Source organism: Mangifera indica, unplaced genomic scaffold (genome assembly GCF_011075055.1).
Source record: "Mangifera indica cultivar Alphonso unplaced genomic scaffold, CATAS_Mindica_2.1 Un_0067, whole genome shotgun sequence".
Lineage (NCBI taxonomy): Eukaryota > Viridiplantae > Streptophyta > Magnoliopsida > Sapindales > Anacardiaceae > Mangifera > Mangifera indica.
The window spans coordinates 446-68658 of record NW_025401159.1 but is presented as its reverse complement, the minus strand read 5'-3'; the positions used below and the strand labels follow the sequence as shown (position 1 = coordinate 68658).

General features: G+C 34.8%; 12 protein-coding genes across 20 annotated transcripts in view; 6 read left to right on the top strand and 6 right to left on the bottom strand.

The window, feature by feature from the left end:
* LOC123207250 (beclin-1-like protein) overlaps positions 1-140 on the bottom strand; it is a 4943-nt gene extending 4803 nt beyond the window's left edge. The window contains exon 1 of one of the 2 annotated variants that reach the window (XM_044624602.1): positions 1-140. This exon is cut by the window's left edge and continues 88 nt beyond it. In XM_044624602.1, the coding sequence (XP_044480537.1) occupies positions 1-66 (66 nt within the window). In that variant the 5' untranslated portion in view covers positions 67-140. The other variant, XM_044624603.1, reaches the window with a different exon arrangement.
* A 143-nt stretch (positions 141-283) lies between these two features.
* On the top strand, positions 284-2874 carry LOC123207252 (replication stress response regulator SDE2-like). The gene is made up of 3 exons (XM_044624604.1): positions 284-1035; positions 1382-1988; positions 2586-2874. The coding sequence occupies exons 1-3, from the start codon at positions 410-412 to the stop codon at positions 2730-2732; spliced, it is 1380 nt and encodes a 459-aa protein (XP_044480539.1). The 5' UTR covers positions 284-409; the 3' UTR covers positions 2733-2874.
* On the bottom strand, positions 2740-4947 carry LOC123207254 (putative RING-H2 finger protein ATL21A). Its single transcript, XM_044624607.1, has 2 exons — positions 4046-4947; positions 2740-3355 (listed from the first exon to the last, which is right to left on the bottom strand). Exons 1-2 carry the CDS (start codon positions 4704-4706, stop codon positions 2916-2918), a joined length of 1101 nt encoding a protein of 366 aa, XP_044480542.1. The 5' UTR covers positions 4707-4947; the 3' UTR covers positions 2740-2915.
* Positions 4948-5050: 103 nt separating this feature from the next.
* Positions 5051-8771, bottom strand: LOC123207257 (probable F-box protein At3g61730). The gene is made up of 8 exons (XM_044624611.1): positions 8674-8771; positions 7641-7840; positions 7514-7558; positions 6711-6875; positions 6558-6605; positions 6087-6257; positions 5491-5598; positions 5051-5355 (listed from the first exon to the last, which is right to left on the bottom strand). The coding sequence occupies exons 1-8, from the start codon at positions 8763-8765 to the stop codon at positions 5273-5275; spliced, it is 912 nt and encodes a 303-aa protein (XP_044480546.1). The 5' UTR covers positions 8766-8771; the 3' UTR covers positions 5051-5272.
* An 807-nt stretch (positions 8772-9578) lies between these two features.
* On the bottom strand, positions 9579-18999 carry LOC123207249 (histone-lysine N-methyltransferase ATX3-like). Of its 4 annotated transcripts, none has more exons than XM_044624600.1 (24): positions 18893-18998; positions 17702-18622; positions 17533-17588; positions 17256-17451; positions 16464-16583; positions 16264-16332; positions 16108-16176; positions 15914-16002; positions 15679-15771; positions 15132-15267; positions 14543-14615; positions 14307-14406; positions 14049-14173; positions 13164-13309; positions 12747-12851; positions 12493-12557; positions 12127-12340; positions 11804-11890; positions 11507-11566; positions 11339-11428; positions 11162-11248; positions 10769-10843; positions 10132-10232; positions 9579-10002 (listed from the first exon to the last, which is right to left on the bottom strand). In XM_044624600.1, exons 2-24 carry the CDS (start codon positions 18593-18595, stop codon positions 9912-9914), a joined length of 3141 nt encoding a protein of 1046 aa, XP_044480535.1. In that variant the 5' UTR covers positions 18596-18622; positions 18893-18998; the 3' UTR covers positions 9579-9911. The 4 variants fall into 4 exon arrangements, with proteins under 4 accessions (XP_044480535.1, XP_044480534.1, XP_044480533.1 ...); XM_044624599.1 differs by having other exon boundaries at positions 18850-18995; XM_044624598.1 differs by having other exon boundaries at positions 17702-18999.
* A 7098-nt stretch (positions 19000-26097) lies between these two features.
* LOC123207258 (protein TSS-like) lies at positions 26098-39885 on the top strand. The gene is given in 25 exon segments (XM_044624612.1): positions 26098-26426; positions 26628-26716; positions 26824-26885; positions 28133-28225; positions 29119-29191; positions 29306-29638; positions 29737-29804; positions 29912-30043; positions 30298-30339; positions 30511-31032; positions 31117-31271; positions 31589-32120; positions 32217-32279; positions 32366-32467; positions 32991-33308; positions 33900-33992; positions 34103-34204; positions 34309-34413; positions 34666-34799; positions 35239-35422; positions 35937-36068; positions 36450-36562; positions 36718-36808; positions 37471-39057; positions 39059-39885. Coding segments are annotated over 24 exon segments (5622 nt in total). The 5' UTR covers positions 26098-26426; positions 26628-26655; the 3' UTR covers positions 39584-39885.
* Positions 39886-41739: 1854 nt separating this feature from the next.
* Positions 41740-45187, top strand: LOC123207266 (E3 ubiquitin-protein ligase SINAT3-like). The gene is made up of 3 exons (XM_044624619.1): positions 41740-42320; positions 43712-44098; positions 44592-45187. Exons 1-3 carry the CDS (start codon positions 42102-42104, stop codon positions 44952-44954), a joined length of 969 nt encoding a protein of 322 aa, XP_044480554.1. The 5' UTR covers positions 41740-42101; the 3' UTR covers positions 44955-45187.
* Positions 45188-46065: 878 nt separating this feature from the next.
* Positions 46066-51586, top strand: LOC123207263. Its single transcript, XM_044624616.1, is given in 9 exon segments — positions 46066-47552; positions 47687-47811; positions 47895-48768; positions 49036-49064; positions 49066-49361; positions 49363-49666; positions 50025-50234; positions 50766-50983; positions 51117-51586. Coding segments are annotated over 9 exon segments (3192 nt in total). The 5' UTR covers positions 46066-46471; the 3' UTR covers positions 51172-51586.
* A 45-nt stretch (positions 51587-51631) lies between these two features.
* On the bottom strand, positions 51632-54629 carry LOC123207261. Of its 5 annotated transcripts, none has more exons than XR_006500246.1 (4): positions 53676-53816; positions 53303-53456; positions 52493-52746; positions 51815-51952 (listed from the first exon to the last, which is right to left on the bottom strand). XR_006500246.1 is itself a non-coding variant. In XM_044624615.1 (2 exons), exons 1-2 carry the CDS (start codon positions 54405-54407, stop codon positions 51797-51799), a joined length of 888 nt encoding a protein of 295 aa, XP_044480550.1. In that variant the 5' UTR covers positions 54408-54622; the 3' UTR covers positions 51632-51796. The 5 variants fall into 5 exon arrangements, 1 of the variants encoding a protein (XP_044480550.1); XR_006500245.1 differs by having other exon boundaries at positions 51816-51952; positions 52165-52746; XR_006500243.1 differs by lacking the exon at positions 52493-52746 and having other exon boundaries at positions 51816-51952; positions 53676-54629.
* Positions 54630-57382: 2753 nt separating this feature from the next.
* Positions 57383-59289, top strand: LOC123207246 (cytochrome b561 and DOMON domain-containing protein At3g61750-like). Its single transcript, XM_044624594.1, has 4 exons — positions 57383-57741; positions 57823-58219; positions 58300-58592; positions 58710-59289. The coding sequence occupies exons 1-4, from the start codon at positions 57439-57441 to the stop codon at positions 58986-58988; spliced, it is 1272 nt and encodes a 423-aa protein (XP_044480529.1). The 5' UTR covers positions 57383-57438; the 3' UTR covers positions 58989-59289.
* A 1222-nt stretch (positions 59290-60511) lies between these two features.
* Positions 60512-63274, top strand: LOC123207247 (UV-stimulated scaffold protein A homolog). Its single transcript, XM_044624596.1, is given in 3 exon segments — positions 60512-60925; positions 61169-62210; positions 62213-63274. Coding segments are annotated over 3 exon segments (2001 nt in total). The 5' UTR covers positions 60512-60748; the 3' UTR covers positions 62995-63274.
* Positions 63275-64453: 1179 nt separating this feature from the next.
* On the bottom strand, positions 64454-66262 carry LOC123207248 (aspartyl protease family protein 2-like). The gene has a single exon (XM_044624597.1). It carries the CDS (start codon positions 66205-66207, stop codon positions 64729-64731), a length of 1479 nt encoding a protein of 492 aa, XP_044480532.1. The 5' UTR covers positions 66208-66262; the 3' UTR covers positions 64454-64728.
* Between the last annotated feature and the right edge of the window lie 1951 nt (positions 66263-68213).

The following is a 68213-nucleotide window of genomic DNA, read 5'->3' as shown; positions in this document are numbered from 1 at the left end:
TCGCGGTACATTAGGATCCACCGACAAGGTCCGACCCTTTTCCGGAAGGTCTTCCTTCTTCATCATATCATATCTTTGTTCCTTGCTGAGATCGACGAAATTAAAGTCTGGTCATTCGAGTTGAAGGCAGTATGGAATTTTTCACCACGCGAGGTGGGTGTTTTCTGAAATTTTCCATTTTAAGGGTTTTTTGGTATTTTTCATTTTGGCTGGGTTTTCTAAAATAATTTCCCTAATAATTATTTTTTAAAAATTAGTTCCATCACATATAAATTTTATAACCGACCACAGAATAGAAGGGAGCAATTAGGGCTTTTCATACCATTTAACACAGCGGCCCCAAATCAAAGGTCAGTGGTCTTCATCCTCTCATAATTCACAAATCGATTATCTTCTTTACAATTAAGGAATGGAAGATCTCGGCAACAGTTTGAAGCCATTACGGCTCTTTGTGAAGCTTTTGAACGGTAAAACAGCAACCTTAAATTTCTGTACTCCACGCGTGTATGGCCGCGAGATTAAGAATCGCATCTACGAAGCCACTAAAATACCCACCCACCTTCAGCGACTCATCTACTCTGGTCTTCAATTGAAAGACGGATCCGTAATATCCGATGACAACGCCACCTTCCACCTCGTGCTTCCTCTTTTGGGAGGAAAAGGTGGGTTCGGATCTTTACTCCGTGGCGCTGCTACAAAGGCTGGTCAAAAGAAGACAAACAACTTTGACGCATGTCGCGATATGAGTGGACGGAGGTTGAGGCATGTGAATGCGGAGAAGAAGTTGGAGGAGTGGAAGGCGGAGGAACAGGAAAGGAGGCTGGAGAGAATTGCGGAGGAATTTATTAAGAAGGCGGCGAAGAAAGGGAAAAAAGGAGTCGGTGATGGAGTGGCCGAGAAGTACGTGGCTAGGTATAGAGAGGAGTCGGCCGAGTGTGTGGCTAAGGTTGAGGAATCGGTGAGAGAAGTGTGTGGCAATGGTAAACGAAAGGCTGTTGGACCAGCAGCAGCGGAGGCCAAAAGGTTGAAGATTTGGTAAGGGCTCATTTTTAACTATATTTATATAATTTAATAGTCTCAATTGTTCAATTGCTGTAAATTGGAATGGATTTAGGGTTTCTTGTTTTCTGTCCGCACAAGTTTCTTTTTATCATTATCTGATTCAACTGAATCCAGAAGTTTTCACTTTTAATGTGATTAAATCTGTTTGGATTTTTGAGAAATTTAGGGAGAAACAATGCAAAGTTTAATGTAATATGTGTTTGGATGTAGAAAATATTTCATTTTATATGCTATCGAATTGATCATTATTGATATTATCAAAATCATGAGAATTCTGTTTTATTTTGGTTTTAACGGTTATTTTTATTTGTTTTGATAGGATGGGGAAGAGAATATTGGGTGAAAGTGAAGATGAAGATAGTGGAGATGATGAGGAAGAAAATGAGAAGTCTATTGTTTTGAATAATGGGAATCAAACAGATTCAAATCAGGAAACTGAGGGGAGCACAGGTTCAGTTACCGGTGGGAAACCAGAAGGAGAACTCTCTGGTGGCGGTTCATCTGAGAATGATTCTGAAGAAGTTAAGCAGAATCTTGTTCAGCAGAACTTTGAATCCAGTGGATGCACTGGTGAAGATATGCACCCTCAGGAGAATGGTGTGGTTGAATATGAGATTTATGAAGAAAAGGTGCAGATTACTGGAGCCTCTAGTGTGGAGAGGAATTTGGTTTCTGCAACTGAAGCTGAGCACAAGTCCAGTGGTGGACCTGCATCTGTAAATGCAGAGGAAGTTGTTGGTCAATCCCCAAATGTTTTGAGTTCAGGAAATGAGGAAGGTCACAACAGACACATGAATGCTGAAGCTAATGGTGCCTTTGAATGTAAATCCAGAGTTCCCGAAGAAGCAGTTGTTACCTGTTCAAATGTTGGAGAATTGGAGAAGCCCTTAGATTTTAATAGATTCAGTTCAGCAGTGGAAATGGAGGTATGATTGCTATTTCTTTAATTTTCCTTTTCCACCTTTCCTGTGTTTGACTTGATTGGTTGGTCTTTTAGTTGTTCCAATACGATTCTGATAGTGGTATTGCATAATTTTTTTCAAGCAAAGGACAATAAGATGTTAATGCAAGTGTTTCAAGGGCTTACAGAATAGCATTGTGTGCATAATAATGTTAGATTAAAGAGATTTTTGTACCCTCTTTTAGAAGACAAAATTAAATAATTTCTTGTTGTCTATATTTGTATATCATCATTCGGTCTATTTTCATGTTTCCTTAAGGCTTTGACTGCATTCTGTTTTATTCTCATCTTTAGTTCTTGATCAATGAAATATAGATTATCCTCATGAGAATAAGATTGATCGGTTAGTTTTACACATTCCACTAGAAACTCCCATTTCTAATTTCATTCAATCTCTTCCTGAATGATTGACATATGAGAATTTTTTAAGTAAATTTCATACCATTCTATGAATTGAAATGCCTCTATCATACTTCTTGAGCAATGCTGTCTTACTTTCTGACTGCGTTGCTACGGTCAGTCACTATTTCATTGTAACTTTATCCTTTTGTTGTGCTGATAGGCCCTTGGCATGGAAAGATTAAAGTCTGAACTCCAAGCACGTGGGCTAAAATGTGGGGGCACCTTGCAGGAGCGTGCTGCCAGGCTTTTCCTACTGAAATCAACTCCGGTGGAGAAGCTTCCGAAGAAGCTGCTTGCAAAAAAGTGACAGTTTTGTATGACTTTGTACTGTTGTCAATGAATTATTGGTTGTAAACAACTGAGGCCAACTTGTATCATAAGCTGACTTGTAATAAATAAAATAAAAAACTTATGTTATAATGAAAAGAAAAGCATGTTACAACCTCAAATCTTGTACATGATAGATTGAAAGGTTGAGGGAAATTAAGAACTAGGTAATTTGTGAAGTGGCATGGGAAGGAGAGGGAGAGTTTCGGCAAACTGGACACGTACCCTTCATCCTGAGCCATTCATCGATGCAATCAGCGTGGAAGCAGTGTTTGCAGTGGGGCATACATCTGATTGCATCTTTGCAGCGATACTCCGACAAGCAAATGGGACAAGGGGTATCATTAGGCCCCGGTACGCGCTTGCTTTCCCCAAGAATTAGCTTGTCATATGATTCAATGGTACGCTCATCAAGGCCCGTCATTAGTATGGTGGATTGTGGTTGTGGTGACACTGTCGCTGTGGTGGAGTTACGCCCCCGGCGGCGGCCTCTCCAGTTCATGACGCGTAGATATATCGCGATTCCAGTCGCACATGAAACAGCTGGTAGTGCAGTAGACAGACAAATGATCCTGAATACTCGGAAAGCCTTGTTTGATTGCCCTGCAAATTCAAACAAATATTAATATGCATTTTGAGGGGAAAAATAATCTACTCTGCAAAAATAAAGTAGCAAGAAGTCGTGAAAAGGAAAACACATGTATAAAAACAAACTTTACCAATTGGTTAGTGACGGGTTCATGCATCTTAAACCGCTAAAAATCAGTTGGAAAGTATAATTAAAAATAGATTTGACGAGACCTGGAGCTCGGGTAGAAAACTAAAGAAGAATTTGTTGACTTTTTGACTTTCGGCCCCAATGAAAAGTGGGTATTGTCATTTTCTGTTCACCACTTAGCTTGGGTAGGCAATATTATATAAGATTTTCTTTTTGTTTTTTTTTATTAAGTAATCATTCGCATATTCTCACGATGGTATGTAGTTTGACATTGTTTTTTTTAGTTAGTCAATTCTATTTAATCTACGCCTAAAGCTATCTTAATTAATAAACTAAACAAAATCCCTAGTCAATTGTGTTTAAAGAAAAGGTAATATGTATGCATTATGCAACCCACAATCAAGGTGGCCAATACAAAAAACCATTTATTCCTTTCAACAAAAATCTTTCGTCAACTATCGTAACTCCCCACCCCAGTCGGTGCTGAATGAGATTTTTCTAATAATCAAAGTTAAGCCATGGTTAATCATGTGGGATTAGCATATGCAAAATGAAGATTAAGAAACGATAATTACCTGGTTTAGTATCACTGAAACAATATATTTCTTGACTACTTCTGCTCTCAAACCCACATATCCCTCCCCCTGCTTCACAATCACCACAATCAGGTTTATCCCATGTCAATTGAAGATCATTGTTAAGATCAGTTGAAAACCCTTCGTCAAACTCGACTGGCCACGAAACTGGAACTTGCAACGTCCTTATTTTCTGGCAAGATTCCATCATCGAATTAGCAAGGCTAATAGAAGAAGTAGCTAAAACAGAGTTTGTGGAATTGCTGAGGCAATCAATGACAGCCGCACGGGACTTTGTGACCTGAGCTGGGCAGCTTAAGAAGATGTAATTACGATAAGTAGCAGCAAAAGGAGAACTTGTGAGATTAAAGCTTAGGAACCGTCTGGGTAGGCATTTAGCCGGGTCATAGAGATATATCTGTTGTGCCAAATAATCAATATCACGCACAAAAAAATCTCCAGAATAAGGAAGCTTTAGAATTGTTTTGCCCTCACTATTGCAATCGAGGTTGAAACCAGGATAACTGCAGTGTTTTGGTTGCTGGTCTTCTAGTTGAAAGGGAAACCGAATTGAGATGTTAATGCCACACAAAGAAGATTGGCAATATTCTGCATATACAGAGGGGAAGAACAGAAGAAAGAGGAGAATTAAGGTATACATGATGTTGGAGGGAATGATTCCAAGAATGGCAAACCTTGTGGATGAGTTTTTTGTAAGACTTAATTTTAATTACACTACTGAATTAAATATATAACCTAGAAGTCAAAAGGCTATTTAAATCTGCTCTCGCGTAAATTTTGCTACAGGCTAAAACTTCAGTCCAGTAATTGGTTGGGCGCCTGTGAATGCCATTTCTGACGCCACAAGTAATTTTATAGTGTTTTCTTTTTCATTAGTCAGAAGGTAGAAATCCCTAGTTATTGTGGGCATAAATAATAGTATACATATATAAGCATAGGCATGTCGAGGGAAAATGACAAATTAATTGTATCAGAATCAAACTTCACTACAGCCTTCCACAACAGTACACAAATGTGTCATCTCTAATAGAGAAGAATTTGCGCAGGAGAGACCAATCCATGCAATACTTCTATCGTTTTCTACTAAAAAATCAAATTGTTTAGTGAAGGATGTGTTTCTTTTAAAACTTTGAAATAACATTTCAATTGTCTCCGAGAGAAAAATATCTGATATTTGCCAAAAAATATATATGTAAGAAAAGAGAACTACAGGAGCTGTTGAGAGATTCTAATAGAAACAATATCTCCATTAGCCCCGGCTCTCATGATGTAGTACTTCACAAGAATCCCTGCTCCCAGAAGTGGGGAAAAATAGGTAATCATAACAAGGTAAATGAATGAGCAATATGCCAAAGTTATTAAGAGTTTTTATCGGGCGCTGGAGGGAAAAGCTGCTAAGATAATGCAAACTGAAAATCACATACCGTCATTTTTCTGCAAATTGGTGTTGACAGCAACTGCATGGAAAGCGATTATAGCCTTTGGTTGCATGTCATTGCTTTTTCCTACCCATTTATTTAGATTAAAGATCCCTGCCAAACATGTGAAAAGTGGATTAAATTTGTTTGTTGTTATCAGCGAACTAGCTCAAACAGTTTATATGTTGTAGTCGATAAATAGGATAAGATAACTTAATATTGGAACTATGCAATTATGATAATAAGTGACTTATAACTGCAGTTCGGCAAAACAGTCTGTCAAAATGTACTTTTTCAACCATGAAAGCTTGAAAATTCAGAGCAACAACCCTTGGCCTCTTCCCAAGCCCCGGTAATTTCTTCATGGAAAGCTGTATACTATTTGTAAAGCACAACAGGCACAACCATTGATTTAAATCTGTTTTTGCTAGCTTGTTTGAGAATATATTACTCTTTTGACCTAAATGTTTCAACTCAAAAGGTTATTGATGCTAGCAGACCATAGCTTTACAGTTTTGTCTGTTGATGACGAGTTCAATTAATGTATCTAGGTGACAATAACATGACAATGAGTTAGACTGGCATGGGGTATGGAGATTTACCTGCTGATTGAGAATCCTTGAGATGTTTAACATCAAATATGGCTGCAGAAGCTCCTTGTACATTCTTTTCAATTTTATGAGATCCAATAAGCTCGAACTCCCAGGTTCCATCCTGGAATCCCTCGCTCGAAAACAGCTCTATATGCCTAGCATCCAACATTTGCATTGTTCCTACATAGAGAAAGCAAATTTTCTTACTTGAAAAAACTTTACATATCTTTCTATGTACCAAAATACCTTCAAAGTCATTGAAAACTCTAATAGTAAAACATTTTGCATTGGTAAATTTGCTATTTGTATAAGACTTCATTTCAAGAATTTTAATCATACATATAGGTCCATTTGTTAAAATATTGTTGAGTGTCTTGAATCATATTCTACAACAACAAATCTTATCTAACGATCCTATATGAACATAGAAAAAGTTCAATTTCCTACTCTTATTAACAGTTTGATAAATTTTATGCTCACCTTCACATGAATCGAGATTACATGCGGGGCATCGAACAAGCTGCAAATCTGAAAGAATTAACCAGTTATAAACAATTAATTGGATTATGAACTCGACATCCCAAGATCAATGCACCCTAAGAGAAAATGTCAGGGTACTTTAGTTGACTTTACCAGCAATCCAGATTCCAGTTCTAATGTTTTTTAACAAGCATGATCCACAGGCCTCCAACATCTTCTCTATGGTTTTTTCTTTGACAATCTTCACGGGTAAGTTGAACTTATCAGTCAAGAGAGCTTCTTGCGAATGGAAAAGGAATGCACCAATTCGCATCCAATCTGATTTTCCCACAGCAAAAATAAAAACAAAAACAATAAAGAAAGTCATCAGATAGTACGAGCCTTTACAAATATATTTTTGCTTGTTGAATCTTCTTCGTATAAGACAATACCTAGCTGAGGAAGACCTACTTGACTGTCGAGGAAGGAGTAAAGCCATTAAAAAATGTCTTTTGTCAAATTGCAAACATAAACAATAATACCCATTCATATTTGAAAATGTCACTTTGCTAGACTGTAACATAGTTAAGCAAGGAGCAGACAGGAAATTCCTAACTGACAGGGAATTTTACTTGCCATTTTACAATGCTCTACAGTTATAGTGCGCTACTTAGACACTCAGATAATCAGCTGATGATATTATAAATTGATAAATATTAGGTGCTGCCTGATTGTTTAACCAATCTTGATACATCAACAACAATGCCCTTGCTTCTTCCACCTGTCTCATAGAATCAATCAAACAATGAGCAGGTCATAAAAATTTTGAGCTTATTAGTTGGATGCAACCTACTTTCCACTGTCAGTGTGCACATCACTTAACGTAATAAAATTACATAATGCCAGTAAAAAACAAGGCTCTGGTCTCAGAGTGAGAAACAACCGAAATCTAGAGAAAGGCAAGAAGAAATAATTACCTAGATGCTTGTCCTGCTGGCGGAACAAGAAAGAGTGGCTCCCATCTGCAGATCAATTCATCAATTAGACTTTGATCATATAGTGATTGCAGCGAAATGAAGTGACAATTAATGCAACTGTCATTACCAAACGCCGAAGCGTAGAGCTTAACCCAACTGCAGGACACGTGGTATGGATCGGGGACCTGAAGATCACGCAAGCACGCAAACTTCCACACACTTTCGTGCATAATGACGCCGTGGAACCATTTGTTAGTCAATGCCAACTTGGCCAGAGATTTTCCGTCTAAAAACTTCGCTATATATGTCCATATATCCTCTTGATTCCTTTTTTGTTAGATATAAAAATAAAAACACTTATAAATAGAAACTACATCAACTACAAATGTGATTTAAAACTTAACTCAGATTATCAGCTTGAGAATTAGAGTGATAACTTTGTAAATATCTGGATAGAAATTCTTATAAACCAAATATTAGAAATAAAAAAAATGAAATGAACAGGCTGATTTACGCATGAATTCAACTTGATTATTCTGTTTGGTGACCGAGAAAATAAAAGGAAAATCATAGCAACTGTGGCTTAAAACGGACCGGCTTCCTCAATAACTAAAATGTTCCAAATGAATTATCGGTCGAAATAGCTAGAAGACATGAGATCTAGTATCTTGTTAAATTGTATTCTTTTTCAGGTACCAAAGAGTATTCAAGGAATCTAAATGAAGTACTTCAGTTTTCATGAAACTGATTCAACCGTGCTTCAAAATTGAAGCAAAGTTCTTGTTTCAGCGGGAAATGATTCGGATTTCCAAACTTCTAGAATTGATGAACGCTATAACTTATTTAACTTCATTTTATCAGAGAAACGCTAGAAAAAACAAATCATCTAAGAAACAAAACTGAATCTCATATTAACCAACCGATGAGCTAGTGCTAGTTCGTTTCATATTCAAATTGTAGAGGAATTTCAAGCTTAAATATAGCTGAAATCGACTGAATTTAAATAAACAGCTAAAAATTGTACACCGAAGATCCAAAAAAAGTAATAGTGAAATCTGATAGACATAAGCATACAGTTGTCTAAGAAATCTGAACTGAATTCCAGATATGGTTCGAATTCATATTATCTATTTCTCAGGGAAATTAGAAATAGAGAGTACCAAATGAAATCAGAACAAAGATCGTGATCAGTGCAGCGAGGAGAACTGCAACTACTAAGTCCCTTGGTACTTTTCTTTAATCTCTTCCTCATCTCTTTCTCTCGTATCTTAATGAATTCAAAATTTTTTGATGAGGCGCAACTTTTAGCCTGAGGCCTTTATATAGGCGCGCGAATTGCACTGATTTAAAATAAACGTGAAACAAGCAGGAAAAAACTTTCTACGCAACAAATTCATTTTAATGTTTAACAAAACAAAAAATTAAATTATAACTTGTAAATTTTCGAGTGATTCACATTTCCCCATCAAGGCTTTCCCTATAACACTTTTCCAAACCTTAAAGCATTTTTCCATCTATTGGTTATATCCCTTACTCTGTTTACATTAAAAAAATATCTTGACATAGTTTCAAAAAACGTTAAATTAATTATTTTATTTCTCAAAATTAACAAAATTTTAAAATATCATTTTAAATGTTAAATTTAAGCCAATATACTCTCTTATTACGACCAAGTACAATAGTGAATAAGTTTGAAATGGTTTCCAATAGCATAACATACGTTGAATTACCAATAGTGATCTTATTACGACCAAGGTTGCGAAATTTGAATCATAAAAACCAAATTATAAATTTTCAAACCTGTTTGATCTATAAAAATTCATTCTTTCTATTTTTTAATTGTTATAATAAAATTATTATTTTGCCATAATAACATTTGTTTTTTTTCAAAGGAAAAGAAAGTAAGCCAACAGCTTCACCCTCAATCCTTCCGATGGACCGCATTTAACTGCTTTATAAAAGAAAATACGAGTTATCATCGAATTTTAAACTTCAATTCAGTGAAATGTTAAGAGTCACACAGCTCAAATCACATTTTATATGGAGCTTCGACTCCATACTCTGATTTGGAAAGAAATGATTATTTGAACTTGGATAACTAAATACCAGTTCTACAACGGACAACGGTCCTCTCCCTTCTGCCGTTCCACTCTTCATTGTTTCTCTGCAACATTTTCAAAAACTAAAATCCAAACATCATAAGCTAGCTAGCTAACATATATTTACTGAAGCCACCTACCAAACTACTAAAATTTACATTTTATAGAATCTATCGAAATTACAAAAAAGGAACCAAAAAAAAAATACAAGCTCACTTGAAAATATGTGAGATTCCCAATGGAATTAAAGGCGAGCCCATGTTGTCAGCAGAATTACAATGGGATACAAAAAAGGTAACCTAATTCATAAACATCCGGCAGTTGGGAGATTTGCATAAGCAAGGGACTTTCAATTCATCATGCTCATCCGGATCAAATAAGTAATCATACCTGTTAAGCAAATTAAAATTTTATTTTATTCCTCAACCAAAAACCCAAAGTTACTAAGTGGATTGATAAGTATGAATCTAGACCAAATAAATTCATATGCAGAAAACTAAATAGGGAGAGTAATCATACGTTAGCTCCTCTCCCGCTGACAAATTAGTCTTAGCAATCAAAACTATCCGGTTCTGCTGATCACCCACACTCATGATCCTTGCATAACAATTGGGCGTGCACTGCAACAACAGGAATCGATCGTTTAGGACATTTTACACTATGGAGAACAAATTCATAGATGAAAAAAGAACTAATAAAACCTTAATGACAATACACAATGTGAATGTAATTTGGGCAAGTATCACTTCAACAAGAGGAATATTCAGGTCATTCAATCAAAATTAAAATCGAGATATTGAATATATAATGTTCTTGAGAACCCAAAAATAAGATTTATTGCCATTATAATCTCACTTTCCTTCTAATAAAAAAATTTCTTAGAAACTTATGATGAATCAAGTAGCCAACAGGAGGCTGAGATGTCAAGAGAACCATAAAAAACAAAAGCTAATATGGGCAATTATAATTGGACATTGCAAATAGTGCAGGCATAGCTCAGAGTAAACAACTTGAGTTAGACACAGTTTGAGCATGCAATGAGAAACCAGATTAGCTCTAAGTAATAAGCCTAAAGCACATGGAAGCCAGATATGGGAATATTGGAAAACTGTGCTTCTCAATGCTAAAAGTTTTAACAGCAGTAACAAGAACTTACTGAATGGTTGATCAGGCGTGCTATATTCCCCTTGTTTGTGGCATCAATTACCACTTCCTCACTGATCTTGAATAGCTGTCAAAACCATTTAATTCAACTTCTAAGAACACCATAAATACAAGAAAGATAATAATAACAGACAGCATCAATAAAATGTAATATTTTGGAGATTTCTCTCCATTTTAGGTGTTAACTCCGATAACCGAAATCGAATCAGTAAAGTAATAGCACAGCATAGTAACACATTCAATTACTTCATAACATATATGTTACATTTCCAGTCTGCTTAAATGATACAAAAGCTAATTACAGGACAATATCAAGCCCATGCACCTGTTAAAGCAGAACAGGTACGCGCACACAGACACCAAAAAATAAAATAAAAAGACTCACATAGCATTCTTTTCCTTCTTTACGATATCGTGCCTCCCTCAGATCAGCAACACTTTGTGTCACCTGTTCACCACGATACTCAACAACCTGGAGACAGAAATGCCCAGCATTAAAATGACATCACTTAGAGAAATAACCAGACAACAGTTGTGTTATTGAAAAGTCACTGAACAAGACCATTTCTCCTTCCTGCATGTTTCTACGTGCAAAGAGGCCCCATCCATGAATGCTAGATTTCCCAAAACAAACCCGATGGGTTTCAGTTCTCTGGAGGCAGAAATAAATTTTATTATAGCTTTACATAGATAAGGGCACAGTTATTATGCATGTAGAGCTATGGTTTACCTGTAAGTGGTAGAGACGTTCCCTGAATGATGAGAAATTCTTAACTTCACTGATTTCCTGCTATAAGACATCATAAGCATGTAACTGTTACAAGATATGTTACAATGACAGAAGAGAACCAAAGGATAGTGTTTCACTGTGAAAGGCAAAATATACGTTTATGTATCAACAGCATCATATTTTGACACAATTTTTAGACAATTAGATTAATATACTCTCCTCTAGTCCCAACCCATATCCAGATATATCTATATGAAAAGCTTGAACAAAATCCAATGCAAAAGGTAAGAATATTACTTCAAATGTGCTCATGCTATTTATTGCCTCCAAAGAATGATGACTTGGCCCCATAGGTTGGTGGAATATCGGCACCATTTCCCCACCCTACAAACAAGAATAATGATTAGAATGAGACAGAAAAGAGAGAACAGTAGATCAAAACAATCTCCGCTACAAGCAACCAAAAAAAAAAAAAAAAACAGTATCAGACTATGCCATTATGAGGCAAGAAATGCAAGCTTTGCAAGAAGCCTAATTCAATCACAGGAAAGTACAAGCATTACCCCTAAAAAAAAATAAATTATAGAATAGTAATGCATCTTGGTGCCCAAACCCATCACCTTATCCTTAGATCTTCTGAAAACGCGGCATCTTGCAGCAGATAGAGGTTCAAGCTCATCAGCCTCTGGGGTGGAAGCTTCAGGAAACTCTGTTCCCTTAGATGAAACCAACCTAGAACCCCGAAAACAACCCTTCTGGTTCTGAAGCAAGCTTCTTCCAGCAAAAACTCCTGTTGGAGTATGTACAACTACAACAGCATCTGGGTTTGGGGACCTGTGCCAAAACCAGGGTATGAGAAACAAAGACCCAAACTAATAGATGTGAAGCATGAGATTTCACAAAATTTTCTCTATTCTATGGATGAGAGAGTGAAAGAGAGATCAGACAGATTTTCAAGTAAATGAAAAACAGCCAAATTTCACAACCTGTGAATGGCACAGTATATCATCTTCTTTGTTATCTGTCTCCCATTCTTCTCTGAGCATTGTATCTGAAATTTCAGAGAAAAATATAATTAATTTCTTCAATTCCCACATTTCCAATTCAGACCAATTGGAATCTACACATTAGAGGGGAAAAATCATATGAAACCCTATTTTCACCGGTGAATAGATCAATACCATCACAACTTTCAAAACAAGAATATATTTAGAACCAAAACAATAAATTAAAAACTTACTTCCATGCTATATCCTGCCCTTGATGCACATGTTGCATGAAAATAAGTGGCACACTTGCAACACTGAGTACACGAACCATGAGTTGTTTTACAGATTACGCAATTCTGCAGACACATTTTAAACATATTTTAATTGCAACCTTTCATTACTTTTAATGCTACATAGAAAAACATGTATGAGCATTTTTTTTTCATTTTTTATAGGGACAAAACAGATATTATTAACAGAAAATCTGCAACTCAACCACAGTCCTTTGCGAAAAAAACTCATCTTAAAGCCATGAAAATATTATTTAGGGAAAGATACGAAAGTAACTTCAAGCATGAAAGAGCCGATTATTAGCACTGTCTGAAAATAGATATTTCTATTTACTACCAAAAAAAAAGGTGTCCAGATAATCATTATGACCAGTGTACCTTTAAAAACGAATTTGTTGGAATCCTAAGGATTCCAGTGGCGGGTTCCATTTTCTCATGATTCAAGAAACCAACTTCAGGCCTGAACCATGCACATGTAACATGAACCCACAGCAGTTCGATATCAGTTGGCTTCAAAGCACCACCTAGAAAAGCAATTTCAATAGATAAAAGAATTTAGCATTGGAGACTAGAGTCAACTTTGTCAGATAAATTTCGGTAGTATTTTCACATGCCATTCCTCAATATACAAAATAGAAAAAACAGTTTGAGCATACAAACTAGCACTGAGGACTTGGGCTAGTTTGTCAAAAGACAAACAATGCCTTTGGTTTTTTCAGGAAATTCATTTATAAACATATACTTTTAATTGTTAATTTTTGAAAGGAAATGTGATTTGAAAAAGGCAATGTTACTATTTAGGATTTTATTAACATGCTAAAGAAGATTATTTTTTCTCCAGTCTCAGAAATAATAAACCTAACTGCATCTGATACATAGAAAAATGTATCCAACTGATACAATTCTTCACACACTGAAAGAATTTATTTTGTCAAACTTTTGCAAGCAACACTCTTCCTTGAAAATTTCATTATTTTGATAAACATTTAATATATGTACTTCAGTTCCTCCATTTCAAACTTTCTGGAACCACCTGCATTTGTCAAATAATGTCCAAACACATAATTGAAATGCACATAACAACAACAAAATAATTTGACAAGTTATTGACGGCAATGCAGAAAGGAAAATCAATACTGCTCATTTTCTTTCCTTTTCCAGGATTAGTTAAAAAACTTACATCAGGTAATGAATAAAAAAACTATGCATACAAAATCTCAGAATAGATAAGAACTATTAAGAAATTCAGTTTTAGGAAAATGCCTTGGATGGGACAGAGACAACACTGCCTCTCAGCATCAGGTGTTTCACATGCTCTACAAACCCATGAAGTAAGATCTTGAACATTGGTTGCCCCGTAGCATTCTTGGTGGACAGCGATTTGACATCTGAAAAATTACATTTTTGCTCAGATAAATAATTTAGTATATTAATTAAGCTCTAGCCTTTGCATCAGCGTTTATCATAATATTTAGTCACCCAAACTACACTTGCTTTAAGAAAAAACGGAGATATAAATACCTGTTGCAAATGATAATTTTGTTATAATCCCAGTCTTCAACCCATCTACAGATAGCACATCTTTCAGTTGTCCATTTCACATCAAGAGGCTCATACTTCTCTGTTGCAATTAAATCAAGTCAATTTAGTCTGCTGCTATGAGGATATACAAAGAGATTCTGTTCAACACCTGTGCTAAATGAAGGAATGGGAAAGAAAAATATCAACATGCACGCATTTCAATTAAATCTAATAACCTTTCAAAAAGGAAAGCAACTTTTGCTTATCCAACTTCACTGGATCCACACCATGAGCATTAAATTCAGTAATCTGCAAGGTCTTCAATGTTAATACTTTGCATATAAGAAGCATAGATACTAATGAGGAAAGTAATAAACAATTGTCAATATGCAGCTGTAATACAACTATGACATACTCTTCTCATAAAAGCAAGTAAAATAAAGTATTATCCTTTAGTTTCTAGCATATTACTAACACATACGATACTAGAAATGTTTCAAAAAAGATTTTTAACAAAATACTTTGATAAAATCTTTCCAAAAAGTATGCTCAGGTTACACATAAGCTCCAATTGCTATAGGAGCATCATAATCAATAGTTGGACATAATATATAAGATTTTCTGGAAATTCATCAAAAGTTATAAACAGAAAATGCTATTGGAAACTTAGCAACCATCAAGTCCACTTGCTGATTAAGTTATAATCTGCAATATGTTTAGCTGGTCACTTTAATTAATTCACTTTTTTTCTTTTAAATGAAAATTCTTAACTTAACATGGAGAAGATGGCCAGAAGAAGTGTTTCAAATTGAAAAAGATACAAACCCATCTTTCTAGTGGCAGCGATGTACCCTTGACTTTCACACTATACTTCCATTTTTTGGCTCTGCACCCAGTATGGCGTTCCCATTCACTAAGTGTTCGCTTTTTAGACTCACATGAACCACACCTGCACACAACTCTGAAGCACAAAGGAAACAGAAGCATTTAGCTTAATTTTTCTTCAACATAATAAATTTGGATTAACTAAAAGTTTGATTCACAGAACACCAAATTTGAGCAAATCTAGTAACAAAACAAATCAAATTGATTTAAGAAATCAAAATAAAAGCATTAATAGGAACCCCATGTAAAATAATACATGATATACATATTTGAAAAACACGTGGTAATCACATGAACTGTATTCCCAGAACAGAAAGAGGAAATGGTTGTTAACAAACATAGAAAAGAATATGAATGTAAAGGAAAAGAAGAAGAGAGATATGAACATTTACAGCAATCTTTATTTTAGGTATTTTACTAAAAGGTGTAAAATACTAAGATGCTAATTCAACCTATCATCAATAATGAAAAAGTTATAAGGACTTACAAATGAAGTCTTGGAATATATGCTCCTTCTACGCCATTGCAAACAACTATTATCTTGTCAGGCAGCAAAACTTGTCCATTATTTTCTATAGGCCTGTTCAAGATACATTTGTGACAGAATTAGTTTTAAATTTCACTTCACAAAGATTATAAAGATTCTATAAATATTAAGTTAAACATGAAAATGCCAGTAAACCAAGAGAAGAACAGAATTAGCAGAGATAACAATAACATACTTGACACTTGGCAGCCATTTGCCTATATGTGATTCAGCTTTACGCCCTGCTTTGCAATCTGGGCAAAAGTAATCAATATCCTCCAAACTCTTCACACCACAACCAAGTCAATAAGACCCCAAATTGAATGCATTTCAGTAATATAACATAAAAAAACAAATACATAATATTACAAATTAAGTACAATATCACACCTTAAATACTTTGCTTGATATTTTATCACACTCAGCATGTATCCAAACATTACAACCATCACAGCATACCTGAACCAGAAAATTAATTCTCAGATCATTCAGTTGTTGAACTAAAGAAAGCGTTATAAACCTAACTTCAAGTGTGAATAACCTCACCCAATTCCCACCATCTGAATGATGCCAAATTTTCTTGCATATGCCACAATACTGTTTTGACTTCTGTAGCTGTAGAAATGATTAATGTATATAGATCATTTGGGAACAATATATATACATGTATAAACTTTCACAGTTGAGAAAGCTGGAAGTCATGTCTACATGGAATCAAATTCATGAATATTGATTTTCTTATGAACCTTAGCGCAATGTTTGCAGAAGAACTGGGCTTTAGATTTTGAGCCCCCCATTTTCTTCAATTTGCATGGGCGTATTAAGCCACAACTGTCACAAGTTCTAGCATCCTTGTAACAAGCATTCTGCACAGTTGATTAACTAAATGAATTTTGTAACTCAATTACCAAACTTATTGAAGCATCGTTGACTAAAATATAATAATAGAAAACCCAAAGTTACAACTGAAATTATTCAGCATTTTAGATGATAAGTTTGCTAATTTCAAGGTGGAATTTCGCGTGGAAAACATCCAATAAATACTACAAATGACTGCAATTCAAGTAAGTAGCTAGGAACATGTATGGTTGTCTTCTCTAATAATTAACCAGAAGCAATATCCTGCACATTTCTAGTGCATAAGATGACAAGTAGAAAGTTCCTCGAAGTTGACAAATTTTGAAATTTCAATATGGCTATTACCGGCAGTGTGGTGGTGAACTAAGTTATAGCATTTGTGTGGATGCTTAAAATATGAATGTTGTACAACCAAGTTCTTTGCATATCATATTTTCAATTATAATTACATCAGTTTCAAATAATATAGTGCAATACAAAGAAGAAACCAACCCAATTCATGCTAATCATAAGTATATTAGGTTAATAAGCTTTTTGCAATCTTATCTACAAGAGATTAGGCTAGTGACGATAGCAATGAAACTGACACAACCCATGAGACTTAGATGGCCCATAAAGCACTAAAGTTATGGATCCAAACTTAGAAGAAAGAAGAGAAAGTGAATTGTAAAAGTATTTGCCTGATTCTGAAAATAATATTTATCCTGACTTGAGCCAGCAGCTTCTTGGACTCCACAGGAATAACCTTCAGGATAATGAATTTGCCCAAACCCAAGGTTCATGTCCAAAAAACCATTTTCTGCTAAAATTGCCTCCTCCAGTGCCCTCCGAAAATCACTAAGCTTGCTCTTGTACAACTGAGTTGGCTCCCTAAATCTAAACAAACAGAAATAAACCAAAATATTAATAACCTACTGAAATTATTCTAATATCATATAATATAAATTATGAACTCACCTGTCCATGAATTCAGCAAAGGGGAAAATCATTCCTTGTCTCACCCACCCATAATCCTGTCAATCAATTATCAAAATAGCAAACATAAATAAATATGATTGCTATAAATTAAACAATAAAAAACCCAAAAATAAAACCTGACCAAGCAATAGAGAGACAGCAGAATTACCCTCTGTGTTCCGTTCTTTGAATAGCCAAAAAACATGACACAAAGTGCACCAGGAATACAGCATCTCAAAACAGCTTCAGGAGCGTGTACAATGGGATCAATCACAATGGCTGGCCACGCTGGGTATGTTCTCCCACATTTAGCCCACACTAAATCACCCAAAGCAAAATCCTCGGGCTTGTACACATCCTTCTTCCTTTTACCTTTCTGTTTGGTCAATCTGTCTACATTTCTAGAACTAAACTGAGGGATATACTGTTCATTATCTACGAATGGTACAGAATTCAGGTTCTGCACAGGCATTGCAGAGTTACGTGAAACCAGATACTCTCTTGGATCAAAATCATTAAACCCTACATAACCCATCTCTTTTTCTCTTAGTGAGTAGTAATTTGAGCTCCCAAAACCAAACTTGTCTCTCACAAAACTGGTTCCATTGTATTTTCTCCCAAAACCGTCTTTAACTTCCTCGTCATTATCATCATCATCACCAAAGCTAGAATCTGTGTCACCTACCACAAGAACCGAGTCATCGTGTTTAGAAGGAAGCATTTGAGCTCTTCCTCTCAACAATTTTGATGCAGGAGATTGATGCTTCACGGAGCTCCGATTTTTGCCTTTGTTAATATAATTAAAATTCTTTGAATTGGATTCGTATTTAGAACCCCAATAAGAGGCATCATCACTAATCCAAGAACCTGAACCACTGCTAAAATCATCGACTTCAAGATGCATTGAACGATTATCATCGCCGTCTTTTCTTCGTCTTTTCGTGGGATTTGACACGTAGACAACCTCCTCAGCGTCTTCGTCTTCGTCTTCGTAAAATGGGTCTTCAATCTTGCTCCGGTACGAATTCGCTGTTTCGAATTTCGAAGGTCGTTTTATTATCATCTTCTTCTTCTCCCGAAAAGCGAAACCCTAATTTCACATCCAATACAGCAAATTATAGACCTATACTATCAAAACCGGTAAATTGTGGCTGCATAATTAAATTTCGTTTTCATTTGAAAACACCAATTGAAACCCTAGATTTGATGCGAAACCCTAATTTCAGTCTCCGACACAGAAGACTAGCATAATTCACAAGTTTCGGTTTTTATTGAGAAGCATATTGTAGAGAATTAAAAGGAAAAATCGAGATATACAGTTTCGGAATTCGATAGCGAACAGACTGAAAAATGAGTTTACTTGAAAAATAATAAAATCCGCCGAGTAAGAGCAACTGCGACTCAGCCGATATCAAATTCGAGAAAAAAGACGCGGGCATCTGTATGTTTAACGGCGAGGTGTTCACAAGGCACAAGTACAGTTCTTTTAAATATTTAATATTTAAATGTTTATAAAATAAAGGATTATATGTGGGGACCACATCAATGCCAACTGGGACGTGATTTGGCTCCAAATATTTGGAGAGGGAGCGTTTGTGTCGTGGAAAGCGCGACACTAAAAAATTAAGGTAGCACGCATTTTATATGCTGCTCTTGCAGGTGTCCGTGATGGTTTGTCTCGGCAGTAGTACGGCATTCCATTTCCATAGCTTCAAAAAAAACAAATTGAAAAAACCTCTGGAAAAGTATTTGAGACAACAAGCTAAAGTTTATCACCATTGCGTAAGGAGCGAATTATGTTTCTTTCTCAAAGAACCTCCGATACGTCTTCTCTTAAGCTCACTATAAAATTTTAACATTTTGAAATGTGAAGAAGATTGGAGATGGAGGAGTGGTTTTCAGTGCTGACTGCCAACCGCATCTCAAGTAATCTGTATGAGGTTTTTAAACCTTGTTTAAAGTCTCGATGAGGGTGGGTGGAGTTTAAATACCTTTGGCGTTCTCAAAATTCGGATAGCCTAGAGTCCTTCACTAGCAGTCTGTTTCTGTGACTGGAGTGGACTGGACTATAGCCCAAGCCCCAAACTACAGATTATGGAAAGTTGCACTAGTTTCTGCGATTTTTTGTAAATAACTTGTTCAAGTTAAATTAAGGGAACCATAGTTAGAACTTATAATATAATTTTGTTATTCATTACACCAAGATTGGTAAAGAATACGCGTGGATTATCTACAAAAAGAGATTGTTTAATGTAGTTTGATGAGTAGTTCATGAGTTCATATCTACGATTATGTTATTGGTGATTCTGATAAAATATTTTGACAAAATATGAATAATATTTACAAGAGAGATTGTTATAAGAATAATTTGATTTTAAAAAAATGTCTAAGGAGGATAGCGGAATTATAAGAGTCTTGTCATTTATCTTATATGAGCTAGTATGTCTAATCATATCATTTTGTTGTTTTTTGTTTCTCCCTCTTCTCCTTCCTTCACATAACTATATGTATTTAAAAAAAGTTTTAATTTGCTTGTTATAATTAAATTTAAATTCAAAAATTAGTTTAAGATAATATAAATATAATTTTCCAATATAATCGAAAGTTATAATTTTTCAAAACTAATACAAAATATTAATAAAGTAACGAACTTTCTATATCATTTTTTATGAGATGAGATAAACACTTATTTGCATGTTAAGTTAGTGTAACGACACAAACTGAAAACACATGAAAATTCAAATTCCTTTTAATAAAACTTGTAAGCGGAGTTTTGATACTATGTGTAGATTAAGTCACTATGCATTATCCTAAACTTTGATTGGACATATTTGTATCATGAAATGACTTTATTTAATAATCAAAATTACTTTCATCATGTCTTGATTTGGCTATGAACAAAGGAGATTAATTCTTTTTTTTTTTTAATCACATCCTAAAAGTTCTTGAGTTTTCGACAATCTGTAAGTTCGGTTAATTGAAGAGCTATTTATGACTCTTGAGACGGTGAGTTATGTAACTCCTGTCTATGTTCAGTGATTGGTCTTCCACATTATTGATCTTTGAAGGTGAAAGGAAACAAAGGCTGCACGTTATTCATCTATCCACGACAAAAGAGAAAAGTTCAGACTGTGACTCATTTTTTGAATGAAATATTTTTGTGCGCAGGCATCCCACACACAGACTAGCTCTGAAACAACGGATAGGTGAAAAACGTCTCCTTAATGCCATGGTGGATAAAGAATGATTTTCCATGAAGCGGCCTAAGAGAACAACTTGATTCGGACTACTCAGTTGTTGAAAAACATCACTTTGCTATTGTTCTTCCTCCTTGCTAGTTTATACGGGAAAGAAGGCCAATAACAATTTGCTTTGAGTAACAAAGCAGCTGTCGTGAAACCCTGATTAGCTTGGCACAAATAAACAAACCTAATATTTGAATATTTAAGCACTATGTATTCTAATTAAATTCTTCATAAACTTAATTATTTTCATTACAAAAATATTTATTTTCTATTCATATTAATATAAGGATGAAAATGTTAACTTAAGGGGGGTTTAATTTGGAGAATATTTTATTATTAAAATTAAAAGATTATCTTAAATATTATTGAGTATAAATTATTATAATATTTGATAAAAATAAATATGTATAAATAATTATTGTGTTTGGTTAGAGATAGCAAAAAAATATTAATATACTATTTTACTTAAAATTTCTTTGGTATAATTATTTTAATTTTTTTTATATTATTTGTTATATTAATTGAAAATGAAGTTATTTTTATTTTAAAAAATTACTAAATAAGAAAATAAAATCAATATTACATTAGTAATCTTTTAATACATAAGTTTGAAGTGTTAATCAGATTATCCTTTATAATATTTGTAGCATCAACGTTGATAATAGAATATTACTAAAAATTTTTATTACTTATAAATTAAACAAAATAATTTAAATAATAAAAGATAAATTACCAGAGTAATTTTTAATCTCCTTGACCAAACACCCCTTATGAGGGATGAAATTCATCTGTTTTCAATATAGGGACTTTGGGATGAAAAATATATTCCAAATGTACTAAATAGTTAAAGAAGACATAAAAAATTAAAGGCGCACATTTTTAATATATGATTGGGTACAAAGATAATATACCATCATCTAAAAAGTGTTATATTTTCGTTAATTTAAAATTATCTAATTATTTATGTATTAAATTATATATTAAAAAATGTCCACCCAGTTTACTGAAAATTAAGAGTGATTGGTCCCAATATGCATCATGCAGCTGCCACCAGTTCCTCGCACAAAATGGTTAATAGGTTTTAAAATTGATAAGCCCTTGGGAATCTTTCATTGGCCTTTAAACAAAAACCCAGTGATTTGATTGGCGTGTTTTGACCAATTGAATTACTTTCTTTCTTCCAATTAATCAATTTAAAAATGGGCATTTGGGATGCACTAGAGCAACACTATCAATTGACACAACAAAAAGAAGAAAGAACGTGTAATCCAATGAAATAGGTGCCCTCTTTTTTTTTTATCAACTTCCTTAAAATACAACCTATTACCGCCCCACTCACTCAAACCCATAATCTCCTGACCGTAGTGGTGCCTCTAATTGATTTTTCCAAGTTCATTATTTTATCTACTTTCTAATTGATTTTTGTTTTCATCAAAAGTTTGGTGGAAAATACTAATTTGGTCCTCTATCCTCTACCTTGCTTATCGAATTGATACACACTTTTTGAGTGTTTTGTTAATCAGTCGAGTAACTTGAAAATAGTATTGGTGAATTCAGGTTCAATGATCTAGGGATGATAATAGGGAGAGGTAGGAAAGAGATCTCAATCTTTGTTTCTAGAGCATCTCCATTATAGGGATAAAAATAATTTTTCGTTTCCTCCATGTAAATAAAAATTCTCTCTCCATCCTCTCCCAGTTCTTGTAGGGAAAAATTTTCTTCCCATATCCGTAAAGAAAAATCTTCTCCTTATATCCTTTAAACACAATAGAAATATGTTAAATAACAAAATTACGTAAAATTAAAATCAATATAGTATTTCAAATACTACAAATATAATATATTAATCACTTTAATATACATAACAAAAACTTAAATAAATTTAAAAAACATAAATAATCTAAAACTATAAATATATATTAGTATTTTAAGAAAATATATTACTATAAAAGGATGAGAACGAAGGTGGGGTGAGTAAGGAGTGGGGCGAAGAGAGAACACATATATTCTCGTATTTGATTACCAAAATTTTTTTCATTTCTGTGTTTATCTTTTTTTTACATTTTTATCAAAGAATCTTCTCTCTGTTAGAATTAAAACTTTCAAAGTTGAACCAAAATTATCATCTCTACAATGATCCAATCTTCTCACCGATGTTATGACACGTAAAGGAGAACAAATTCTAATAAACTTTCCAAAGGTATTTCCCAATGATTGTGATGTGTTCATTCATCGTTGTAGTACTTACGTAAGTCCTTACATAATGAAAAACAAATACATACATATATATGTAAGCTTAAATCTTTATTGTCGCGTTATGTTATAATATAAGTTAATTTAAAAAAGCAAGTCAAAATGAATTTTAAATAATTATTTACTATTAGTAAGACCAAACATACCACAAAAAAATTCAGTTATTAATAATCAAAACTTTCGGAACGCAAGACAGAGAAGCGTGTCAAATCCATCGACCTATTGCCCAACTTCATTGGCAAATTCTGGAAAAACAGAGTAAGTACATCTTTTTCTTCGTTATTCTTTCGTAAAATAAGAATAACTTTACGGGAGAAGGACAATTTATCAACTAAATTTTATTGAAATAATAAATATATATTTATAATAAATAAAAATTTTAAATATTTATTTAAGTTTTAATTTATTAAAACATGTTTATAAATTGTTTATTAAAGTTAAAAGATAAATTTGTTATTTTATCAATAATATTAAAATAATTAAAATCATATCTTATTTTTTCTCATTAGTTTGAAAAATTAATATTTTTTTTGAATTAAATTTTAAAAAATTCATTTTTTCTCCTAAAATCCAACCACTTTTTTCAAAGAACAACCAATCAACGGTGAAGGAACAAGGCCCTTTCATCTAAGGATGACGATTGTCATCCAAATCTGGACGATGCTCGTCGTCTAATAATTAGTTGTGTCGGTCATTGGTGGTAGGAGGGAGGAGTAAAGAAAAAATTAGGGATTTAAGAGAAAAAAGTCACTTTTCAAAGTTCAAGTATGAAAGTTAAATGTTAATTTTTAAAACTTGAAGGAGAACATAAGATAAAATTATATATTTTTTAATATGATTATTAAATAACGATTTTATTATTGTATTTAACGATAATTTATAAATAGATAAGTATTTGAGTTTTTTTATCAATCACAAAAGTATTTTTAAAATTAAACTAAAATTTGTGTGAAAAAAAATTCTTTGCCCTAACTTTAATAATACTCTAGAAAGACAAAATTATCTTAAAAAACAAGAGAGGGGAAAAAAAAGGTCTCATGTTGAATAATTGAAATGAATAAACACATATTTGCGGGAAGTGTAAATACTATGGGCTAGAAGAAGCCTGAAAAATGAGAGGCGTGCGTCAAACTTATCAAATGAATATCATTTTCAAGGACAAATGGCGGAGAATTATCCGCCCGCATGAAACATGGCTACACATGCAAATCACATTATGCATGTAAGTAGGTTGGGATAACTGTTCTGTCTAGTCTGTTGCATAATAAAGGGACTTAGGAATTAATTAATATTTGAACTGTAACTAGTTATTGAAGAGTCTTTAGACTGACTCGTCGATTCAATTTTAATCACGAGGCATGAAAATTGAGTTTGACTAAATATGGTTTCTCATTTATTATTGTAATACTTAATTTCATCAACCCATCACGTGTAGATCGAACGAAAAAAAAATCCAATAATCAGATAAATTATTAAAAAATTTACATAAAATATACGATTCAGCAAGGAAATATCAACATAGAAAGTTCGCATGTTAAAAAGATAACTCCATAATCCACATTCATCTAAACGCCAAGGAAATTATATATAGCACCTTAGATCATTACAGATATATCAATAAGGGAAAAGAACAATGTCCCACCCAAGCTTTGTTGAAATGACAAATATATATCTATGTTAGATGAAAAACTTAAATATCTATTCAAGTTTTAATCTGTTACGACATATTCACGTATTTTCTGTTAAAGTTAAGGGGCACATTTATCATTTTATTGGTAATATTAAAATAATTAAAGTTATATCTCATTTTTCTATTTTTGTTTGAAAAATTAACATTTTTTCCTCTAAATTAAGTTTTAAAAAATTCACTTTTTTCACCTGAAATATAATCATTTTCTCCAATTATAGCCAACCAATGGCAGAGAAGTCGTCATCTAAGTATGACGAGTGTTACCTAGATCTGGTCCACTTATCCAGATCTGGACAATGTTTCATTATTCATTCTAAATGACGTTTTATCATCCTTATTGGACGATGCTCTGTTGTCCAATGAAGGATGAGGAGCATTGTCCAGATCTGGACGACGCTTGTTAATTAACCTCCAATCTTGTTGGTCGCTGGTGGTCAGGAGGAGGAGTGAAGAAAAAATTAGGGATTTAGAAAAAAAAAAGTCACTTTTTAAAGTTTAGGTATGGAGATTAAATGTTAATTTTTAAAACTTGAGGGAAAAAATGAGATAAAATTATATATTTTTTAATATTATTATTAAATAACAGTTTCACCTTTATATTTAACAAAAAATTTAATGACAATTTAAGAACGAGTAAGTGTTTGAGTTTTTCATCAGTTATAGATATATTTTTGAGATTAAACTAAAACTTGGATGAAAAATAGTACTTCACATATGACTATCGTGCATGAGCGACTGTATGTTTAATCCATGATTTTGATTGAATTAAAACTTGGATGAAAAATAGTACTTCACATATGACTATCGTGCATGAGCGTCTATATGTTTAATGCATGATTTTGATGTTCACATGATCATATGTGGAATACTTGTCTCAGTGTACAAACATATGCTAAATCAGAAATGGCACATAACTGAACATGCATTTTCTAATATGATTTTGGATCTATTCTCCTATAATTCCCAAACATTATCTCTAAATCTATCTTTTCAAGCCCTATTTGTGCATCATTTAGAGTCAAAACTAGTTATATTGTGTATTACTCTTCGTCTTTCTTTGAAAAAGCATTTTTTGCATGTTTCTATATACACAAACAGTTCCCGATTCTCATTAACTTTTTTTTTTTTCCCAATTTCTGATCTAATAAGAAATTCTGGAAGGCTTTGATTAGCATTGGCTGATCGACAATGGCGTCTTATCTACATGAAGCTGCAACTGGGCAGTGAATTTCAGTTGATTTTCACTTTTATCGGTTATATTTAATAATATATAATATTTATATTTAGCAAAAAAAAAAAAAAAAAAGAACTATCCAGAAAATAATATATAAATACCGAGTGAGCCAGAAACTGCCATAAAATACCTTATGTCATCTGTCTGTTAAATCTCCGCCCTTCATTTCTTATCACACCAGCCTCTCTCGATTCTCTTTTCTCGCACCAAGTGGATGAGTGCTTCGTTTCAAACTTTTTTAATGGTTAAGCACTCTTCTTTATCCAACTTCTGAAAAACTTCACTCAGGTTGCTGTGCTGTTTTAAGCATATATCTTTTAATGGTTTTTACACACATTTGAAGTAACGTCTCTTATTAACTTGGTGTGGTATCATCCCGAGGATTTTGATAGTACATTAACGACGCTTTGCTCTCTCCTCTTCAATCCCTGCGATTGCAGAATTCCTCCGTGTCTTCTGCTTCTGCTGCTTGGTTTGTGTTTATAATGCTTCTTGACTTGTAATATTAAACGAAAAAATTGATTGTTCTTCTGAATTCTGATATTTCCTTTTCTATCTTGAGTACCTTTCTGGTTTAGACTTTACTCTATTTCTGATTGGTTTTGTCAGTTCTGAGCAATATTTCTCAGTGGCTACTGGAATAATGAACTGTTTGAGATATATCTTGAAACAGGATTAAGTTCATCTAGCAAGGGTCGAAAATGGCTCCAAGGAACAGTCGCGGCAAGGCTAAAGGCGAAAAGAAGAAGAAGGAAGACAAGGGTATGGCTTCATTAATTAGTTTTCAATTTTGTTCATTATCTTTGTTCCAATCTCTGTATACCATTTAATCAGTTATATTCTTATCATTAAAATCTTGTTTATTACAGTTCTGCCGGTTGCTATGGACATCACCATAAACCTTCCAGATGAAACTCGCGTTATTTTAAAGGTTTGTTGCTCTTAATTCAGTTCATAGCTCCTGTGTTGAAGTTTAATTGAGTAAATCCAGCTAGATTTCTGTCTACATAATTTAATTTGCTCGATGCAGTTACGAGTCAGCGGCACCGAGGTGCTCCTCGTTCTTTAATTTTCTCGGGCATTTTAGACTTGGCCAAAACACTTGTTCCCACCTAAGATAAAAGGGAAATTCTACACTTTTACTCAGCGAACTTTCCAAAATTTAAACACTTATTTATAATTAAATTTTTGTTAAAAATCTTAAATAATATTAAAAGTAAAATTATTATTTATTAAAAAATTTTAAAAATTAAAGTTTTATCATATTTTATTTCTTAAATTTAAAAATTTTATAATTTTCTCTAATCTAAAATTTAAAAACTGATAAATATCCTCAAAGATTTATTTCTTTTCTTTTTGGTGTCAATTCACCATTTTTGATCATTGGTCATCCTCCCTCCTGTCTTATCTCCCCCTCCAGTCACTCTCTCTTCCTTATTCAACTGTCTTTAGGTAAGACAAAGATGACGAGTCTTTATCTTGATTGAAGATGGTTAGAGAGGAAAAAGAGAATGACTGGAGGGAGAGATAAGATAGGAGGAAGGATGATCGACAATCAGAAATGATAAATTGATGTTAGAGAGAAAAAGAATAAACCTTAAAGAGTATTTATCAGTTTTTAAACTTTGGGTTAGAGAAAATATAAGATTTTTAAACTTGAAAAGTAAAATAAGATAAAATTTTAAATTTTTTAATAAATAATAATTTTATTTATAATTTTAATTGATATTTTTAATAAAATTTTTATTTATAAATAAATATTTAAATTTTTAAAATTTTAAAAGGTAAAAGTTTGAAATTTCATTAAACCTTATGTGGGGATAATCTTTCGGCCTTTACACTTTTTTCATACTTGCAAGATTGTCTTTATTCCATAATCTTGACTATTCCAATGTCAGCAAATTTGTCAGGCATTTTTATGGCTGAAACTTGAATGCCTTGTCGTTTTCACGGTAGATAGAAATTTGCTAAACAACAATTTACTTAGCATCGTAAATGAAATTTGTTTTCAGAATTGAAAGCGTGCTGTTGTTTTCTCTCAAAATAATAATTGAATTTAATTTGTCAGGACGGGAATTTTGATTATGATTATTTGACTTTGTGTTTGTCTAATTGAAAAATCGAATGCTAGATTTAGACTTTTGTATTAACGTAAGATGAACATTGGAATTATAACAGGGAATATCAACGGACAGGATCATAGATGTCCGTCGCTTGCTAGCCGTGAAAGCAGAAACTTGTAGTATCACAACATTTTCATTATCTCATGAGGTAAATGTCCGATACAATCACCGGCCTCTTTATAGATTATTTATCAAATGTGTTAGAAGTTTCAAAAAGGCTAAAGAATTATTTTTCACCCTACGTACCCTCTTATTTTAAATTTTAAAAACTTTATTTATTCAATTATGAATAATAAAAGTTACTAAAACTTTAATCTTTTAAAATTTTATTTTTTTCTTTTAAATTCTAAAAATTAATAATTTTTTTTTATATGTTAAATTTTAAAAAATCATATTTCATTTCTTAGAGATTAGTTTTTAAACTCTGACACTATCTCTAATACTTCTCTAGTATCATCTCTTTTCTTTTCTTTTGATGGTCGTTATCTCATCATCTTTCATCCAGTAGGAGATGATGTTTCATCAGGAAAGATGAAACATCACCTCTTTGACAAAGACGAGTTAGATCTTGTTTTCGTCTTTCTAAAAAAAAATGAGACTCTCATCTCTGTCAGGGAAAATGAACAACTTCATCTTCCTGATGAAGTTGAGAGTTATTTCTAACAATAATTGATGTCATCTAAGCTTTCAAATAAGAGAAACTTGATTGTCAAAAAGAGAGGAGATATCAAAAAATATTTGTCGTTGATGATAATGTTGGAGATCTAAAAACTGAACTTTAGAAGAAAAATATCATTTTTTAAAATTTGAGTTAAAGATAAATTTTTAGTTTTAAAATTTAAAGAGAAAAAATGATTAGATTTTGATTTATTTTTAATATTATAAATAAAATAATGATATTATTTTTATAAAAAAATATTTAAAAATTTTAAAATTAACAAATAAATATTTGTGGGGAGAGGATATTTTGAATAACAAAATTTGTACTTTGGCTTTTCAAAAAGTTCAAACTTTTTAGTTGAAATTTTTCACAAATGACAGGCACGCGGGCCACGGTTAAAGGACACTGTCGACGTGTCAGCATTAAAGCCTTGCATCCTAATATTGACGGAAGGTAAATTTCCACTAACGGCTAATAATTATTAAAACGGCTTTATTTATCATGTGCCGCTTTGGCGCGACGCCTAGAAAAATAATCCGTGGGTTTTGGCTCCCAAATTTCAAACAGGGGATTACAATGAGGAGCAGGCTGTGGCGCACGTTAGACGAGTGCTGGACATCGTTGCGTGTACGACTTTCTTTGGGCCGTCCGGTGCGACCAAGGATGGCGCGAAGTCGGACGTGGCCAAGAATGCGGTGGATAATAAAAGTGCCAAGAAAACCATCGTGAAATCCAGTTTTAACAAACAATCACCACCACTGCCATCATCGAAAATTTCAAAATCCCTGTCGTCCAATGATGTGTCCGTTGACGGAGACGGAGAGATGAGTCACTACTGCCCTAAACTCGGCAGTTTTTATGAGTTCTTCTCTCTTTCACACCTCACTCCTCCTCTTCAATGTATTGTTTTCTTTCTTTATATCTCTTCATAAAAAAAAGCATTTTCAGTGTTTATAAAAATTATATTATATTAAAGAAGCTGGATGTGCATCTTACAGTTATAAGAAGGGCAACGAAACGACATCTCGAAGACGTTTCAGCTGATGATCATCTTTTATCACTTGATGTAGGAACTTCTTACTTGTTAAACCAACTTATACAAATGATTTAGATAATGCTTTTTTTTTTTTTTTTAATGCGTCTTCGAGATTTGAGACTTGTTGTTAATTTCAGGTGAAGCTTTGCAACGGGAAGCTGGTTCATGTTGAAGCCTGTAGGAAGGGTTTCTATAGTGTAGGAAAGCAGCGGATTCTCTGCCACAATCTTGTTGATTTGTTGAGGCAGCTTAGCCGAGCGTTTGACAATGTCAGTTTTCTTGAGTGTTGATTTAGTTTCTCTATATTATTAGCTTTCATAACTTTTGCATATAATGCCCCAATATACATAAAAGGTAGCAGATATGTATTGACATTTAGTCTTTTATTTTAATTGTAGTTGTAATTGAATCGGAGATTTTAGATTCTGCCGAACTTCTTTTTACCTTATGCTATTTTGACTTGATGTTGATTGGGTAGTAAAATATTTGGTTGAAGTTACATTTCTCATTTATGTCATTTCAGGCTTATGATGATCTCATGAAAGCGTTCTTAGAGCATAATAAGGTGAACAGTTGTTTCAATATTTACTGTTATTTAATTTTGATTTTAACATATCAAATATTCTTTGAATAATATTGTGAAAGAATTGTCTAATAATATAGTTTTATGAATCCTTAGTTTCTTACTATGTAGGTCCTGTTTTATGCTGTTAACCTATTCTATTTTACCTTGTAGTTTGGAAATCTTCCTTATGGTTTCAGAGCAAACACATGGCTCATCCCTCCTATTGCAGCACAATTACCATCAGTTTTCCCTCCTCTTCCTGTAGAAGATGAAGCATGGGGAGGAAATGGAGGTGGCCTAGGAAGAGATGGAAAAAGCGATTTGTTGCCTTGGGCTTATCAGTTTTCGTCTCTTTCATCTATGGCTTGCAAGACAGCAGAAGACAGACAGATCAGAGATAGGAAAGCTTTCCTTCTTCATAGCTTATTTGTTGATGTTGCTATTTTCAGAGCCATCAAGGCAGTGCAGCATGTTATGGGAAGATCGATTTTAAGCTGTTCAGCTAGCACTGAAATTCTATATACTGAGAAAATTGGGGATTTGAACATCATGGTTATGAAAGATGCAACCAATGGAAGCTTTAAAGTCGACACTAAAATTGATGGAACTCAAGCAACTGGAATGGATAGAAAGAATTTAGTAGGAAGAAACCTTCTGAAGGGAATCACTGCTGATGAAAATACAACTGCACATGTAAGATATGGTGTAATCTCTTTGTGGTTGAGATGTTATTTAATTTCCTTGAATTGTTTGAAAAAAGCTTTAAATTGATTGCAGGATGTTGCTACCCTTGGTATTGTCAACGTAAGATATTGTGGCTATGTAGCTATTGTGAAAGTTGATGAGAGAGGGAACAAAAAAGATGTTCCTCCATCGCAAAGCTTTGAACTTGAACAGCCTGAAGGTGGCGCTAATGCCTTAAACATTAACAGGTTTTTGCGAAGTCTGCAACTTTATTTCAAAAATATTATATATTAGTATTTGTTGCCCCTTTTAAGACTCTGAGAATTTCAATAGGTTTTTAGTGACTAAAGTAAAAGTTTGAAACTTAGAATAGCAATATGGTCTTGTTATTGCATACAGTAGTCTCTGCCTATGTCTGCATGTGAATTATTACTTCTTAAATTCTGTGCTATGTGATACGATATACCATTTATTTTGTGCTGACAATGTATGTTCTTTTAGTTAGTGGTTTTCCTTAGTTATTTGGTGTCATTATGCAAAGTCTAAGTCCCATATTTTCTAACAGTTTAAGATTACTTCTTCACAAAACAACACCATTAGAGCACAACAAACTGGCACCACATTTGCAAAATTTGGAATGTGAAGAGCTTAATGCTTCCCAAGCATTTGTGGAGAGATTGCTAGAAGAGAGTATAGCTAAACTTGAGGAAGAGGAATCTGAGCAGGACCAGTTTGTGAGATGGGAACTTGGAGCCTGTTGGATACAACATTTGCAAGACCAAAAAAATGCAGATAAAGACAAGAAACCAAAAAATGAGAAGGCTAAGAATGAAATGAAGGTTGAAGGGCTTGGGACGCCTCTTAGGTCTCTTAAGAACAATAAGAAAAAATTGGATGGAAGCAATCAGAAAATTCAGTCTGAAAATTTACAATCCTGTGCAGATGGAGTAACTGGGGAATTTGAATATTCCCCTAGAGCTTCTATAGAAGATCAGCTTGAAACCAGTGCCAAAGATAATGAACTTGCACTTAAAGGGATGCTGTCTGATGAGGCGCTTGCTCGACTAAAAGAACCCGAAACTGGACTTCATCGTAAGGTAATATTTTTTGATATCATTTCAGGGCAGGACATGTTAAATATCATGCTCAGTGTTTTACAACAGAGTGAGAACTACTTTACCATGATTTGACAGTCTTTGCTGGAATTAGTTGACTTGTCCAACAAATATTACGTTGAAGTCGCTTTACCGAAACTGGTAATTATTTGATTATTTTTCCTATGGATCTGCATGTGAATAAGGTTATGGTGTTTCTTTGTTTTAATTCTGATAATGCTATACAGGTAGCAGACTTTGGTTCTCTGGAACTTTCACCTGTTGATGGACGGACTCTAACAGACTTCATGCACACTAGAGGCCTTCGGATGCGTTCTCTTGGACATGTTGTAAGTACTTTTTTCTGAACTGGGGTTCTTCTGCTTAAGTTTGTACTTATGTACATGTTCCTGGAGGAAATCTCTATGTTATAATACTCAATTCATTGAAATGGAACTACAGGTTAGATGATATTTATCTATCTGTGTTTAACATGCTACTTGCCTGTCAAATTTTGTAAATTATGTTGCTCAAGAATGTTAAGAGGAATTTAAGACTATTTTTTTGATATAAGAAATAAGTAAATTTTGGGTGGGTCCCTTACATATTCTTTCTAATATATCTTTTGTACTAGTGATAAAACTGCAGAATCATATACACTGTGAACCTAGCTTTATCTTCTTTCTGCTTCCGTCTACCTCACTTTGAGTATGAATGAAAATGGTAGCATTTGACTTAATCTAGTTTGCAATTGATTAGAACCATCTGAGGATTTATACCCTAATGAAAATGTGGAAACATCTAATTTATGAAATGCTACATTTATGGGCTTTTCGATTGTCTCTGACATTGGGAATTTGTTTTTAAAACCAGGTGAAGCTTTCAGAAAAGTTGTCACATGTACAATCACTTTGTATCCATGAGATGATAGTTCGAGCCTTAAAGCACGTTCTTCGGGTAGTGGTTTCTGCTGTTGGTAATACTGAGAAAATGGCAGTATCAATAGCTGCTGCACTGAATCTGATGCTGGGAGTTCCTGAAAATAAAAAACTAGATAGGTCTCTTAATGTCCATTCCCTTGTGTGGAGATGGCTGGAGGTGTTCTTGCTGAAGCGATATGGATGGGATCTACATAGCTTAAATGACAAAAATCTAAGGAAATTCGCGATTCTACGAGGATTATGTCACAAGGTATTTGACACTATCCAATTTTTTTGGAACTACCTACATCATGCAACACTGACTACATGGATTTGCTGTTCTGTGATTCATGAAACTTTTAATTGCAGTCAGTTTTGAAGGTCACATATCTTTGACTAGGGACACATCATGAGCACTTTATTTCAGTTTTGGAGAATTTATGGCAGGAGAAATACCGTTTAGTAGTTAAACCTGAGATTTTTCATATGAATGGATGATATGAGTGTCATAATTTGGTCAAAGACTTTTGCCAAATTTTGGATGTGCACTGTATAATTCTAATTTGATGAATAATATTCATGAGTAAATTTATATATAAGCAGGTTTTCTCTCTTAAACCCATCAAGTGATTACTACTTTACCAAAGTGTTCCCATTATCCATTTTTAAATTGGGTACATTGTAGATATATACAGATAAACTGATGTTTTACTCTGTTAAGGAAGTCAGTACGGGAAAGTTATATTACTGGCTGCAGTATAAACTATATCTTGCATCCACTGAGAAGTTTATAGGCCATGAATCTTATATTATGAATGAAACATTAATTGAGCATTTTGTTTTTTTGTTGTTATTTTTTAAGGTGGGCATTGAGTTGGTTTCAAGGGATTTTGATATGGATTCTCCAAGCCCATTCCGGAAAACAGATATTGTTGGTTTGGTGCCTGTGCACAAGGTAATGAATAAGAAATCGAATAATAGAACATGTCCCTTTCTACCTTGCCTCTGAACTGTTGAAAAAATTTCTGTATTTCATTCTTAATTGAATTTTCTAATTATTTGCAGCAAGCAGCATGCTCGTCTGCAGATGGAAGGCAGCTCTTGGAATCGTCAAAAACAGCTTTAGATAAGGGAAAACTTGAAGACGCAGTTACCTATGGAACAAAGGTACTTCTTAGACTAACTTAAACCTGTTTTTAGTATGAGTCAGTATTAACATGCTTCAGAAACTATTTCATCACCTTACTTCTTTCCTTCTGTGGTTTGTGAAGGCCCTTGCAAAACTGGTAGCAGTTTGTGGTCCCTACCATCGAATGACTGCGGGTGCTTACAGTCTCCTTGCTGTAGTCTTGTATCACACTGGAGACTTTAATCAGGTTTGTGGGCTATCCATTTTGCTCTAGTGTTGCTAGACATCTTGGCACCAATAGGTTTTTAACTTCTCAAAATTATATTTGAATATCTAATAAATGAGCAAGATGAGTGGCCGTTTAGGGATTTAGTTGACTGTCTAAGCATGTTAACACCTAAAATCAGTCTGTATCGTAATGAATATTTTCAAGTCCTATAACAAATAATAGTAAATATATTCAAGACAATTCTCAATTGACAATCTGTCCATAATACAGGCAACAATTTATCAGCAAAAAGCTTTGGATATCAATGAGAGAGAACTAGGGCTTGATCATCCTGATACGATGAAGAGTTATGGGGATCTTGCTGTGTTCTATTATAGACTTCAGCACACAGAGCTAGCTCTCAAGTATGTTTTATTTCTGATTAACCTGTAGGTTTACATTAACTCTGCATTAAGCCTTTGATCAAATGGTAGCAGTGAAGAACTGAAGCCTTATTCAAATGTTTCAAAAACTTTTTCATGGCGCAAAATCACGTTTAAGAATGAAGTTTTTTTTTTTTATCATGTACTTTGATGAAAAATGCCCCTTTCTCTTTTAGTACAAAAAAAGGATGATGGATGATGTGATACACCTTATGATTTCTATGAAGAATTTGGGAATCTGTTTCTAGTTTATATATTTTTTGCTTTCTTTTTTCCATGAATAACTTCCGGATTTATTTTTGCTTATATATTTTATTAAGTTTTCCCTTTTTTCCCCTTTTGAGAAATATCCTAGTGACATCTTGAAAGTCTTTCTTGAAGATCATACATCTTATTTATGCCTTGAATTAATGTTGATCAGGTATGTAAAGCGTGCTTTATATCTTTTGCATCTCACTTGTGGCCCATCTCATCCAAACACTGCTGCAACATACATCAACGTGGCCATGATGGAAGAAGGACTTGGGAATGTGCATGTTGCCCTCAGATATCTTCATAAAGCTCTGAAGTGTAATCAAAGGTTACTTGGTCCAGATCATATACAGGTTCGGTTTTGTTTAGTATATTTTAACTTTTCATTTCAATTTTGGCCAAAGTTTGTAAATGTTATACTATTTGTGTACTCTGTTCCTATCTCATGGATGGTTGAATGAAACACTACATATAGCACAATTCCACCACTATAATTATATCCCATCATTCCATGAAGCTTGAAACTTGGGCAATTTTGATGTGTGGAATGGGACTGTGGTATGTCTGTGTGGAATATGACATGATATTGGTAGGCCTGTTAATACTCTATATAGCAAAGAGAATTGGAAATGCCAATCTAGAGCTCATTGATTGGACCATGATAATTCATCGATTGCAGTCAGATTGAGTTAGTGCTAACTGCAGTTTTTTACAGCAATGAATAAATGATTTCTGAATTTTCATTTTGCACTGTGGGCATGCTTATTCTATACATTACCACTGGAAGATTTATTAAAAATTCCAATTCACTGAAATATTTGTTTGCTGTTCTAATTAGATTTCTCTGATTGTGTTGATGTTCTCCAGACCGCAGCAAGTTACCATGCCATAGCAATTTCACTCTCATTGATGGAGGCATACCCGTTGAGTGTTCAACATGAACAAACAACCTTGAAAATTCTTCGAGCTAAGCTGGGCCCTGATGATCTACGTACACAGGTATTTTTAATCTTAGTTACAAGAGTTATACTAACAATTTTGTTTTTGTTTCCTAGGGGACCTTTCTGCTCACCCTAGCTTAGTGGTAATACAAGAAATTTTGGGTTATGTGGGAAATTATACTTCATTGCTTTTATTCATTACTGGAATATTTGGCATATGCAGTCAAATCAGAGTATGTATTTTTTACTCTTCAAATGAGGAACTTTAAATAGTGAGTTCAGACTTCAAATCAAGACACCTTTATATCTAGTATCTCTGTTGTGATGATGGTGGTGAGAAGAGGGAGGAGGCTGTGTTTGGGATAGAGACATTTGGTGTAGTCTATCGGACCTTCTAATCATTAAACTTGATTACAAAATTTGTGATCTGATGCTGCAGGATGCTGCTGCTTGGCTTGAGTATTTTGAGTCCAAGGCTTTTGAACAGCAAGAAGCTGCACGAAATGGTACCCGGAAGCCCGATGCAACCATAGCCAGCAAAGGCCATCTGAGGTAATTTGTTTAAGTACTGTCCTGGATGGTATTGACTTTATGTGATTGGTGATGTTTAAACATTTATGTTGATGATGGAGACATTTTCTTTCATATAGAAATACCCAACCCATTTTTCGCTAATTCCTTTCTCTTCTTTTAACAAAAAATGACAGTGTATCAGATTTACTTGACTACATTAATCCAAGTCATGATGCCAAGGGAAGAGATGTCTCAGCCATAAAGAGAAAGATCTATATTACAAAGGTATGTCATCATTTGGGTAACAACCAGTCAGAGTAAAATTTTGGATTATGGTGGGATTAACATATTTTTGCTATCAATTGAGTGAAGAGTGACTTCCATGTCTTGGTATCTTATCAAACTGTTGGCAGCTTTTCTTGAATGTTACCACTGAAGGAGAGTTGATAAAATGATCAGTTCCGTCTGTGATGGAAATCAATTAAAAAATGATATCCCTAGAAAGAAATATTTTGGTGAAGTTTGGTGTTCAACATATTTCCATAAATCACCAAACATGAATTGTAAATTAGTTATTGTGATAACAGTCTATGAAATTGAGATAATACTGTTTGCACTGATCTGATTTACATAACTATTTTGAATATGCAAAAATCTGACTTCTTTCTGTAACAGTCTTACTAATAATAATGAATTAAGAGGCAAAATCTTTTTTCTGTAAGAGACACATGTCTTTCTAAATAAAAATTTGACTTCTTTGATGCTTTTTAAGAAACCCATCAGATTTACATAACTATTTTGAATATGCAAAAATCTGAGTGAAGCTTTACACTGGGGAAAGAGTTCCTAAATTGTTTTGATGGGTACCAAGTGTGGTCCATTGTGTCAGATAAACTCTGTAGATCTCTGCATTGTACTTGATCATACTTAGTATAACTTTTTTACAGGTGAAGGGAAAATCATTCCAAGATATCAATATCACAAGTTCTGATCCATCTCCCAAGGAATATCTGAAAGAAAGTTCAGATGATGAGACACACGTACCTGAACCAGGTGGTGAAGTTGAAGTTAACCAGGGGATTAGCTCTGAACTGTTTCAGCAGCAGCAGCAGCTTGTGGAGGAAGAGCCTACAAAGGAAAATGTCAATGTTGTCAAAGAAATTTTATCTGAAACACATGATGGAGGAGATGATGGATGGCAATCAGTTCAACGGCCCAGATCTGCTGGCTCATATGGACGGAGGATAAAGCAGCGGCGAGCAACAATTGGCAAGGTTTATAGTTATCAGAAAAGGAGTATGGATGCAGTTGTCGACTACCCACCAGTCACAAATACTCATCAGCACAGCAGGCATTTTCTTTTAAAGAAAAGGACAATGTCTCATGGAAGTTCTGTGGATCACGCTGTGAATTCTTCACAAGGTACCAAATTCGGGCGTAGAGTAGTTAAGGCTGTAACATACCGGGTAAAGTCCACTGCTTCATCTACGAAGACAGATACAAAAGAAAATTCTAGAAATGGTAGTGAGCTCTTAAGTTCTCCATTAGAATCTCGAGATACTTCTATACCAAATGATCTAAGTTCAGTGAAAATAATCAGTTTTGGAAAATCTCCTTCTTACAAAGAAGTGGCATTGGCCCCACCAGGCTCCATTGCAATGTTGCATGTAAGAGCTCCCCCTAGTGATATTCCAGATAATCCGGAACTCAGTGCTGTAAGATGTGAAAATGAAGGAAATGAAGGAAAAGAAACTGTGAATACTCTTGTAACTGGGATAGGGGACTTTGTTGAAGAGAAAATCAGAAATTCTAGGTCGGAATTAACTGATAACTCGAAAGAGGAAACTGGCATTGTTAAAAAGAGGGAGGAAACTCATTTAAATGATGTGGTGGAAGATAATCCTTCTTTGATGGTTTCTAAAAATGTGGAAGAACTTGATTCTGGTGTTGTTGAGGTTCATGAAGTGGTACAGGATAATATATTGATTGATAGTATACCCAATTCAATTGATTCTGCTCCAAGAGATCTTTATGAGAATGATTCAACCAGAGGCTTCGAATCCCCTGATAATTCAAACCCTGGCCTTCAAGTATTAGAGGATTTGAAGGACAAACCCTCGTCTGTGAAGTCAGATGGTACTCGGGGATTTATGAATAGAAAATTGTCTGCATCAGCAGCACCATTCAATCCATCACCAGTTGTTGCACATGCACCAGTAGCCATAAACATGACTATGCCTCCTGGTCCTGGTGCAGTTCCAGCTGTTGCCCCTTGGCCTGTAAACATGACTCTTCACCCAGGGCCTGCTACTGTCTTATCCACTGTTAACCCAATGTGCTCTTCCCCGCACCACCCATATCCATCACCTCCTCCAACTCCTAACATGATGCAGCCATTGCCTTTAATGTACCCTCCTTATTCACAACCTCAAGCAGTGCCTACTGGTACATTGCATCACAATCATTTCTCATGGCCATGCAATGTAAGCCCCGATGTATCAGACTTTATTCCTGGAACGTTTTGGCCTGGCTCTGTATTCAGTGGAGTTTTCTGTTCCACCACCTATTGTTGAGCCAATTGCTGATCCAATATTGAAGCCAAAATTGCAATCTGATGACTCTACTATTCTGAGTTCAATGCCAATCCTGCCAGTGAATATTGATGCTGTGGAAGAAGCTAAGAAAGAAGTGAACATTCGAGCATCTAAAGCAGTGGATAATGCAAATGAAGTTGTTGAGATTGGTTTGGAAAGTGTAAAGGAAAATAGTCATTCAAATCTATGTGGGATCAAGGATGCTAGGAATGGGTCAAATCATTTCAACAGTCCAAATGAAAGTTCTGGAAGTAGAGTTGCAAGAACTGAAGGTGAGAAAACCTTCAGCATTTTATTAAGGGGGAGACGGAACCGGAAGCAGACTTTGAGAATGCCAATTAGTTTGCTTAATCGACCATATGGCTCACAGTCCTTCAAAGTCGCATATAACAGGGTAGTCAGGAGTGAATCTCCAAAGTTAACCAGCTTTTCTTCAACTGAAGATTCTGCTGCCCTTGCTATATAATTTAGGTTTTGTTTTCTGAGAAAGTTAGTTAGCAGGCTCCATTGGAAAACAAAAAAGAAAAAAATTACAGGCCTTCATTCTATCAGAAAAGGGACAAAAGTTTTCTTTTTTGTTTTCTCTTTTCCCTTTTTTTCTTCTCATCCATCACAAACTGCCTTGCCTCATCAGTTGTATGATCACATCACTTTCTGAAAGGATGCAGGTCAGTTTACTTAGCCAAAGTGTACGCTAATATGTATTGCTTCTTTTCCAGTGGATTTCTTGATGAAACATCATTTATGTCATTGACTACTTCACTTTTACTTTTTCCTTTTCCTCATTAATTCTTTTTTCCGATACAACTCTAAGAGACAAAAATAGGGAAACTTTCTCATAATATTCTACAAGAAGATGGTTATAATTGTGTGAAAGGATTATTTATAACTAAATATATTGACATCCACCTAATTTGCAGGTACTCTGCTTTTGATGATATGCAAAGGGATGCTGGTGATGAGGACCAAAAGGCTGTCTTTTCTGCATCAGGTGTTGCCTTGCACTTACAAATCTGTGAAAACCACTACTTTGTTTTAGATGTTGTCTTGCGGTTGATCTTAGTTCCCTTATAATTTATCTAACAAATTAGATAGAGTTGAGTTTTTGGGACGTTGGACCTGGCCTTTTTTTCCGTACAGAACTAGGTGCTATAAAACTTATAGGATCCGATTTGGAGGTCCCACTAATATTTTTCGGCTGGCCAAAGGTTTCACTCAGTTTGCAGGTTTACAATTGAAGATTCATTTAAAATCATACGTGTTCTTCTGTGGTCACAATTTCGATTCATTCATGATATGGTTAGGAAATTTTGGTATCTTGAAATTTAAGTTTTCTTATTTCTCATTGCAATAATGAGTTGGATCACGATTTTGATTTGATTGTACATGACTAATTTTCGCCCAATAGGCATTGACACATTGTTCTTAGTTTACTCAGTCATTATACCCTTTTTCCCCACTATAGTGAATGCCTCACAAAGTATTCTATCTCACCATCAGTACTGGGTTTTGGTTCCCGGAAACACCAAAAGGTCGAAACCACTTCTTGACTGGGACGATTCAGAGTTGTCATTATAGAGCTCGAAATTTCTTCTTAAGAAAGAATAAAAAAAGATATCACGAAGCCTGTTCAATAATAGATTATATTTACTTTGAAGAAACGTTGAACTCAAGTTTCCTTTTATGCCAAATCTTCTTATGTAACCATAATGGTTACACCCAATGATCTTATTTTGGAAAGATCACAAACACGTTATCACTGTGATAGCAACAGCCATGATGACATTAATTTTGCATGGGCTCTTACTATTTTGGTTACGTATTCATACTGGTTAAACTGTAGAGTACACGCTGACGAGTGAGGCAAATGTATAGGGGCAGACGTGTTGTTTTATCGGTATAAAATAATATTATATGTATCATTTTATATATAAATAATAATATATTATTATATAATTAAATAATTAAAAATTAAAAATAAAATAATATCTAATTATATAATAATATATTATTATTTGTATATAAAATTATTAATATGTAAAAATATATAAATAATATGTGAAGATCAAGTAGAGCAATCGTGTACACCACATCCAAGTACATCCGGAAAACATCCCAGTGGGGTGACCCAAACACCCCTCAACATATTTATATATTTTTTATTTTGTAAAAAAAAAACAGCAACCAGTTTTGGTTTGGGATAATTTTATTATCAAACAGATTCCTGATATATTATTAGAATGATTAAAATAACTTAATTTATTACAGTTTTATATTTATTTATTAATTTTTAATTAAAATAATTTTTATATTAAAATAATAAATAATAATATATAAATTAATAAAATAATAATTTTCAAAATAAATTGATTAATTAAATTTATAATTTAACAATAAACAAATTTTAATATATTATTAAATAATAATAATTTAAAAAATTAATAGTTTAATATTATTATTATAATTAACAATTAACCAAAATTTATAAATATAATAATTATTCATTCAGAGCAAAATTTATGAAATATAATAATAATTTAAACTATTGTAATCTCTCTACGTGAAAAAATATTTTTATAAAAGGTCAGCCGAAATTATTTTTTAATTATTAAGCGAATGGCAATAATTACAGTTCTTCCTTTCATCATTCGACCGAATCCTTACCCTAAACTTTGCTTATTTATTAAACTCCCATCTCTTCTGCCCTTTGAAACCGTTTGATCTTCATCATTTGACTCTAAACAATTTCGGCGGTGACTTTCTCCTTCTCTTTTCTCTCGCAAAGCGTCGCTCCCTTCTTCCTTAACTTTTTTATACACAGATTCATTTGATCCTTTTCTTGCTTTTCTTTAAATTCTTTGTTCATTCTTCAATAAAATTTTCCATTTTCTTCAATAAATCTTCGTGTTTTGCAGAAATAGAACCATACCCGTCAAAGAATTAGCCATAATTTGATAATTTTTTGTTTGTTTCTTGTTATCTGAATGGAATTGGATAGCATTGAATGTGTGCCATCTTCAGATTTGACTGATGAGGATGAGATCCATCACCATCTTCATCAGTTTCCTGCAATTACAAAGCCTCATATTAATACCAACAATAACTCCAGTGTCTCTTCAGTTATTCATCCAGGCACCACGAGTGTCCATGAACTTCTTGAATGTCCTGTTTGTACTAATTCAATGTACCCTCCGATACATCAGGTTTGTTCTTTGGCTCGCGGGTTTTATTCCTTCTGTTTTTGTTAATGAAGCCGTTATCTTTTTCAACCTTTTTAATGTTAATTATTGGGCTTTTATGATTGTTTAATTGTGCTTGATAGCAGTTTTATCATTTCTGGTCAGATTTAGTCATTTCTTTTTTACTTATTTTGAGTTTTTGTCTGTAACCTTTTCTGGTAATTTGGTGTTAGGATTAGCTGATAACCCGGAGTAGTATTGCTAAAGGATTTTAGGCTTGCTGGTTGGTTGATCTGCGTTAGATGTTATGTATTTTATTGGTGGAATATTTTGCATCTTGATCAAGTGGAACATAATAAGCATTACCGGTTGGTTCTAGCAAGTTTTTGGATTTTCAGATTTCTGAAAGCGATTGTTTTTGAATTACGTGGGATTAAGAGTGAACAGGACTGCCTGTTTCTGGCCTATTTCTTAGCCTCTTAATGATCCAATCGGAACTTCTTTTTGGTGAAGTCTTATCATATAATTATCAAGTTGGAAGGGAATCTTGTAGGGAGCATATGGAAGACTGTAGTGGACTAGCTTTATGGCTTTTTAAAACTGTAAGAAAGCCAAACTGGTTCGCTTGATGTTAAATTCCCGTACTTGTAATGTTGAAATGGCAAGTATCTAGCAATTGTAGAAAATAGTGAGGTGAGACTAGCTCAGGTATTTTTGCTTCATCTGTTATTATTGCTAAATAGCAACCACGACAAAAGGGCAATTGTGAGGTGGTACTCAGTACAAGTTATATAAGAAATCTTCTGGGCATGAGAAGTTAAGTAAATATCATACCGAGCTGAATAATTCCTTGTCTGCTTCTTTGTGTTGTTAAACTGTGCAAAATGTAGAAGTTGCGCATAGAAGAAATCTGGACTCTTCCTATTTGTGAACAATTGTGGGATTGTTCCCTGTTATAATCATGCACACTGTTAGAATATGGGAGGAAGAATAAGTTATCACATGTCTTTTCATTATCTAAAGAAGGAAGGAATATATCTTTTTTTGCTATGTTTAGCAACATATCTTTATTTTTGGTGTGCATAATTTCTTTAGTTTGTCATAAGATGTCGTTGGGGTTTGGGATCATATCATTATCTTCTTGCATCATTCTCGGATCGGGTAAACCTTTTCTGTTAAAATGTCTTAAAACTGGCTTGAGCATAATTAAGCTATCTGTCTTATTTATGTAAAAAAAAAACTTGATTACATATACTCTCATATTTATACATTGAATGAGTTAAAGTGGCAATATCCATGGGTTCTATACTGGTATTTTGTAAGTCTCCTTAACTTGCAATTGCAGAAACTTTGAGATGATAAAACCATATAAAAATTTTTGCTGAATTGTTTTCCCTATTCTTCTGCTTCTGCAGTGCCACAATGGGCATACACTCTGTTCAACATGTAAAACAAGGGTACACAATCGATGCCCTACTTGTAGACAAGAGCTCGGTGATATAAGGTGTCTAGCTCTAGAGAAGGTAGCTGAATCGCTTGAACTGCCTTGCAAGTATATGTCTCTTGGATGCCCAGAGATTTTCCCGTATTATAGTAAACTCAAACATGAGGTTGTGTGCAACTTGAGGCCTTACAACTGTCCGTATGCTGGGTCAGAGTGCTCTGCTGTTGGGGATATACCATTTCTCGTTGCTCATCTGAGGGATGATCACAAGGTGGACATGCATTCTGGATGCACTTTCAACCATCGTTATGTCAAGTCTAATCCTCGTGAAGTAGAAAATGCCACATGGATGTTAACTGTACGTATATGTTTCTCTTCTTTGATTCAATTTATTTGGAATGAAGCTAAATGAAATCAAATGCTTCTTGCTGGTTGGTAACCTCATGAAGAGACATGCTCAGTTACTAGTTATAGGAGCATCAGCTATAAAGTTTGTGATGCCTGTTATAAGCATTTAAAATTCTGTCATCCTGATAAAAAGTAGCAAGAGAGTTCTTTCTTTTGCCTTGCCCTCTTGTCATTTCTTGTGTGCTTTTGGCCAGTAAACGCATCACATTGAAACGATTCAAAAGTTCATAACTGGAAATTGAATGTTAAGAAATTAAGACACTGATGATCATTATGGTTTACCTCCATTCTGCTGGTTGATTGGTACACTGGTCCTGTTGCGGGTAGGGTTTGATGTAATTGGCCTAACATGTTGTACTTTCATTTTCTTGATCTCACAAATAGTTGTGTTTACCATGTCCGTTTTTTATACTGAACTCTTTCTTTTTTATTATCTATGTTAGGTTTTCCACTGTTTCGGCCAGTACTTCTGTCTTCATTTTGAAGCTTTCCAGCTGGGGATGGCTCCAGTGTATATGGCATTCCTCCGTTTCATGGGTGATGAGACAGATGCCCGTAATTACAGCTACAGTCTCGAGGTTGGGGGAAATGGACGGAAACTCATTTGGGAGGGTACCCCTCGAAGCATAAGAGACAGCCACAAGAAGGTCAGAGACAGCCATGATGGCCTAATTATACAACGCAATATGGCACTCTTCTTTTCTGGAGGAGACCGGAAAGAATTGAAGCTCCGAGTTACAGGCCGGATATGGAAAGAACAGCAGAACCCAGAAGGTGGGGCGTGCATACCAAACCTCTGTAGTTAAGTTAAGGATGTTTTGAAAAGTCTAGCACTCGATCATATGCGAATGCTGAATTTGTTGTACTATTATTTGTCGACGCAGAAAATTACTGAGGATCTCTCTGAAATATGTATGGATGTCGGAGGCTTAAGCTGTTATTAAATGTTAATGAGCTTCCTTCGTTTCTTATTGCAGAAAATGGAATTCTGGCTTAATCAAGTTTTAATTGAACAGACTTCTCCGATTGTTTGATTCTACTGACATGATTTTAGTCTATGATTTTCGGGATATTAATTAAAATAGATACAAATTTTTCCACCTAGACTTTTTAAAGCAAATTTATAGTAATTTTATTTTTTTAAGTAAATTTTATTTTATTTTTAATAATATTCTTATCAATTAATTACATCATTCTCTCACTTAATTCTATCAAAATATTTTTTTCTAATAACTTATAAGTATTTTATATTTGTTAGGTTATGATTCGAAAATTTAAAAATTTATTCGAAGATTTAAAAATCTATTTGAAATAATTAATTTTTGTTTAATATAAATTAGAACAAAAAAATTAATATAAATGTGAAGAAACGCATGTGAGTATGTGTGCAGGTGCGTAACACTCATTTTATATATATAAAAAATAATATAATATATATTTAAAAATTATTATTATTATTATTATTATATATTATATTATATTATATAACTCGTGTACCTTACGCACTCTTTACTCACCTTACGCATCTTTTACATACTTTACGCATCTCACGCATCTTACATACCACTCGTTCGCACTCATCATTCTCCTAGTTTATGCTCATCTTTTCATTTCTATCTATATTTGAATAAAAATTTATCAATTTTCAAATATGTTTTGAATATTTGAAACATGACTTACTGGATCTTTGAAACAAAAGTTATCAAATATTCAAAAAAAATTAGACTAAATTCGATATAATTAATTAAGAATAACGTAAATAATAAAAAATGAAGTAATTAGTCGAAAGAGTATTTTTGAAATTAAAATTAAATTTGTTTATAAAAATAAAACCACTACACATTAAAAAGTTTAGACAAAAAAATTATTACTGATTTTAATTAATATCCCATGATTTCCTCACTAAATCAAATCCCAGTCTTCTTCCAGATTTTTAGCCATCTCTTCCATGTCTTCTTCAACGAACTTGTATTTATATCCAAACAGCACCCTATCAAATTCTGTCGTTAAAGCTCATAAAAGTAGTAATATATGATTTACAATTGCATTTAATTAAACTTAATCCTTATAAAATTTGTTTACACCCATCATTTTATTGTTATAATTTTTATGTTTAACATTTCATGTCACAGAAAAATGGTTTTTTAATTTGAAAGTGATAACATTCAAGTTTCACAAGATGAATGTTGTCGGGCTAATCAAGAAGAGGGAAACGGCGCAGTTTTAGATGTACCGGCAGCTTACTTATCGGCTGACACTGTGGAGGTTTTAGCAAACTTGCCTAACATCTGAACCCTCCTTCTGAACGAACATCTTCATCAGTATGGGAGTCTTAAGCGCAAGCAACCCTCATATTCTGTCTACTGCCTCTTTTTTCACTCCCAAATTCTCTTTAAAAACCTCCAACAACAAAAACACTCTTATATTTAACATATCCACCTTCAAATTCCCAAGAAAACGCTCATTTCCGTGCTATTTTTTCTCCTCTAACACAACTACCCTGCAGGTTTCTGCTCGTTTTGGTCGACCCACCAGTCGCCGCAACTCGCTGAGAAAAAAGCTTCTCAATGATCAACAACAGGTGAATCAAAACATTCTCAATTCTTCAAGTACGAGTTCTAGTTTTGAAAATATTGAGAATTTGAATTACGATTCTGTGAAAGGGAGTGTTAATGATGTTATAATTGAAAATTCTAAAGATTCAAAATCGAAACCTGTTGTTGAATCTGCTTTGCATGGTCAATTGGAGAATTGGATTGATCAGTACAAAAAGGATGTTGATTACTGGGGCATTGGGTCGGGGAAAATTTTTACAGTTTTTCAAGATGCTGATGGGAATGTGAAGAAAGTTGTAATCGATGAAGATGAAATCTTGAAAAGAAGTCAAGTTGAAGACTTAGCTGAATTAAATTCTAAAATAGAATGTGCTAGGAATTTGGCCAAAGAAATGGAGATTGGGGAAAATGTGATTCCGAGGAACAGTACAGTGGCAAAGTTTGTTCTTTCAGGTGAGGAGTCTGGTTTTGTTAATGCGATCCGTGATGTCATTCTCCATCCTCAGTTTATCCCTAAGAGCTCTAGAGTTGGAAGCATTGTGTTGTGTGGTTTGGTTGTATTTTGGTTGGTGAAGAAAGTATTTTCATTTCAAGGTAAAGAGGTGCATTACACAGAACTGGAGAAAGAAATGATGAGAAGAAAGATAAAGTCAAGAAAGGAGAAGGAAATGTTAGAGAAGGGAAGTGTGGAAGTTGTTCAAAAAGAGATGGAACCTCCAATGGAGACCTTTATAAAACCTAAGATAGACAAGCAAGAACTCATGAAGAATATAATCAAAGCAAAGGCTTCAAAGGATAATTTCGCATTGGTGGATTCGTCTAGTTCTCAAACAAGCAAATTGGATTTTGGTGATAAATTTCAGGAAAATTAAAAAATTAGGCCAGGGAAATCCGCATGATTGAGGGCAGGGAGCATTCCCAGGTCGACAGGAATGTAGAAGAAAAGCAGGCTGTGGATGGTAAACTAACTGATGAGATAAAAGAGTTCAAACAGCATAGAGAAGATGATATGAAATTCTTGGGGAACCTTCCGAAGGAAAGTGATGAAACTGCAATGACTGTGTCTTTAGTTGAAACAAAATGCTGGAGTACTGAATTTCCCAACAAGGTACCTTCTGTTGAGAATGAGGTTGGGCAAACTTCTGGTGCTTCAATTGTGGAACAATCACATTTGAGAACAAAGCAGGATAGGGAGGCACTTCATTTGTAGTGGTGAAAGAAGATGTTGTTCAATCATCAGATCCTCATGATGCTAAATCATCTATTTCAGATACCAATTCTGTTAGAAAAGAAACAAGGGTCATACGATCAGTGAAAGAAGCTAGGGAATTTCTTTCCAGAAAACACGGCAAAGAAGATTTTGATCAGCCCATTGTTAAAACTTTGCAAGAAAGTGTTGCTGTTTCAAATCAACCAAGTGGTAAATTTGATAGAAATACAAGGCAGACATTCAGTGTGGACAACAAAGTTTTGGGTTCTGCAAATTTTGGTGGACCATCTGAGTCTACTTTTGCTCTAAATGTTCATAAATGTTCAACTCTGAAGGATGAGGAGCAGGTTCCCATCAACAAAGATGATCCTGAATATTCTGATGAAGAATATGAAGTGGGTGATTGTGAAAATTCCCATACTTACTTAGATCATGAAGATTCTGGTGCAAGTACAAAGACTGGAACATATGTAAAGATGGAAAACTGGGTGGAAAAAAATTTTCATGATATTGAACGCATTGCAAAGAAGATAGGAACTGGATTCCGAGACAATTTCATGGTTGCAAGAGAGAAAGTAAATAAACAATTAAATACCTTTGCTGATATTACACAGCTTGGCTCTGGTGAAGATGACAGTGAACTTGAGTGGATGAAAGATGATAAGCTGAGAGACATTGTTTTTCAAGTCCGAGAAAATGAGTTGGCTGGGCGAGATCCATTTTATTTGATGGATGCTGAAGATAAACTTGCATTCTTTCAGGGTCTTGAAAAGAAAGTTGAGGAAGAGAATGCAAAGTTATCCCATGTGCATGAATGGCTCCATTCAAACATTGAAAATCTTGATTATGGAGCAGGTACCATGATTACATCAAATGATCCCTATATGCTAAATTTACTCCTAAACAAATTTATTTTATAGGCTGCTTTATCAATGCACTTCCAAGGTTTGCTTCCTCAAGCATAGGTTATGAATAAATATTAATCAACTGGTTCTTAGTCATTTAGGTATTTATCACTATTTATGTTTTGTTAACCGATTAACTATGAGTTTATATATGTCATAGATCACAGTGCATAGTTGTCACTCTGCTGGTGCTAATGATCTTCCTCTCTTCCTTTAGATGGTATCAGCTTGTATGATCCACCAGAGAAAAATCATACCGCGCTGGAAAGGGCCTCCATTGGAGAAAACTCCTGAGTTCCTGGATGACTTCCTTAAACAAAGGGAGGCTCTTTTTGCTGGAAAAATTCCAGTGAAGAAGGATGAGGAGAAATTTCTTCAAAAATCAACAAGGTTTCCCACCCATGAGAATGCTGCTGCTTCTTTGGCTACTAATGATTTGAAGAAGTCACAAAATAGGGATCCAAAACATTCCAAGACAGTTATAGAAGGCAGTGATGGTTCTATCAGATCTGGTAAAAAATTGGGGAAGGAGTACTGGCAACACAAAGAAATGGTCACGTGGGTTCTTGGAATCTTATAATGCAGAGACAGACCCAGAAGTTAAATCCATTATGAAAGATATGGGAAAGGATTTAGATCGATGGATCACTGAAGAACAAATACAGGAAGCAGCTGATCTGATGACCAAACTACCTGAGAGGAATAAGAAGTTCATGGAGAAGAAAATCAACAAGCTCAAAAGAGAGATGGAGTTGTTTGGACCACAAGCTGTTGTGAGCAAATACCGTGAACATGCAGAAGAGAAAGAAGAAGATTATCTATGGTGGCTAGATCTACCACATGTTCTGGTTAGTATGCAAATGTGCTGTGTGCTTTCTTCTTTGTTGTGTTCTTTGTATTTGTGTCTTCCACTTGTCAGATGACTTCCCCAGATTCACTTGCATCCTTGCTCTTTATCTTAAATACAGATGATTTGATAATCTTATTTACTCGTTACGATTTTATTTTTAAATTGAAAAATAATAGATGGTTGCACATGATTATCCTTTGATAGAGTTTTACCTTTTTCCTTTTTAAGTAGCGGCATGTGATACATGGTAAGCAAACCAAGTGTCCTACTTAGGCAAGAAAGCAATTCTGGTGTGCACTGTACTGCTAAAAAACACAGATTCTTAGGCAAATTACCTTGTCCTGATTATTTTCCAGTGCATTGAACTGTACACAATTCAAGACGGGGAACAAAATATAGGATTCTATTCACTGGAGATGGCTGCAGATCTTGAGTTGGAACCAAAACCCCATCATGTGATTGCTTTTGAAGATGCTGGTGATTGCAAAAACCTTTGTTATATCATTCAGAGCCATTTGGAGATGCTTGGAAGTGGCCAAGCCTTTGTTGTTGCAAGGCCTCCTAAGGTTAAGATTTTATTTTTTCTCCATGCTAAATTTATGTTATTTATTTATCAAGTTAAACAAAGAGGCACTTCCACTGAAGGACTAGCGAAGAGAGCCTGCTTATAAATCCTGTTTATTTTTTGTAGATGTGTTGAGAAGAGCTTCTAGTCCTAAAGTCACTGGATGATCCTAAAAATTTTTATGCAGTACTTAGCTGTGTAAAAACTAGCTTTTGTTTTTCTGGCAGGAAAAAAAGAATACTGTTCTTTTATTTTGATCTTATAATTTGGAATTTTGTCCAAAGAGGTCTCATTTAGGTCAGTTGAACAGGTGATACTGTCCGGTTCTCTACCAAAAAAACATGTATTTTAAAACTTTCAGTCAGGAACTTTATCTCTTTAGGCTTTGCATTATTTAATTGATAATTCAATCAAATTGCTTAGTGCTAGATCTTTAAAATCATCTATTTAATTCGTATTTCCTTATTGCAATTATTATTCCTTTTTAACATAGACTACTTTCATTTCCTTGACTATCTTTAATCCTAAACAGGATGCTTTTCGCGAAGCCAAAGCAAATGGTTTTAGTGTAACTGTCATCAGGCAAGGAGAGCTACAGCTCAACATTGACCAACCCCTAGAAGAAGTAGAGGAACAAATTACTGAGATTGGGAGTAAGATTTACCATGATAAGATAATGGGAGAACGATCTGTGGATGTAAGCTCATTGATGAAGGGTGTCTTTCGCTTTGGTGCCAAATCCTCTAAGAGGTAATATCTCAACTTTGTGCTTAATTGCCTATAATTCTAGCCGTAAAACATCCAGAAAACATCAATGAATAATTGGATCAATGTTGTGCATTGCTAAGTAAACACCTTTGTACCTTTGATGTTTTGATTTCAGCAGAAGGGGTAAGAATCTGGCAAAGAAGATGCTGAAAAGGCCTAGCAAGAAGTGAACTGAGAGTCTCCTGGCTCACCGCATTGGGCTATTGAGACAATTGACCATGTGAGATATCAGATGACCATGAAGGCCACTGTTGATTTGCTCCCCTCTGCATTCTCTTATGATTCAGTTTTGCAAGTTCCGCCAAAATGCTGTAGCAGTGGGCAGAAAGCTTGTCTTGACACAGACCGCTGACCTGCTATCTATCTTCTATTTAGTTCCATATCCTGTAATTATAGTAACAGGTAGTAGTTGAAATGCTTATTCCAGTGGCAAAACATGGGGATGCTTATGACGTGAAGAACTGGAACAAGATTTTAAATGCTTATTCCAGTGGTTTTTTAATGCCTCCTGATAAAAAATTGCTGTTGGAGCTAGCTGGAATCCAGTAATTTAGAATAAAGCTTCTTCTATCCAGTTTTCATCAATGACACAGGTAGCCAAGAATTGAATTAATTTTATACATTCAGGAAGACGAAATAATTAGTTAACCTCTTCATTCATATCATGCATGTTCTGTTTTCCATATTTGATATTACATTGTGATTAATAGAATACAATATCGGCAGTTTAAACATAAGAATGACCCACGTCAAAAAAGGACCAAAAATTGCTGCAGAAGCAGTTTCAGGTTGGAGCTAAGCTAAGCAACCTTGACAACATATACAGGCGACCAAGATACCAACCACAGCTCCAGCAAAGACCTGTAATGGAGTATGGCCTAGAAGCTCTTTGAGCTTTCTTTGACTGATGGGATGACCTTGAAACAAGTCCTCAACGATCATATTAAGAACCTATGTCAAAAAGCATAAATAAAAGACAATAAATTATAAGATTTCGAGAGTCACTTCTTTAGTGGACAACATCTAATAGAGAACTCTCATGTGGGCGAGCCTAAGCTACTGAATTGCTAAGCTCCCGAGCTTTATGTAACCAAACAGAAACTAAAAAACTTCAATAATTTATCAAACATTAACACATAAAAAATTAACGAGAGTGAACTCACCTTAACAAATTTGTGTGATGAGGGGATTTCAGTGGAAACCATATGAACTTAACTGTAAAATTTTCCCACAAATCATTTCTGTAGTACCCTATTTAACAATTTAAAAACCCATTCACATAGGTATTTTCCAGACAGCATGACAGGAGACGGTAAGATAAGGTGTTTCTAGTTACAAACAACCAAAACGCAAAAAAGGCAGCCACAGTCTATAGTGTTTTGGCAATCTCACTCATTTCCCCAGCCTAAATGAAACACCAAAACAAAATAGTTGAAACCAACAAAAATAAGACCAAAACCAAAGACCTAGGAGGATGAAAATAGGACAAACCAAAGCATTTCCAGTAGCTTTCCAACCCAAGTCAGTTCCAATAGGACAGTTCCCAACTTCTAGGAGAGCTTTAGGACGCCAAAAGGTTGCATCAATTCTCCACCAGGAAAGAATGGGGACTCCACTCAAGTATGTGATAAATATAAATCCAGTATAAGCCCCACCGAAAATGGGCCTCAGACTTCCAGATATATTATAGGAATGTAGGTCCCTGGGTAGTAAGGATATCTTTCCTTTTAGCTCAGAGAGGTATGCTACAATCCAAAAGAAAAAAATTGCCTTCAATTTTTCATGACACTCTGAAGATCAACCCTCTTGAAAATTGAATTGATATACAACAAAGAATACTAATTAGAATTGAAAGGTCCCAAATGCATACACCATGCGAGGTAACCAGGGTCCAAAATATATATATATATATATATATATTTTCTGAGATAGAATCCCAGTTTTATAATAATCAATTATTTAACATTTTCAATCTTAATTGTGCAATGTTGCAATTATTACTGTTCAGATAAATTTCAAGACCATGCAATTTAGCACTAGAATAAGCAAATAGTCATAAGTCCAATCATATATGTAGGATGTAAGAGTTACAAAAATATGAATAGTTTAAAAAGTACACCATCCTTTATTACCTAAACACAGAAATTTTCATTAGCAGACAAGGTAGTTAGCAAATCCACAGCCATGTAAACCCAGCTAACAATGCCAAGCATGCTAGAAGCACCAACCGTAGGTGACAGTAGCTCAAAACATCAAACGGTACTTCAGAAGCATATAAACACAGTCAAACTAAATACTTACCAAAGCAAGAGATATTAGATCTACTTCGTTTAATAGTTGCTCTGTTCCAATTAACACTTCTCCACCTAATTTAAGTTTTGATCCAGTAGTAAAACCTTGCCACTTTGAGGTTGGATCCGGCAGTCATTAAAGATCCAAGCTCTAGTAATAGCCTCTATTAATAACCATTTATCAATGCCGAAAAAACAGAAAAGAAACAGTATTAATAATCATCTGACAAGCTCAATTCTACCATCAAGACTACTACAAAAGGAGCAGCAATCAAAGAAAGCATCGCAACAGTAAAATACTTAAGCAGCATCCCCAATGACCAAACCCTTAAAATTGCATATTTATAACACATTAAAAGAAAACAATAATAATAATATCTTACCTCAGCTTGCATCCCAGCATGGCGTCGAACACCAATGGCATCATACATAACAATGGAACTAAACCCCAAACAAACAGGAAATAAGCAATCTGCCGCTCCATGACAAAGCGCCACTGACGTCGTCAAAGCCGTACATAAAGCGGAGTGAGAAGAAGGCATTCCTCCAGAGGCAAATAGTAATCTAAAATCCAATTTTCTCTCCACAAAGAAATTCAAAGCCATCTTTGCGGATTGTGCTACAATCCAGGCAAACAAACCAGATACAAATGTGGGATTCGCAGCCAGTGTGGTCACAAAAGGACTGATTTTGACTTTTGCAGTCGAAGTCACGCTTAATAAAGCGACCCCAAACGCCCCGTTTTTTAAGTAATGGTTACTCTTGGGTAAATCTAAGATACTTTCTAACTCATTGTTATATGCTTGCAGACGTGAAACCCATTTCTGAGTATGTGAAGAGGCTAAACCTTTGATAGACTGTAAAATCGGAAAGAAAATACATAAAGGGCTTAAAGGGAAATTCCTACTGTTATTTTTATTAGATTTTGGTCCAGGGTTTTCGGGATTTGAAGGGTTCTTTTTGAAAGAAAAAGAGATGACTGAAGAGGTTTTGAACTTACTAAACTGACTGAATTTAACGAAGGAAGAGTGTGCTGGGTAGAAAGTTTTGGTTTTGATGCTCATGGAATTGAAAGAGAGAGAGCTAAATGTTGGCTTTATTATAACAGAGTCCATGAGAGAGTTCAGTAAGCATTTCAGAGAGAAGCAGCAATGAGAACAACGAACTTACCAAAAAAGACCAATGAAAGCAACGAGGGGCTGTGACTGCGCAGAAGGTAGATCGAATATTTTAATTGATAAATATTGACTCTTGGTTTATCAACGAAAGTGACCCGTTGAGTAACGTATTTTCTATGGAATATGCTAACATTAGTGGGTCTAATAAATATTGGCGAGTGGACTCTGGACCGATACCCTAATCTGCGGACGATAGAGAGAGAGTTCAGGAGTGCACCAGAAATCCAACTTTAGAAATAGTAGCGGGTAACCTTTAAATTAGATAATTTTAAATTGTGATAAAATAATATTAATTATATTAATAATATATAATCATATGATTAAATAATTTTTAATTAATAATAAAAATCACTTGTATAAATACTAAAAAATGTATGCATTAAATTCCTCTTTTAACTATACACTTGCAAAGGATATTAAAAATTGGCTTAATTAATAAGAGAAAGAAAAATTAAAACAAAAGCCAACTGTACAGTAACATAGCATTGAACTTGTGGCGCAATGGGCGGCTTTACCAGGCATATATTGACGAAATGTTTGGGCGGCACCCATCTTCGCAATTGCAAGCTTGTGCCGCACCAAGGTCTAGCCTCCACCCATCACTACATAACATACTGTAATCAATGGAGGCTTTGCATAGAATCAGATTTATTTTTAGCCTTTGTTTTATGGTAGAATTTTTACTCTAACCAAACTTGTAGTGTCTATGCTATGATGTATAAGATTGGGACATTTACAATGTTATCGATTAGACACTTCACATAATTGTTTAAGAATATGAGTAAAAATTTTAATGTTAAATATAAACGGAAAAATCTCCACATAATAGAATATCTTTGTAATATCTACAAGATTTCTTTCTTGTTTTATCTTATGTTTAATGTTATCAAAGTAATTTTCTTATAGCATATTATTAGATATATTAGTATTTGAATCAGGACCTGAGAGCTACCAATGCATACCAGCCCTAGCAGCTGGAGTGAGGGCAAAACTTATGGTGGAGATCTCGCCTGGCGAGTCCTCATTTACTATAGCTTTAGCAGCTGCTGCGTGACAAACAGAAGGCAAACTGCGGTGTATTCGCCCTTACAAGTTCTTGCTGAATCAAAAAGAGTGATTAAAGACTCTGGTCTAAATGACACTGTATAATTCAGCACTGGAGACCCCTTTCAGGTGTTATCACATTATGGGAGCATTGATTTCTCGCTGGTGGATTGCAAGAATGATGAATACGCAAGGCTGCTAAATTTGCTACATGTTAATCCAGAAAAATCAGTAGTGGTAGCAAAAAACTTGCTGTGTGAAAAAGCAGGTTTGGGAGGCCATTTTAATGAAGTAAAGGGTAAAGTTGAAGTGAGTTCTATAAAGCATCTTATTGGGAAAGGCATGGAAATTACTATGATTGGAAGAACCAAAGAAATTGAGAAGAGAACAGAGTGTTTTTTTAAATCAAGAAAGATTCAAGTCTTCTCAGCTGCTTTGTTTCCCTTAGCTTCCAGATTTTCCGCTCCAGAGTTCTCTGGCATCAGAATTTCGGTCTGCATTATTTTTTAGCCGTGGTTTCGTGACAGTTTGTTATGTTGGCTTGTATAGATTATTGTTTTTGGCAAGCCTGCTTGTACCCCCTTATTTTATTGGTGTTAGTTTCTATGGCCACCCTCTTGAGCGCAATCTTTGAAGGAACTTTGATAGATTCTCAAAATAAGTGATTTCAGGAGGTTATTGTATTTGCTGGTTTTACCCTTATATATTTCTTACTATCCTATCTTTTGGTAAGACAAGTTTAAGTTGTGGTCTGGTATCCCTTATAAGCCCGTGTAATATTCTCTTTTTAATGCATTTTTGCTTTTAAAAAAAAAATGATTCAAGTCAAAAAGAAAACTTCCAAGAGCAAATGGGTTGTGAATATCGACAAGGTGAGTGGGGAAGAACATATATATAGAGTTCCTCCTAAGGCCTGCTTTGGCGGCAGAGTAAACATGGCACTTCCAAATTGTTCTGAATCAAGAAAAGATCAGGCTTCTTCCAGTGATAATCTCGCAAAAAAGCTTGAAGATAAAACATTCTACTGGGACATTCCATGAATTCATGGAGTGGGTTGATCTTAAAACACAGGTTCCTAGTTATTTTACTACCAGTGTTGTGCCTACATGGAAAACTCTGGAGTTGAATGCCAAAAATTCAGGTTCTTTTTCCCTTTTCAATATTGAATCATTAATTCCTACAGATTTAATTACTTTGGCTGAAAATATATGGGGTCTGTTCATATGAACAAAAGCTGATAATTTAAGGATCTATTTGTTTATTTAATATGTTTTTGTGGTTTAGCTGTCAAAGCAAAAGCTTTATGTTAACTTGCAAAGCAAAACAAGTCTATGTCCGACATAAAATTACATCAATTATATGTGGATGAAGTCTCTGTGTTAGTTGGGCTTTACCATCCAACACTGTGAATCAAATAAAATAAGCTTAACAGGATTTGTTGGGTGGTTGTCCACAATTAACTCAATATGGGCAAAGAGATTCAATTTTCATTTTGTGATCTTATTAGAAGATGTAAGTCCAAACTTAACACAATTAAGCATAATTTCAGGCAAAGCAACCCTCTCGTGTTCTCCCCAGGATGTGAGTTTAGTACCTAATTGCTTCGTTTATAAGGTTATCAAATTAGAGTTTTGACCTTTCCCCAACCAACATCACTATCATTCCATCCAGCCCATTTCGTAATGTTTCAGGAGAAATTTGAATGGCAGATAAAAATTGGTTCTTTCGCAATGAGTTGGCAAGATTTGACGGGAGTGATAATTACCAGGCAGCACAACCACGGTCACCTCACCAACCACCATAATGGAGCCTTCAGTTTCAAGAAACTGAAACATCTTAACCAACTCATTCCCTTCACTTTCACAATTTCTTTACTTGGTCATGTTCATCTTGCCATGGCCACATGTTAGGAACATAGACCCAAATGGCAAATTCAAGATTCTTGGCTCAAGTTTCCAAGATTCTTGTTGGGATATATGTTTTCAGCATAATCTTGGAACCAAAGATTTTTGCATTGGCTGGTGATGAAGATGCTGCAGCAGCAACCAACAGTAGTGAAGCCAATGCAGGTGTATCACCTCAAAGTAAGGATGATCATACCGGCGGTAATGGTGGAGTTGAAGTATCACAGCTTTGTAACACAGAGTTACAAACTTTTCTTCCTCCCCCATATGGTAATGTATCCCACTTGGTCTGCAAGCCTATCTGGAATACTTTCATTTTGAGGGTGAGTTTGATGTTTTTAACCATTCATCATTTTACGCATACACATATTGGATTTAACATTCATGAACTATTATTGTGGCAGTATTTGCAAAGAGAAGATCATGTTATGACCATTATATTATCAGCAATATATACCACAGGATGGGTGGGCATAGGCTTTTCAAAAGATGGAATGATGGCTGGCTCCAGCGCCATGGTGGGATGGTTTAATAAGAAAGGTCAGCCAAGAATCAAGCAATTTTACTTGCAGGGTACCCGTCAATCCCAAGTCATTGCTGACAAAGGCGAATTGCCCCTTGCAAATGTGCCTCCTGTTGTGGCAATTCATGGAGCCATGATTTATTTAGCATTTCAACTGAAGTTTGATCACAGGATTGGTCGCCAACCAATTATTTTGGCTTTTGGTACAAGATATCCCCACCACTTTCACCTATCCCATCATGATGACAGAAGAACCATTATGTTCGATTTCTCTGGAGGTTTGTCGTTCTACCTGATATTTCTCATGTTCTTCTTGGATACAATAGACTAATAAGAATCCACTCTTTGTTTCTTACAGGCTCCTCATCGGTTCTGCAAGTGAGTTCCAGAGAGAAGAAGAATCATGGAGTATTAGGTGTCATTGGATGGGGTTTAATCCTGCCTGTAGGGGCAATTGTTCCTAGGTATTTCAAGCATAAAGATCCACTGTGGTATTATCTTCATGCCATTATTCAGCTTTTGGGATTTGTTATTGGGATTGCTACAGTGCTTCTTGGAATTCAACTTTATGATAAACTGAATGTCAAGAATACTAACATTGATGCACACAGAGGCATAGGAATCTTTATTCTTGTGCTTAGCATTCTTCAGGTTTGACCCTATCACCTGATTCTATTTGTATTTTACTCAAACAGTTCAACCCAGATGACTTTTTGAGTTTTCCAACATATTGAATGAAACCTAATTGTAGTCCATCCTTTATTTCAGATATTGGCATTCTTTCTACGACCGAAAAAGGAATCAAAGATTCGCAGGTACTGGAATTGGTACCACAGCGGGTTTGGCAGGATTGCGCTCTTCTTTGGAGCTATAAACATAGTGTTGGGAATTCAAATAGGATATGCAGGGAATGAATGGAAGGTAGGGTATGGATTCCTCCTTGCTATAATTCTACTAGCAGTTATGGTTTTAGAAGCATTATCGTGGATGAAAAGTTCGGATAAGAAGGCCACAGCATCAACATTCCAGATGAATCCAATGCAATGATCAATGTTCAAGCAGTATTCTTTCAAAAATCTGTTTTATCAAGTTCGTGATGAAATCAAATTTTGATTGGCAAGCATGGCTGACAGGCCAAGCTGTGCCAAAGTGCATTTGGTTCAATTTTCAAGAGACAAGCCTTATCTTGTGTATGGTAGAGAAAGGATTAAATGGTTGGATTATTGTTTACCAGGAGGGTCATTTCCAGTCAACTTCTTTTGTGCGTAGTAAGAGTGGAAAACTTCTTATTTTTTGCTGGTTACTGGGGAAACGATTTGAAAATTTGATAGCACCTGACCTTACATTATTTATTTCTTCTACTTGTATAAAACTCTCAAGGTTTGTTACTTTTGCACTTGCATTTATTCCATCAAATCCACAACTTGTATTTTTAGCCGGTGGTATCATATGAGTTTAACAAAAAAACCAAAACAAAGTACACAAACTTAAATTATATCCCTTATGGGATTTGTCCAAATAGCAATAAGGGAGAATATTCAAGCAAAAGAGTATAGATGCGAAACTTATTTACCTCAATAGTTCATATATAATTTTATAAGAATTCATAAGAGAGCATTGTCAAGTTAAAATGATTAAAAAATAATAGACTGTGTAACTAAAAAAGAAAATTAAGAATATTTTTGTGTTCAGAAACCTTACCCTTTAATACTCATACTTGGACAATGCTTAGCGGCCACATGGTATCTAGTGAGCATGACACACAACATAGAACATGTAGACAACTCAATTCAAGGTCATGAAAATAATTCACGTTGTCTAAATATATATGCTCACGTAAGTGAATATGTGAGTTCCTTCCTCTATGTGACGAGAAATACATATATGAAAATTTTAATTAATAAATCATAATCGTGCATCTATTATTAATTAAAACGCTTAAATTCTCGAAATAAATAAACAAACAAATATAATCATTATCTTGATGATCAAATAGATTATATTATATTTGATGCAAGATAGTAGTATTGTTGCAACTGTATATTAAATGCAAATTAATTGAATTGGTTAGAAACATGCATTGTGTTAAACATAAAATGGTGACACTCCACCCAGATATCTTTAATGTGTGTTGATTTGACAATTCGCATATTTCTTTAATTAATTGGACGTATTGACTAGAAAAAAGCCTCCAAGCACCACATGAAATTGGATCACTTGAGCATAAAAACCAATATGAAGGATAGGTATAAGGATCTTTTTCTTTACATCCTTTTGACTTTATTATCATTCTCTAAACAAAAATCAATGTTCTCTTGATTCTCTTCAATTTTTATTTTTTTTTTATATTCTCTAACAAAACATTCTTTGTAATTGTTACTAATTAACTTATTGTAAATAAAAGAGTAATTTAGACCTAATTTTATTTCAATTAGATTTTTTTTTAAGCTGAATTTTCGGGCTTCAAAACTGTCCAGTTCAGTTGGAAGACCAGAAGAGGATGTGGAAAAAATAAATGTGTTAGGAGGGAAAAATGGTTGGGAAATCGAAGAAAATGAGGAGAAATTAAAAAAACAAAAAAGTGACAAAGAACGAATGAAAAGGCCAAATCACCCTTTTGTCTATGGAGTTGGGACGGTATCGGGGTTTCAAGAAGTGGTTGTGAATTATTACAACTTTGGGGGTTAGTTGGTAAGTCGATAGTAATAACAGCTTTGCGCGCATCAACCGGCACTAGGGATTTTGAAAATAAACTCGAATGATAAATACGTTTCCTTTGTTAGATCGATTGTAATTTGTAATTGAATATGAAAGAGGAGGGAGGGAAGGTTAGGGCGTTGATAGATAAGGCTACAAACTCAACAGCAAGAGAGGTGGACCCACGTCTCCTCCAAGCCATCAAATCTGTGGTTCGGTATTCCGATTCCGAGCTCCGACTCGCCGCCCAAACACTCATGGACCTCATGAAACGCGACCACTCTCAGGTCTTTATATGTATTGTTTAATTCTACTTTATTGGTTCTTCTATTATTTGCTTATTTGTTATAGTTTGAATTCAATCTCGTCTTTTTCTGTAATTAGTAGCATAGACGTTTGTTCTTCTTTGCATTGAATTTTAAATATCATGTTTTTTTCTTGGAAAATTTGAATATTTAAATTTGGTTTTATTTGATAAGGAGGGGTAAAATAGGAGGTAAGAATTTTTTGGTTTGTGATTGGTTTTGCAGGTTCGATATCTCACACTTCTGATAATTGATGAGCTTTTCATGCGATCAAAGCTCTTTAGGGCCCTTGTTGTTGAGAACATGGATCAATTATTGAGTTTAAGTGTTGGATTCAGAAGAAATCTACCACTTCCTGCTCCTCCAGCTATTGCGTCCAGTTTGCGTTCAAAGGCCATTGAATTCTTGGAAAAATGGAATGCTTCATTTGGAGTTCACTATAGACAGATTAGATTGGGCTATGACTACCTTAAAAACTCTCTGAGGTTTCAGTTTCCTAATTTACAAGCAAATGCAGCTCGGATTCAGCAGGAGAGAAGGGAAAGGGAGATGAGGACAAAAGAAATTTTACGCAATAAGTTTGGAATGCTGCAGCAAAATTTTTCTTCTATAAAGGAAGAAATACAGTCAACCATGGATGAGATTGGAGAGTGCTTAGACATTCTCTGTGCTAAAGAGGAAAAAGTGTTACTTGCTCCCTTAGATGAAGATATGGAGGAGATCCATTCTTCTGAACTGAGGCAGATCCGTTTTGATTCGTTAAAAGAAGGGGAAAAGGTGCATGAGAATAATGACAATAAGGTAGTTTGTGATGCATTGAGGGAGTTGTACAAGCTTTTAGTGTCCAAGCATCTCATCTCAGCTCAAGAATGGATGTCTGTTCTTATAAGGGTGGAAGTGCCAGACAGTAGGTTTAGAGATTCCATGCTAAAGGAATTCATTGATATACGAAGTTGTCTACTATCAGTGAAGAAGAAATGTGAAGAATCTGGTTGTTCTCTTGCAAACAATGTGAAACCGCTAAAAGACGAGGAAGAAGAAGATTTTTGGGAAGAGGGTAAGGTTGGATCAATTGACGATAGGAAAACTAGCACACCAACTAAACAAAATAATAATCTTGCCATTGCATCAACCTCTCATGAGGTCAGAGACAAGGATCCCAAAGGCAGTAATGAAAAGGTTGAAGGGAATGGCACACTGAGTCATGAAAGCGGCAAAGTTGATTCAACATCACTTAGGAGTAAGCTTTTGACTGAAGCCCCAGTGATGAGTGGGGGTCATTTTTGAATTATTGGGGTTTGGACAGGGATGTCTTGGCTAACCAGAGGGGCTTGGAGGTTGAAAATCACTGGGGTAGGGTAGAATTTGATGCAGTCATCCCAGCTGAGAAGATAGCAGAACTTAACCTTCAGGTGTCTCGTTACAAAGAAGAACCAGTAGAAGTTCAACCATGCCGTGCTCCTTTAAAGAAAGGTGGCCTTTGTCAGAGAAGAGATTTGGAAGTTTGTCCATTTCATGGACCCATAATAGCCCGAGATGATGAAGGAAATCCAATCAATCAGAGATCTTCAATGGATGAGGCTTCTGCTAAGACAAATCAGATCTCTTCATTAGGTACACCCACTAAGACAAACTCATTAGTAGATGAGATGACTTCTGATTTAACGGATCAATTGGCAAAACAAGCTGTAAAGAATATCCGGGATAGAGATAAAGAAGAAGCAAGGAAGAGGAAAATTAACAAACAATTGCTGAGTCGTGCAAAACTTGCTAAAGTTCGAGAACACAATGAAGCAGTTTTACGGGATGCTGCATTGGCTTCAACTTCAAGATCTGAATCTGTTGGAGAAGAAATGGAGATTGGCAATGGGAAGAAACCACTGACCAGAAATAAGAAGCCAACTCTTGCATCCATGTTGCGTAAAAAAGAAACAGCAAAAGATAGGCTAGCTCAGAGACTTTTGAATAGCCGAGCAAGGGATTCAACAATGAGACAGCTGACGATTGGGGAGGATGCAAATTACCGAGAAGCCTTTCCAAATCAGTGGTAAATAGATGTTTAAGTGCCAGCTGATTGACCTTCAGGATTAGCACTGTGTCACAGCTGATTAATAAAAAGTTTCAGCTGTATCAAGAGAGTGATCTCGCAAATAATTTCATATGCTATCAAAGGAGTTGGGAATTTAGTTGTTGCAGGTAGATTCCTGTTGTATAGAACGTTCTTTAATTAGCTTTCTTATATGATTAAAGTTGTATGGACAAAGATTTCTCATAGTTGCTGAGAGAGAATTATAGACTTACTGGTTACTAGTAACCCAAAATATTTTAGCAGGTCAAGTTGTTTCTTCTTCAAATAACATCTCATCTTGTTAATAGATTATCTTATTGTATGTAAAATATTTTAGGAAATATTTTTAATATCGTTTACATGAGCGCCCTCATACCTCTTTCTTTTTCAAACTCCTTGTTTCATCTCCATCTCCCCGAAAACTTATTTATTTTTAATTGTGTTGATTTGGCTTGAAGTAGGAATCCGATGAAGATAGATGATCAAATTTGAGGAATAATGAAGAGATTGACAACCCACCTTGAAGGTAATTTTATAAATAAAGACAGAATGACAGATTTTTGACAAATGATTTTTTAAATAATCATCTTTATAGACAATCTTCATCAAGTAGTGCTTGCAATTTATTTTTGGGTATAGATAGTTTGTTTCGGTCTGACATTTGCCAGAGATCTGATGCTTATTACTACATTTCCCTGATTTATAATCAAAGTAAAAGTGCAAAAAGTGTCTTTTTTCACTCAGAGACAAACATAATATTCACAAATGGAAAATTATGATCTTAGCTCGTGATTGGATGTAGGCTTCAATCTTCTTGTGTATGAATATTTGGTCAACTAGAGCTAGATTTATTAAATGAGTAGTTAGCCTTTTTCCATGACTTTTGTTGGTCTGTGACTTTTCTCAAGCACAATGCTAGGGGATTCCTGTTGCTGATCTTTGAATGTTTGCGCATTGACTATATCTATAAGAGAAGAATAATCTGCCATGTGAGTACAAATATATAAATGAAACTCTCAGAAGATTTCTTTTTTCATGACAAGGTTTTCAAATGCGATGATAAAGGCAATGATTCAAATCATGGGCCGACTTCACATGCGAATGTTCAATTTGTGTGTGTATATATATATATTCTACAGGCATTATTAGTGTTAGTATCATTTAAAGGGCATTATAGGGCCGGTGTTATGTTGATATTGACTTCTGTTATGTTTTACTTCACCAACTACAGCCAACTCCAACTTGTAAAGGTGATGTTTTGGTGCCCAACTTTTTTGACTTGCCGCTGGCGCCATGTGCTAATGGACAAATATGCCGGTAGAGCTGGCAGTTTATGCAAATGGATCGAATTGGGATTCTTTGGTATTATTACCCATTACCAAAAACATTCATGTTTCTCATAAATGTAGGGAAATTAACTACCTTCACACAACTCTAAGTAATTGAGATAAAGAAATGGATTGATTTAACTAGTATTATTATCCATATTAATGATGTATTAGAGCTTCAAGCAGATTCATAAATTTTAAATAACCAAACTCCTGAATTAAAATCCTACTTCACCGACTCTGTGTTCTGAGTTTTTATCCATCACCATTTTCCGATTCATATCCAGGAAAGATTCCTTTATCATCTTCGGAAAATTAAAAGAAAAAAAAACACACACACACAAGGAAAGGGAATTTTCCCTTACAGCTACACCCACGCGCATGGAAACTCAAGCACAGCCACGTGGTGCAAACCCGACCCTTGAACCCGCCAAATCATAGACAACCCGGAATCCCTGTTGTTGGATATTCCCTATGATTGAGAGCTTATTCATGGTTCCGGCAAAGGCAAAGCAAAAAGTCCCAGAAGAATCCACCGGAATCAGATAATTAGTAGCCGGCAGTGACATGTCAGCGCCTCTAAAATGCAACACCACTGTGGGCACTTTTACTTCCTTCATTCCCGACAAATCGAAACACGTATCGAACAACGAAAAGTCCGCTCCACGCTTTAAGCCCGACGCTCCGACTCGGAAAGCATCACGAAGTCTGATGTATGCCGGCTGAGTCAAACGGGTCACTGACGTGCCCGAATCAATGATGACTCCGCCATTACCAGTTTCGTCGAGTTTGAATAGAGAAGGGACTATGCCAGGGACACGGGCACCGCCAACACTAATCCCGAGGAGTTCAACATAGTAAAAAGTATCAAGCATGGGGTTTGTGACTAAAGGAGTGAAGCGGGCGGTTCGTGAAACAGCCGCATTGCCGAAAACCATAGAGGAAGGCTTCGAAGAAGTTGAGCGATCAACCAAACAGTATGAAAATTTTCCGTTGAACTGGCGACCAGTTTGAGCAGGAAAAGATAGCGTCCCACGACCGAGTCCCATTAAACCTCCGGCACCAACAAAAAGACCTTCATTGTCGTGTCCACAACCTAGAGCCACTTTTCCAACTTTGCTCCCGCGAAACGTCAGCGTTTCTGTGGAGAACTCACCAACCGTGAAAGAACCGTCACCGTAAGACACCTGGTAGAGACACGTGTGCGTTTTGGTGGAACAACCGGAAGATTCGAGGCGACGGCAGATGGGGGAACCACAAGGTACTTTAGAATATGAGCGGGACTTAAGTGGTTCAAATATTGGGTCGGTTTGAGAATAACAATTTCTACATGGGGCGCACTGGAGCCAAAGAACATCACTCCCTGTGTCTAGAACCATGTAAACATACTTGGGAGGTGTGCCGACTCCGATGCGCGTGAAGTACTCGCCGCTGCCCTGTGCAAGTCCCGATATGATGGAGCTGCTGAAAGCTCCGCTCCCACGCGCACCAGAACCATTAAGTGCGGCAGATTCAATGATGCTGTTCAAGGTTTTGACACGCAAGGAGTCGCGTCGGAGGCGAAGATTAAAGAGACTCTCAGAGGTTTGAGTTTCATTTAATGATAAAGAATCTAGGTTTTGGGTGATTGAAACTAGATTATCAACGTGGTGTAAGTCCAGGAAGATGGAGGATTCCCCATTAGAGTCAGTCAGTTCATTTATGTTAGTCTGGGAGTCGGATTGGGTCCATGAGAAAGTGGATGGGTTAGGGAGGGAGCTGAGAACTAGGGTTTGTGACTGTAGATAGTTTGAGGTGGAGGTGACGGTGGAGGAGAAGAAAATGGTGAAGAAGGAAAAGAGAAGGATTTTTTCAGCATTTCCTTCCATTGAAGAGCGTGTGAGAAACAGGGGGACTCTGAAGGGTATGAGATGAGAGTAATATATAAATAAATAATAATTGAGACACAATTATGGGCGCGTTAATTAGAGAGGAAAACAAATTAGGGTTGTAATTATGCATTGATTATTATTATTAACATTACATTATTGATCGATAAAGATATTTTAACTAACATAAACCCCACACGTTACAATTTGAAGAACGTGATTCAGATTCTCCTCCTTGTTTTGCTTTTAGAAAGGATTTTAAAGTTGAATAATGTTTTTTAAATATATATATATTTTACAAGAAAGTAATAACGATATTGATATTTCATTCTTAGGTAGTAAGACTATCAGCCGTATTTTTATAATTTCAAAAGGCAACATATTTTGCAGTTTCCTATGAAAAGCTGAACGTGGGTCCAAAATCAAAGATTAGCTGTAGCCTGTACCATTTGTGGACCCTTGCTTGTAATTTCTTCTGTCTAGGAGTAGATTCGAATTGAATTAATTAGAGCTTAGCTCGATTAAATCCAAAACGAGCCGATCTTAACCAAATTTGGTCAAGTTTGAGCTTCTCGTCAGATTTTCAAATTAAAATTTTTGATACAAAATGACATCATTTTGATCAATATATATTAAAACAATATCGTTTTAATAACGAAAAATGAATCGAACAGAATTCAAACCCGAAACAAGCTGACCTTAGCCGAGCTCAAGCCAGTTATATATGAACCGAATCGAGTTCGAGCTTAGATCGATTCGAATCCAACTCAACTTCTGTCGTCTATGAAGAACCAAAACTACATTTAAGGTTAATCTGAACTGAATTGATTTGGATAAAAAAAAGGGTTTGGTTTAATTTAAATTTATTTATTTTAAATATGAATTAAGTTTGAATTAAAATATTTTATTTATTTTAAAATTGAATATAATTTAAATTATAAAAAATTTGATTTGATTTGACTTATGAGTCAGATAATAAATTATTCGATTCAGTTTAAATTTGGTTTGTGATTTAATTAGAATTATGTTAAATAATTGTTAAACAATGTTATTTTGTCAATAAACCACAAATTCAAACTACGAATTTAAGGCACATATCTGAGCTAGAACTTAAGTCATAAATTTGAATCAAATTATTTTTATTCAAATCAAACTTGAACCACCTTTAATATTAAATTTGACGAATTCGAATTGAATTATTTTTCAATTTAGTTGAAGTCGAACCAAAGAGTGTTTGGATTCGATTTGATTCGTATCTACCCTAACTACATTTACTCTTTAAGTTGAAAAATTAAATTACAAATATATATTGCATAATGACCATATCTTATATTAAAAATTAATAATAATATTATAAAAAGACTTGAGAAATCTAACTGAACTTAGATAAATTTGAATCAGGTGAGTAACTTAATGAGTGCAAAACAGATTTGATTTTAATGGTTCCAACTCGGATTTATTAGACAAACTTTTAACACTCAATAAAGTTTAGAGAAAGTATCAAGGACTGAAATAGACTGGTAAGGTAAGGGACATTTAGAGAAAGCATGTGATGTAACGTACAACTACAGATACAGTGAGAACATCACCGATTCAATTTCAGTACAAGGGGAAAATGCCTCTCAGGGACTTTATTTGAGGAAGTAGACATGAACATGTTCGTACGTCACATCACTCATTTGTATTTTCCTCTTTTCGTGGGCAGGGCAGGGCAGCCATCAGCTTTGTCTGTGATGCAACTGTGGGTAAGTGAGTTTGTCTTTCAAGATGTGACCCATCCCACCTTCTTCAAGTCGTCCATTGACATGCTTATTCATGGCAATATGCCAGCATGACAAGTGGTTTGGTTTTAAATTATATTTGACTATATCTATTAGCAGACAAAATTCATGACAATTCAGAAAAGATATGTTCAAGGGCTGAACCAATCCCATTGAAAAAGTACAGCCCACGCCAGACACGATTTACAAATCTGCGGGGATCGGCAAAGGATCTTAGGATCCAGC

Excerpts from the sequence above, each read along its gene's own strand:
- LOC123207249 (XM_044624598.1), bottom strand. The coding sequence starts at position 18,595 with ATGATAATAAAACGACCTTCGAAATTCGAAACAGCGAATTCGTACCGG. Across the intron at positions 11,567-11,803 it reads ATAGCATGAGCACATTTGAA|CAGGAAATCAGTGAAGTTAA; the intron begins GTAATATTCTTA and ends GATGTCTTATAG. Across the intron at positions 11,249-11,338 it reads ACATGCAGGAAGGAGAAATG|GTTGTTGAGTATCGTGGTGA; the intron begins GTCTTGTTCAGT and ends TTCTGTCTCCAG.
- LOC123207257 (XM_044624611.1), bottom strand. The coding sequence starts at position 8,765 with ATGAGGAAGAGATTAAAGAAAAGTACCAAGGGACTTAGTAGTTGCAGT. Across the intron at positions 7,841-8,673 it reads CTTTGTTCTGATTTCATTTG|GAATCAAGAGGATATATGGA; the intron begins GTACTCTCTATT and ends CTAACAAAAAAG. Across the intron at positions 5,356-5,490 it reads CAATTTGCAGAAAAATGACG|GGATTCTTGTGAAGTACTAC; the intron begins GTATGTGATTTT and ends TTCTGGGAGCAG.
- LOC123207261 (XM_044624615.1), bottom strand. The coding sequence starts at position 54,407 with ATGGACTCTGTTATAATAAAGCCAACATTTAGCTCTCTCTCTTTCAAT. Across the intron at positions 51,953-53,675 it reads ATGCTGGGATGCAAGCTGAG|GTTCTTAATATGATCGTTGA; the intron begins GTAAGATATTAT and ends TTTTTGACATAG.
- LOC123207246 (XM_044624594.1), top strand. The coding sequence starts at position 57,439 with ATGGCAAATTCAAGATTCTTGGCTCAAGTTTCCAAGATTCTTGTTGGG. Across the intron at positions 58,220-58,299 it reads TATGTTCGATTTCTCTGGAG|GCTCCTCATCGGTTCTGCAA; the intron begins GTTTGTCGTTCT and ends TGTTTCTTACAG. Across the intron at positions 58,593-58,709 it reads TTGTGCTTAGCATTCTTCAG|ATATTGGCATTCTTTCTACG; the intron begins GTTTGACCCTAT and ends CCTTTATTTCAG.
- LOC123207254 (XM_044624607.1), bottom strand. The coding sequence starts at position 4,706 with ATGTATACCTTAATTCTCCTCTTTCTTCTGTTCTTCCCCTCTGTATAT. Across the intron at positions 3,356-4,045 it reads TTTCAGTGATACTAAACCAG|GGCAATCAAACAAGGCTTTC; the intron begins GTAATTATCGTT and ends TTGAATTTGCAG.
- LOC123207266 (XM_044624619.1), top strand. The coding sequence starts at position 42,102 with ATGGAATTGGATAGCATTGAATGTGTGCCATCTTCAGATTTGACTGAT. Across the intron at positions 42,321-43,711 it reads TGTACCCTCCGATACATCAG|TGCCACAATGGGCATACACT; the intron begins GTTTGTTCTTTG and ends CTGCTTCTGCAG. Across the intron at positions 44,099-44,591 it reads ATGCCACATGGATGTTAACT|GTTTTCCACTGTTTCGGCCA; the intron begins GTACGTATATGT and ends TATCTATGTTAG.
- LOC123207252 (XM_044624604.1), top strand. The coding sequence starts at position 410 with ATGGAAGATCTCGGCAACAGTTTGAAGCCATTACGGCTCTTTGTGAAG. Across the intron at positions 1,036-1,381 it reads GCCAAAAGGTTGAAGATTTG|GATGGGGAAGAGAATATTGG; the intron begins GTAAGGGCTCAT and ends TTGTTTTGATAG. Across the intron at positions 1,989-2,585 it reads GTTCAGCAGTGGAAATGGAG|GCCCTTGGCATGGAAAGATT; the intron begins GTATGATTGCTA and ends TTGTGCTGATAG.
- LOC123207248 (XM_044624597.1), bottom strand. The coding sequence starts at position 66,207 with ATGGAAGGAAATGCTGAAAAAATCCTTCTCTTTTCCTTCTTCACCATT.